The following is a 72,089-nucleotide window of genomic DNA, read 5'->3' on the forward strand; positions in this document are numbered from 1 at the left end:
CTTGGAGCAGATTCTACTCACATCAATTTATGACATTCAAAAACATGATTTGATGCCATAAAGGATAAAATTCTAATAATTAAAAAAATAAAATAAAATTTAATTTTTACTATTGAATTTTAATTTTAAATTTGAGAGTTTGGTAACTTTTCAATACCTACAATCAAGCTCACATTTTTTTTATCTTTTAAATATGAGGTTTTCCATGAAATCTATAATTTTGTGCAGTTGGATCGCAAATTTGAAAATCCAGTTGGATTGGTATGTTTGATTGCACATGGAAAATAAGGTGGAAAATCAATTTTCATGAAAAATGACATTTTTCAAGTGTTTGATTGCACATGGAAAATAGAATTCATTTTCCACCCCATTCAAAAAATCCACTAAATCATGGATTTTACTTTCCCACCCATATGGGTGGGAAAATGAAATCCACCCATGTTTTCCATCATCAATTATTCCCTACCACTATCACTACCACCACCACCATTACACTAACCTTGCCGTCGTCGTTATCACCGTCGTCACCATTGTCGTCGTCGTCGGCTCCGTCTCCGACTACCTTCTCTCTCTCTCTTCTTATTTTTCTTCTTCTCCATCCCTCACCTCTTCCGCCACCACCACCACCAAGTTCTCCCCCCATTTTTCTCACTTACCTTCATCGTCGCCGCCGCCGCCACCATCGTCGTCATAGCAGCCACCGCCACCGCCGTCGTCGTCGTCGCCACCATCGCCCTCGTCGTCGCCACATCCTCCTTCTCCTCTTCTTATTTTTTCTCATATTTTTTCCATGATTTTATCCAAGTGAAATCAAACAATGGAATTTGATTTTCCAACCCTACCTATTTTCCACAACTAATTTTCCATGGATTTCAAATTCCATGGAAAGTGACTTTCCATGCAATCAAACATACCCAAATTTGAAATCTTACTGAGTCGTGGTTGCTTTGCTTCATAAAGTAAGGTAGTAACAAACTTGATAAAGTAAGAGAGTTTTTGTAATAAAATTGCAATAAATAGGTGTGCACGATAAATCTCTCTATAAATTAATTATTTTTTTCTTTTATTTAATGGATCAAAATAATTTGCTATTTCAGAAGGTTGAGGATACTCATAAAATCCACTGTCCTCTAGACACATGTGCAAGCACATGCCACCTTCTAGTAAATAATACTTGTAAGAGTAATGAATTTCGGACTCCTTCATGTGGCATACTCAAAATACTATCTTGATGTGGCATGTGCATATGTGTATCCCGATGCAAAAATCTATGATTCTAGCATGTGTCACATCAGAAGAGTATTTTGAATATGCCACGTGAGGGTGTCAGGTTATCACGGCTCTACTCGTGAAACCAAACATCCTTTAGTCAAACCAATTTTATCACAAAATTTGGTCGAACCCGGTCAGACCACTTTCCTAGACCGTTGGTTGGACTGAAAGTACTGATTGGTCAAATATGTACATGTGGTGGGGAAAGATAAATTTTCCTAGAGATCACATTTTCTGATCATTGCCATCTATTAAGAACTTCTGATCCACAAGATTCGAAGCACAAGGTATGTTTAAAAAACTGAACCCAGGATTAGACTGATTTTTTTTTCAAATGGTAAGTAATTGAACGTTTTTATTAATTATTATATAATCCGGTTTGATCTGGCCACCACTGGTTTGACCCGGCTTTGAACACAATTAGTAGAGTCCGACTAACCTTACTAACTGAGTAAGATTTCAATTCATACTAAGTTGTTGACGTCTGTTGTGGCATCCAAATACATGATCGAAGTTATAAGGTTGAATTTTAATTTTAAATTTGGGAGTTCCGTTGAAGTTCGATAGGCTCCATTTCAAGACCTTGGATAAAGCCCAATTTTATATTGGCTCAGTTGCACATTGCTAATGGTTGGTTGTACATCAATACGAAGAATTTTTTTTTTTTTTTTTTTGTGTGTGTGTGTGTGTGTATTTTATAACCTCTATTTTAATTTACTGGTTGCATTCCAATACCTAATCTTTTAAGGGTTAAGTTTTATTTTAACTTATAATTTTGTATTCTTTGCTCATGCTCTATTTTGTTCGTGTTTTGTGATTGATTTTGTTCAAATTTTCTTTGGTTCCAATTTAATTAAGACACTAATTTCTAATCTTTGTTTAGAATTTAATTTGAACTCGTATATTTCAAGAAAACGTAATTTTGTGAACATAATTCCAAAATAAAAAAAATATATTTTAAAAAAAAATAATTGAACTAACAATAATTTCTTTGGATATAATTGAAGAACAAAATTTAAAAAAAAAAAAAGAGTGCAACATCTTTTAATTGTTTTTAGAGTGTAATCATCCAAATGAAATGCAAAAGGGAATTTTTAAGTGATGAAGTGTAATTATTGGTGTGCAACTAGTCCGTCCCTTTAATTTTTTGATATAAGTTTTTCCACGAAATATAGAGAGGACTGTCGTGTAGGATTTCCAATGTTGTAATCCATTAGAGCAAAACGACGTAAGATTTAAAATCTTACTAAGTTAGTAACGATAGTGTTCTTCCAATTCTTACCACCCGCAACGGCCGCCCTCTTCATTATCAAAAGTCGAGAAAAGCAAAATTTAACAAAACACAAAGACGTAAAAAAAGAAACTCTCATGGCTCTTCCATCCCACCCGCGAGTCTCATCCACTCTCCCTCTCCTGACATCACGCGAGGTCGCGGTGATTGGCGCAGGCGCAACCGGCTTAGTTGCAGCTCGAGAGCTGCGCCGAGAAGGTCACAAGGTTGTAGTCTTCGAGCGAAACGATAAGATCGGTGGGACTTGGATCTATAACCCCAACACTGAGTCCGACTTGTTGAGTCTCGACCCATCTCGAACCATCGTTCACGGTAGTCTCTACAATTCTCTTCGAACTAATCTCCAAAGAGAATCTATGGGTTTTCGCGATTACCCATTTGTGGTTAAAGAAGGGAGACAAAGGGACCCTCGAAGGTTTCCGGGTCATCGAGAGGTTTTACTTTATTTGGAAGATTTTGCGTGTGATTACAAACTCACTGAGTTGATTCGGTTTGAGACAGAGGTGTTTTATGTTGGGTTGGTGGAGGAAGGGAAATGGGTAGTGAAGTATAGGAGAAAAGGTCGAAGTGATGGAGATGTTGATGAGGTTTATGATGCTGTAGTTGTTTGTAATGGCCACCATACAGAGCCACGTATTGCAGAGATCCCAGGTACTTCTTCTTGTTTTGGTTATTGAAATTCAAAATTTGAATTGTGGGACATAGAATTAGTGGTGGTGATTGAATTAAGCGCTTTGGACAATTCTTAGTTTAACAAAACTGAATTAAAAAAGAATTGTATCAACTAGGGGCGGAGCCAAGATTTTCTTGTAGTGGGGCAAATTATAGTTAATGGTAAGGTTGAAGAAGTTGAAGATGAATGGTTAATTTTAGGAAGAAAATTAAAGGGTTTTTGTGACATTTCTTATTAGTCTATGAGGGAAGGCTCATGTGAATGGGCAATGTCATCAGTTCAAAAATAATGTTAAAAACAATGGATTTAAATTGAAGTTCAATTGATTAAATATTAATTTGCTACAATCTGTAATTTTAGGAAGAAAGAAGAACAAGTTTTTTTAGGTTACAAGTTTCAAATAAGGATATTTAGGTATTTTTTATTAGTCTAGAAAAGAAGAAAAAGTCAAAGGGGCCATGGAATCAATTTAAAAACAAGGGTGCATGTCATTAGTTGTAAACACAAGGGTATCTTAAAAAAAAATGAGTGGGGCCGGTGCCCATGTCAACCTTTAAGGGTATGTTGGTAATGAATATATTATCGGATTGCTTTAGTGTTTTAGGGAGTTACTTAGGTGGTGTTTGATAACGCTTTTAAAAGCGTTTTTTTTAGCGTTTGCGTTTTCAATCCGCTTTTTCATCGGTAATTATTGTTTGATAAAAAAAGTTGTATTAAAAAACTGCATTTTTAAAAGCAAATATGAAAAGTGGACGATGGTCACTTTTATTATTTGCGTTTGCGGGAGAAGCAAACACTGAAAAAACAGTTTGTGCGAAATGACTAAAATGCCCCCGATGTAATTTTTACTCTCGTCTTCTCTGTTGACAGAACCTCACACATCAACTCTTCTTCTCTTTCTCGACAAAATCTCGCACAACATGCTCTTCTTCTCGATAGAATCTCACACAACCCTATTCTTCTTCTCAGTAGAACCTTGCATAGCTGTACTCTTCTTCTCGATAGAACCTCACATAGCACGCAACTGTTCTTGTCGACAAAACCTTACACAGCACAGTCCTCTAGATCTTATTTTCTACAGAATCCCACACAGCCCTAATTCTCAGATCCCATTTTTACTCTTTTTTCTCGACAAAACGTCACACAGCCCTAACCCTCAGACAACCCACCTTTAACAGTAACCGATCTCGACACCATGTTCTCCTGCGGCGATTGTTCAAGTATCCTCTCTCTCTTCAACCTGAGCCAACGAAATCCTTAATTTGTAAAAATGACTAGTTTTTCATTTTCAAAATCAAGGGTTTTGGTTGAGGTTTTTATAAAAATTTTATACATCTTGAACAAGGAAAGTGAGTTCAAGTTTGTAAAGAACTCAGATATTCGATAATCTAATCGAATATTATTGGGTATTCGATAATCTAATCGAATTCGAATTTTGATGTAGTTTGTAACATCCGTTGGATTTCAAATTCGAATTGGAAAAAAAAATCGAAATCCTAATGTAGTTTGAATCGAAGTGAATATTATTGGTTATTCGATAATCTAATCAAATTCAAATTTTGATGTAGTTTGTAACATCCGTTGGATTTCAAATTCAAATTGGAAAAGAAAATCAAAATCCTAATGTAGCTTGAATCGAATCGAATATTATTGGGTATTTGATAATCTAATCAAATTCGAATTTTGATGTAGTCTGTAACATCCGTTGGATTTCAAATTTGAATTAGAAAAAAAAAAAAATCAAATACCCTCCTTGTGAATCTAAATTTGATAGTCTTACTTCAAAAAGTGACACAAATTAGATTATGTGAGCTTCCCTCCTTGTGGCATTTGGTCCAAATTCTAGATTCCGATGTTACATTTAGTTTAGATTATAAAAGGGATTCCCTCATAATCAAAATAAAAAATGAATTAGGAACCATTTCTTGAATTTTGTGTTAAATATTTCACTGGTGCATATAATATTGTGCTAAACCCATCAATTGAAATGATGTAATTTTTTTGACAATTGTTAGTTGGATGATGAAATTTTCATGGGTTTTGGTTGATGGGTTTTAAATTTATATAGCTCTTGATGTTTGAAATTTTCATAGGTTTTTTGGTCAATGTATATTTATTTCAGTTTGTAAACACAAATGGAAGTGGTTCATTGTTTTACCTTTGTCAGATGGAAGATAATAATTCAAAAGGTGCAAAAGTAGATTGGACACCCAAGCAACATGAAGTTTGGGTCGAGATATACTATGAATTAGTTAAGAAAGGGGGGAGACTACATAAAGTGCTTGACAAGATTGCATATGAAATCTTAGTGAGGGAGCTTCAAAAAAAAAAAAAACTAAGATTTATTATGATAGAGAACAAATGAAGAACAAGTGGGATAGACAAAAAGGCATTTGAGGACGTTGGAATAAGATTTGTATGAATAATGGCATCTCTTATGATGTTGAGACCAGCATATTAGATGTAAGTGACGAGTGGTGGGATGAGTGGTTAGAGGTATAGTTTTTGTTAATTTTTTCTTCTATTTATTTTAAGAATTTTATTTTTTTATGTAATTTAGGATTTTTATTTTTTATAGCATCTTCCAAAAGATGTAATATTCTGAACGAAACCTCTTAAGTTTGCGAAACAATTGAATTTCATCTTTAGAGACACATATGCTACTGGTGGGCGGATGTGGTTGCCTGCATTTGGTACAATGCCATCTACATCAAATGCCTAGGAAGAGAACCTTAATGTGGATGATGTCATGGAAACCCAGTCTCCGGAGTCTCAGACACCTCTAGACCTGAATCCTAATGATGCTGACGAGTTTGAAGATAATGCTACCCCTACTGTACCCCCTCCCACAGACCCCGTTCAACGTAGAGGTGACGATACTCTACAGCCTCAAAGTCGTAGACAAAAGATGCCTACTACTATGCGAATTAGCTAGACACTGGATAAGCTTGTAGATGTAGTTCACACCCAGACATCTGTTTCTAGCAACCCCATTCTTGTTAAGAAAGTCAATATTCAACGGTGATCTCTATCGTTTTGCATTGAAGATGTTTATGAAGAGTAAATAATTCAGAGAGGTTTTTTGTGGGTTAAGATCAACAACTATTCGTCTTGGGTGGTTGGAGGGCGAGATGGCTAATTTTTTTGTTGAGAGGGATTTTTAAGCATTTTTTTCATGTTACATATATATTTATGTTGGTTTTATAATGTACCTATAGGATGCAATATACTTTGGTTACTTTTTGCACCTATATGGTGTAATATACATTGGTTACTTTTGTTACTTTTTGCACTAATAGGGTGTAATATACTTTGGTTATTTTTTACACTAATATGGTGCAATATACTATGTCGGATGAATATTTTATTTTATGTTGGATAGCTATTGTGATTAATATTATGGATGGTGATTTCTGTTGTATGTGGTGGATATCATTTAATTGTGTTTTGTATATTATGTATTATAAGTTGGTTTATATTTAATTTATACTGGATTCAAATACAGGTCAGATGGTGATACCACAGATACTTTTGATTCAGATGATGGTATGACTAATACCATCGATTCAGATGATGATACCACTAATACTGTCAAGTCAAGTGTTTTAAATATAGTCAGACAAAAATCGTCATAGGTTCCTTATTTTATTACGAGAATTTCTTAGGTAGGAAACCACATAGTAATAGTCGGTATGCGGGGATTGACTTTATGCGGGATACACTAAATGGTAATCTTATGACGTGTTACGCACTATTTAGAATGGAAAGGACATGTCTTTCTGAATCTGTGTACCATTTTAGAGAAGCGAGGTCTACTAAAGAGGAACGATACGTTACTATTCAAGAACAAGTAGTGATGTTCTTATTGATAATAAGACACAATCAAGGGTAAAGAATAATTGCAAATTGTTTTGTTCACTCAATTCAAATGGTTAGCAAGTATTTCAACATAGTTCTTTAGGCTACTGTGAACTTGTCAATGTCCTTAATTGTACCTCATGACCTCAATGAAGTCTTCCCATACATTTTTAACAATCCACGTTTTTTGTTCTATTTTAAGGTAATTTGTTATATTTATATTTTAAAAATATTTATTTTATTAATGTTTATAGATTAATGTATTGAAATATGTGTAGGATTGTATTGGAGCGATAGATAGGACACACGTTAGTACACTTGTACCAATAGAAGAACAAATGCGATATCGTGGACATAAGGGCTTCACACAAAATATAATGGCAACATGTTCGTTTGACATGTTCACTCATGCGGTGTTTGGTTGGGAAGGGTCGGCTAATGATTCACGTGTCTTTCTTGATACATTGAATGGTCCTAGTTTAAATTTTTTATATCTTTCACCAGGTCTGTATGTAAAAGCTTGTCAATTATATATGTTTATTTATAATATAAAATTAATTTTTATTTTGGATAATAGGTAAATATTATCTGGTAGATGTTGGGTACCCACTTATGGATGATTATCTCGGACCTTATCCAGGTGTTTGATACCATTTACAAAAGTATAGGAGCTCACGAGCAAATGGTTGAAAATAACTATTCAATCATTTACATTATTCACTTTGGAACGTGATCGAGCAGACTTTTGGGGTTTTGAAAGTAAAATGACCAATATTAAAGTTGATGTGTTCATATAATTTGGACAAACAACAAAATATTGTTGTTGCCTGCATGGTATTGTATTATTTTATTAGAAAATACCATTGTTGATGAAGAATTTGTTTGATTCGAGGAAGAAGGATCAATGGAAGAGGAAGAAGAGGGCATCACTGATTAAGAGTATCCAATTCCCCCATCAGTAGGTCGTCAGAGTCAACAAACAATGAAAATACAGAGGGATTCAATAGTCGATGTCATTTATACTGGAAATCATTGATACATTTTCATATTATGTTTATTACTTTGTATTGTAAGTGTAAATACTATTATTTGATGTTGGGATAAAGATTATACTATGTTTAAATATATTTTCAAGATTCCATACTTATTTATTTTTGTTTTTGTGTATTATGAATAACATTGATGGCAAACTATACATATCCACCATTTTGTTCATGTGGTCGAGCGATGACATTAATTACAGTTAAAACAAAACAAAATTATGAGATGATGTTTTATAGATGTCCATCTTGATAGGTAATATCTCATTGATATTAATGTTGGGTACCTACTTATACAATTAGATTGATATTAATTCATATATTATTTTACTTTATAGAGACATGTATGGTATTTTGTGTGGGCAGATGAAATTGACATTATCGATAATAATGTTACTCAAGATAAAGTAACGGAGGCAAATAAGAAAAATGAAAAATATATCTTGTATGCATTTGTTGGATGCATATTTATGAAGGTTTTATTTATTTCAGTTCTATTTATTATATTAACTATGATTATTATGTTTAAATAATGTCAGAATATAAATGAGATGTTATATGAATGTGTTATGTATATAAGAGTTATGTGGATGTTAGATTGTGTATTATGCAAGTATATTCTTCATCATAAAAATTTCATGTCCATTTTTTAGAGGAGATGTTGTCAAAGTTTCAATATAATTATAAAATTTATAAATTTATTTAAATTAAAATAATTATTTTTATAAATTTTTAATATAAATTTATTATATTTATATATATTTAGTGTAATTATATATTTATTAGGGTATTTTGATCATTTTACCAGAATACAGTAGAATCCAACAACTGTATCAAACAATAATTATCAAATTCTGGTAAACATCACAACACTTTTACAAGACTATCAAACAAGTTTTTCAGTGTTTCAACTTTTTACAATTGTTTTTGACAACTCTTTCTTACAACAGAATCTGACGGCAAATTTTGGCAGTGTTATCAAACGAGGCTTTATTGTTAGGTTAGAGAAGCACTTAACAACAAACTCTCCCTCTAATCAAGTTGAATAATGATGAATGCACGTGGTCTTGGTATGCAGCTGACGTGGCATTGTACAGAACCACACATCTTTTCCTGTGTATCCCGATGAAAAACGATCTATGATTCTATGCCATTGCCACGTCAGCCACACACCAAGACCGCATGCATTCATCACAACCCAATCAACTCTGATTGAGTTAGTTAGAAACATATGTGCTTACCATCCTACCCCACTTTAAATTAATGCCAACTTCTTAAGGTTTGTTTCCAAACACCCCTTGAAGGAATTACCGGAATCCTTAGAAGCTTTGTAGTGAGCATTGTTAAAAGGAAAATGCTGAAGTAACATTAAAATTCACATCGATTCTCACATTGCTGATGTGGATGTATGTATGGAACCATAGATGCTTTTCATTGAGATACGAGTGAAAAGAATCTATGACTATGTGTGCACCTCCACACCAGCAATGTGAGAATCGATGTCAATTTCAATGTTACTCCAACGCGACTCTTGTTAAAATGCCAATTAATAAGAGTAGCTTTCTTTTATAGTACTTATCGATATTAACATGTCAGTAATGGTCTAGTTATGTTGTCTACACGTCAAAGTCACACATTTTTAGATGCATGATATTCTAGTATCCATGACAAAATTCAAAGGAACACATAGTCATGTAAAAAAGACTTTGCTTTGTGCGAGTTGAATGGAAGAAGATTCACTAGCCGACCCCAAATCTTTGGGATAGGTCAATATAGGTATTGATTGTTAAAGTACTGTAAGAGTCGAAGATGAGATCTCTAAAAGGTTTAGAACATTTTAGTGGACACTATTTAGTTCGCCACTATTGAAAAATACTAATCTTTTACTCTACCATTATGAAGTTATTAGTATTTTCATTTTTTGTACGGGAGTATTTCCGTCACTCCTAATTTATCTTAATATAAATAATAATTTCCTAGAGATATGAGAGTTAGTTCATGATCTCATTTTCTCTCCATCTCTCTTTATCTTTCTCTATTTTCTCATTTATTCTTTGTTTTGTATTTAATTTTCTGCCTGGTATCAAACCTAGGCTTATTCACCTTGTTTTCTTTTCATTTTGTGAACGACACCTGCGAATAGTATCGTGTGAACAGTCCCATGAATAGTGCCCATCAACAATACCGTAAATAATGTTTCATGAATAGTACCTGCAAAAATAGTTCTACCAGTTCCATGCAATTAGTTTATGATTATTGATATCAACATGTCAAAAATGGTCAAGTTCTGTTGTCTCCACGTCAAAATCACACATTTCTAGTTGCACGATATTCTAGTATCTATGGAAGAATTCAAAAGAACATGTAATCATGTAAAAAAGATGTTGCTCTGTACAGAGTTGAGTGGAGGAAGAAGATTTGTTTAGCTTACCCCAAATCTTTGAAATAGTCTGTATAGGCCTTCGTTGTTAAATATTATAAGAATCGAAGTTATGACCTCCAGGGGCGGAGCTACATTGGGCCGAGTGGGGGCTATAGCCCCCATTCAACATTGGGAAAAAAAATATTGAAGTTAAAAAAATGGACTTCATAGCAGCTGATTTTTTTTGCCTCAATATGAACCCCTACACTATTCCCTAAAATATTTTTATCGTTGGCCTTTGCTCGTTAAATATTAAAAAAAATTAGAAAAGTACTATAGAGACGGATTTTTCCATTGCATACACCTTATATATTTAATTTTTTTTTTTATAAAATCTATAGAAGTGTTATAAAATAAATATTTTAAAAAATAAATAGAATATGAACTATAGAAATATGTATTAAACATCCATGTTGGTGGTCCACCTCCATATTGGTGGTCTATAGATGACTAATGATTCTTTACATTTTAAGGTTCAACTTGTTAAAAATCTATAGTTGTGATTAAATTGGTATTAAAATTTAAGATTCAACTTATTAAAAATCAATGATTTTTTTCAAGCCTTTGATGGTGAACTTTAGGAAAATCTATTAGTCTTTATCAATGGATACAACCGTCATTATTATCCATTGGTCAACCATTATTTAGTACTTAGCCCCCACTAACAAATAATCCTTGCCCCACCCATGGTGGCCTCTAAGAAGTTAAAAACATTTTAGTGAACACTATTTAGTTTGTCATTATCGCTTATGAGTGTTACATGTGTTATTTTGCAGGTATTGAAGTCTGGCCTGGGATGCAAATTCATAGTCACAACTACTGTGTTCCTAAGCCCTTCCATGATCAGGTATGCAATGGATTACTATGCTTTCATTGTGAATTGATATCTTGCATGCCATCTTGTAGATTTTCAAAGTGTTGATGTTATTTCCCTTGGAATTTGTTTTTTTGTTTTGGATTTGAATTTATAGTGCAAATTAGCTCTTAAGTAGTTATCATGCAATTATGACAATGTTTTGAGTGAAAATCTATACAGCTAAGAATTGGCACTTGTCAACCAAAGGGATGACTTTGAAGTCGCCATAGGTATTGGGAAAATCACAATTTCAATACTACATGCACTTACTACAAACGAGAGGCTTTTTCCTTGACCAAGAGCTTTATTGCTAATTGAAAACTATTAAATATACTCATAAAAAAAAAAAAAACCCTATTAAACATAGTTCTAAATTTTTCCTGTCGTTAACTCACGTATGGTATTCTAAAAGGGGAATAGGGTGTTTGAAAAGTACCTTTAAAATGTGGGAGAAGCATAATTAGTCATTTCTAGAAAAGTGGAACTTTTGTTTTTGGGCAGTCAAATTAAAAGTATGTAGTAGCAAAATCTGATGATTATGGTTTTAGTGTGTTCTTAAACTTGTAAGAAAATTTGAAGATCAAAGGTCACCTACCTTGGATAGCATAAAAATATAGAATGTTGGGATGATCAAGCTTGTTATTCCTTAATGTGCTAGAGGTATACTAATGGAAGTTGAGTGCTAGCTTATTGCACATTATTGGGCAATGGGAAGAGCCTAGGAAATTTTGTTTATTTGCACTGGGACTGCAAAAGGTGAAGTATATCATGGAGGTAAATTTTGGTTTATCAGACTCCACTACTTCCTTCAAGCCTGAATGCTTGACTGAGCACCTATACGTCCCTGCAAGGCCTCTGACGCTCAAGTCAAACAATGTGTCAAAGAAAGAAGTATATTGAGTGTATTCCAAGGTTGGAATAGTGTACCTTTGACGGTTGCTCCCATACCCTTTTATAGAACTGTTTAGTCCCCTTAATTCCATGATTTTAGCCTCAATTTATGCTTGAGTTGTTATCCTCGGATTTTTGCCATGATTTGGAAGGCATTCTCCACAATTCTTGGTTCTTTGATCTTAATCTCGTTTTCAGAAATATCTTTGACTTTGATTCTGATTGCACATGTATGCAAATCCGACCTAGCTTCTGTTGCCATGCCATAGGATGAGATTATACCTCTCACATATATTACCACGACACACTAACGTGAGGGATGACTCTCATATAGAAATTATGAGACCATAGGATAAATCCGACATGTTTTACCTGCAATTGACGATACCTACATGTTTGCATCTTTTTCACGTGGGTGAGGGAGGGATGAGGAAGCGTGAAGTATTTTATATGCAATTATATGAAATAGCTCCTAGATTGAAATAGTATAAAAAGTTATGAAGCCACAATGTTCAATTGCTTCCTTAATATTTTTTTTCCCGAAAGCGTTTCAATAAATGAAGCAAAACTTTTTACACCTAGTTGGAATGCTTTTTTTCTTTTTTTAAATTTATTCATTTATTTTTATTCCTTTGAAGAAAATACTCCTTTGTGAAGAATTTTGAATTCTTGTTGGCATCAATTGGCTCAAACCGAAATGCAACCCTGAAATTTTTTTTAAATTTAAACTTAGCTTTAATTTATTGTGAGACTTCTTCTCTGAAGCTGTCATAATTTAAAATGTCGAAAATTTGAAGTGATCCTGGACCACCCAAAAAAAAACACCAATATGTTCGAATATTTTTTTTTTTCGAAGTTGAACCTTGATAACTGCAACATAGATCTTTTCACTATTTGATGATTTGTTAAACAACAAACACACTATTGTTAGAAAATGTGTACGGAAATAAAATAATTCGACGAAGGAGAATTTAGGACTTCAAGGCTCGAATAGAGATTCGATATTTTTTAGACAATTTTCTCCCTTACTGGTAAGAACCACAGTACACATAGGATTTAAGAACAATTGCCTTTAGGATACAGAAAAATCTACACTCAAGTTGTTAAATCGGATTATGTACGATCCGATTTAACTTAGAACACTCAAAAAATATTTAGAAACTGAAGATATTAAACTCTTAAGCTTGGAAATTGGAGAGCACATAAATTTTCGAGGTTAATAGTCATTTTTGTGTCTGTTGACCAAGAGTCATGATTTAATGTCTCTTGATTCAGGAGCCGTTGGATTGTGTGTGATCTTAGATCTAACAATCTAGATCACACCCTATCAAAGGTATGTGTCCCATGCCTTATAATCAACACCTATTGGTTGAATCTGTGTGATATAACAGTTCCGATCACGTTCGATTGGTCATCACTCGATCAACGGATCCTTTGATCGGATACCAATCAATACACTTGATTAATCTTGATCGGGTACTAATTTGATCCAACACACCCAATCATTCTCGAGTACTATACTACTGTATCCAATCGAATACTAGTGTGATCGTGCGATGCAGATCGCATCTGATCCATCACATGTGTTAGATCAACCACAACCGTTGGATACTTTCGGATCTCGAAAACTTTAAGGCTTCCCAACTCCTCACACTCAATCGCCCTTTTGCACGATGTGCTTGTGCACCACCTTGCAACATCAAATCAAAGCCTTAAAGGTGTGACACAAGTACAACTAACTAGGTTTGCTCTTTCTTATATAAGGTATCCTATATTCTCACTTGTGAGTAATGTGAGACTAAACTTTGTACACAAAAAACCCAAACTTCCAACTTAAGAAAAACCCAAAAAATAAAACCTCAAAATAGAATTTTATTTTGAAAATTCCAACAACTATTGTAATAGAATCTGATCGGGAATGGAAAAGTATTGAATGATCACCGAGTAATCGTTTTTGCCTTGTTTTTCCCCCTTTTCTCATTTTCTCCATAAAATGAGTCTCACTATCTTGTTTCCACGGACAGGTTGTGGTTTTAATAGGGTTTTCTTCTAGTGGTTTTGACATCTCTAGGGACATTGCCAAAGTTGCTAAAGAAGTTCATATTGCATCAAGATCTATTACCGATGAAACCCTGACAAAGCAGCTTGGCTATGATAACATGTGGCTTCATTCTATGGTAAAACTACATGGCAAGTGAGAGTCTGGTGGTTCTCATAACAAGTTTATTAAGAAAAAATATTTGAACTCTATACTGTTCTCATAACAAGTTTTTTTGTGAAATATGATGTAGTGAAAATGGGTCAATTAGAAACACTAATTTTTTTTCTAAAATGATGCAGATAAAGAGTGCCCATGATGATGGTAAAGTGGTATTCCAAGATGGAAGCTCTGTCCTTGCTGATGTCATTCTACACTGCACAGGGTACGTTACACTTAATTTGTCCGTAAGATGCTCAAGTGAAAGTAATCAAAATAAAAACGAGTAGAAGAGTGTAATCAAATACTTAAAAAAGATTCTTTTTCTTACAATAATATATCGATTTAAATGCAATTAAATCATGACTTTTTTTGTTCATCGATGAAATTGCAACCTTTTCTCTGTGTCATGACTTTTATGAACTTGTGGTTAAATCGCGAACTTCACAATTAAATCAGAAAAAATAAAATATGACCTTCATGAAGATGATGGTGACTATTTTACCAATGAAGTGTCAGAGAATGTGGAAGATATTGAATTTGATGATTTAGATCGAGTAATGAATCCAAACCTAGATTCATGATTGTAATATTTTTATATTTTAACCCCAGGGGGTCGGCTCAATGGCAATTTCAGGCCGATAAGCGATTAATGCCATACGTCGTAAGTTCGATACCCAATATGAGCATTAATTCTTCAGGGGCTCCCTGTGAGGGCTCACCCTCACTTACCTGGTGCGTGTGATGTGCAGGCTTTACATGTGCCCCGAGACTAGTCCTTGGACAAGACCATGGTCTATGGACTGGGCAAAGCTCAGACACAGGTTCGTTCTGCTGTCTACAGGGATACCCGATTATCAAAAACAAAAAAATAAATAAAGTCTTTTTATATTTTGAACAAATATAAACTTTGAATGTGTTGTGGACCTGTGATTACTTTTTTGTATATATATATATATATATGCATTATATCAATATGGGGATTGGTGATTTATTATTTTAATTTAATATGGAATTTGATGGTATTCTCACTTAGTTGAACTATTACATAGCACTAACCTTAGCCCGAATTTTTCAAAATTTTCCCAAATTTCCCTTTGCCGACTTATTCCCAAACCCCGACTTAGTGACTATGGTTTTAACTGGGTTTTTTGAAGATACTGAGGCTGGAATCTGAGTTATTCGCAATTATATTTTCGATGTTATTGAGCAATTGGAGGATTGGATATGTTCATTGTCTATCAATTTTCATGACTTACCGTTCAATATCTAAATAATTTTTTCTTTCTTCAACTGTTTTTCTTTCAGGTACAAGTACGATTTTCCTTTCCTAGATACCAATAATATTGTAACCGTAGAAGATAATCGTGTGGGGCCTTTATATCAGCACGTTTTCCCACCACAATTGGCCCCGTGGCTTTCTTTTATCGGATTACCTTGGAAGGTTTGTCTCTATATATCTAACATTTTTCTGAGTCATGATAATCTGACTCTCCCCTTTGACATACTCCCCATTACTCTCCTGACGTGGCATGTGCATAGAACCATAGGTTTTTCTTTAGGATACACAATTTCACATCCCCGTAAATATGTGTAGTTGTGTATCCCGAGGAAAAATCTATGGTTCTATGCACATGCCATGTCAGGAGAGTAGAGGGGGAGTCAGAAAATCATTATTCTTTTTCTATCTCCTTGTTTTTGTAAGATTACTTCATGACTAGTCTTTGTTAGCAATAACACGTTGACAATGATAATCTGATGCTCTTTTTTCTAATGACCACCCCCCTGCCCCCTCCCCAATATGCTAACCTCGCGGTTATAGAACCATAAATCTTTTTCTTGTATATCCCGAAGCAAAGGATCTATGGTTATGCGATGTGGGCTTACAGGGGGCATCTGAAAAAAGAGCGTCAGATTATCACGACTAACATGTTCTAGTGTTGAGTTTAGTCCCACATCGGACACTCATTGCCTCGTCTCTCTCCTTATAAGTTTCTGGGCCTTTCCACTCATTGCCAATTGGTTTTGAGTTGGACCCTCAAACTTATCATGGTATCAAAGCATGCCTTTCTCTCCTCCACGTCACCCAATTTGCATCTCCACGTGCTTTGGCCCAATCCGGCCCACACATGCAGGGGCGTGTTGAGTTTAGTCCCACATCAGGCACTCATTGCCTTGTCTCTCTACTTGTAAGCCCTTGGGCCTCTCCACTCATTGCCAATTGGTTTTCAGTTGGACCTGAAACTTATCAACTAGTATGTGGTGCCAGGTTAGTCTCTTCCCCTTGTTCGAATTACAAAGCAAATGGGTTGCTGGTGTTTTATCCGGACGAATTAAACTTCCATCACAAGAAGAGATGATGTCAGATGTCGAAGGCTTTTACTTAAACCTCGAAGCTGCTGGCCTTCCCCAACGTTACACTCATAACATTGGAGATTGTCAGGTAAAATGTTTCTACCCAAACTTCTTTCATATGGGGGATGATTGTCGATTGATTGATGATAAAATGACACACTAAAACATACCCGGCTGGTGTGGCAAGGGCATAAAACTGTAAATCTTTTTCCTTGTATGTCCCGAAGAGAAATATCTATGGATCTGTGCCTTTGCCACGTCAGCCGCCTATAGACGGCATATGTTTTAGCATGTCCCTTTATCATGACTCTTGTCGATTTGTCGTGCATGTTATCAACTGTACATCATCAATTTTCCTCCCATCTTTTTATATATAATGGAAAAGTCCAAACAAAGAAAGTAGCCCAACATTAATTTTTTCTCAATTAAAGATTAAAACGTTACAAAGGTTATTCTCTACCATTCATTTATGATTTTTTTAATTGGGGTTTAATTAGTAAAAGTTGAGGTGCCAACACGTAAAGATCTGGAGAGCTTGTATTGTATGGCATCTTGCTGCCATAGTTTTTTACCTTCTCATTATTTCTTCTGAAAAAAATTAACAGTATCCAATAAAATGACTTTAAATGTCATGGGTGATTCGGATTGTAGATTTTGATTCCAGATTTCAATTTTGGATTGTCAAAATCAGATTATAGAAAACTGATTTCAAGAATCCAGGCTCCCTTTTGGTTACACTTTCTAGAAACTGATTTCAGAATCTAGAATCAAAATCTCTAATTGTACTGATTTTGTTTCTTCATTTTTGTTACAAAATATTATATGGCGAAGAGAAAGAACATCACTTAGTGCAAAAAAGCTAGAAACAGATTTCAAAGTAACAAATTTGTGATTTTATCAGGTACATGATTATAATAATGGAAGATTTGCTTTTATAATTCAAACCAAACGTAGTCTCAGATTCTGGAATCGGATTATGGGCAAGATTCAGATTTTAGAATCCAAACCAAAATGCCTTTTAAAAGATCTTTGGGCATGGTAACATAATTAAAATATTTTAATCGTCTTTTTCAGTTTGATTATGACGATTGGCTTGCCTCTGAGTGTGGGGTTCCAGCTTCCGAGGAGTGGAGAAAGCAGATGTATGATAAAACACTGAAGAGTAGAGCTACTCGACCAGAAACTTATCGTGATGAATGGGATGATCAATATGAGATGTTGCAAGCACAGCAAGACTTCCTCCAATACTTCAATGAGGATGGTAACATCAAAATCGACGAACCCAAGTCTATGGCAAGGTGATTCTCTTAGAATTCTTAGGTGTTATTGTTTCTTTAATGAAATTATGAGATTTGACCTATTCTAAATTATGAGATCCATGTCCTTCAATTCTAGACTCACCTGAGATTCCCTCGCTATATTGGTTCGGCCTCAAGATTTTGATGATTGATGGAGATCACCTCAGACAAAATCTCTTAATCGTTATTTTTCCTTAACCATGATGGGGATGCTGTTCCACTTAAATAGATGAGAACTGAGAGCCTAGAGTTAACTCTTTTAATAGGATTTATATCCATCAAGGTTTCCTTCTAAGATTTAAAAGAATTATTTATATTTCCAGTTAGATTTGGGATTATCCCTTTAGTATAAATAAGTGACTCTGATGGGTGATAAATTAAGAGAGTCAATTGAGATGGTTTGATTATGTTTAACGAAAGCCAATAACATCCCCAACTAAAAGGATTGTACCAAATGAATGCCAAAAACAAAAATGTGGATTGAGAAAATAACGCAACCGATATACCTTTGGAAAAAATTAAATGGAGGAACAAGATCCGCTTACCCAACTTAAATCTTTGGGATTCATTGGACCTCAATGTTTGTAATGAAAAAAAAAAGTGTAACCCATCGGGGGTTAGCCGAGATGGTAAGGAACGATTGGGTTTGCTCCTCAGGTCGTGTCTTCGAGTTTCTACATGCCCCTCCAGAGAAATGTGGCTACTTAAATGCCGTAACATGTGCAGTGTGTTGGATGGTGTGTGCGGCCTATAGGTAGATTAGTCTCACAAAATTATTTCATCATTTTTTTTGTCTTCTAATTTTCTATGTTTTTAGATTTACTAGAGAATTTTTTTACTCTATTTTGCTTTATGTTTGGTTATGCTTTAAGCTAATTTTCTATGTTTCTTTACATTATTTTCAGAACTGATTTTATGCCCTATTCTAAGAAAGTCTTTGTAGCCAAAAATGAAAGGGAGAGAGAGAGAGAGAGAGAGAGAGAGCACTAGAAAATAGAAACAGAAGAACCACTATAACGAAGTGCGTCTTTGTGGACCACGCCTATTTACTTCAGCCCCTTCGTAAAAGTGAATAATTAGTTTTAGAAAACAAAAAAAACTAAGAGTAAATCTAACCTTACTAACTTAGTAAGATTTGAAATCTTACAAAGGGTGTTTCATCCAAAAATACGATACACTGCCAAGGGGTGTGGGATGTAGATAACAAATTCTATGTACTCTAAAAACTTAAAAAATTAATATTATTTTTCATGAGTTCAGGGAGAGTTCTAGTTGTCTATTTACAGAACCTTGGATCAAGCCCACAAATTTTTTTTTATTTTTTATTTTTTATTTCTTTAAGATTCGAGTTTTTCAATGAAATCTAGAGGATCGTGGTTGGGATTGCCAATTTGGTTATAAATTTGAGCACAACGACCCTTAGTAATATTTAAAATCTTACTAAGTTAGTAAGGAAAGTGTTTCTCATAAATAAAAAGGTATTAAAAGATTTAACATAGCTTGGACTTTTTTAATAATAAAAAAGATAAGAGTTCTAAAAGATTGACAGAATCATCAAAAGATAATACTTTTTTAATGTGTCTCGAAAAGCTCATATTTCATTTAATGGAAAAAAAAAAAAAGATTCATTAAAAGATTCGAAGAGCTCGAAGAAAAAACTAGGGTAGAGTTAATCAATTAAGTCCAGTAATCTCAAAATTTTCATTTAATTCCTTCAAAATTGATTAATAGATTTATTTAAAAAAGAACTCATTTTTCTGTAAAATATCGGATTAATAAATGTTATAATCACACAATCTGTTCAAATTGAGTCATCTCATTTTGGGGTTTGTTCTACTTTAGATTCACATTTGACAATCTTATATTACTGATTCATCTCATTTTAGGGTTTGTTCCAATTTAGATCCACATTTGACAATTTTAAATTACTGAATAAATTCAGTCAAACGTTTTTAGCAATTTCATCCATATTATCTATTATATTATTTAGGCACTAATATTTATTAACAAAATTTACAAGATTTTAAGACATTGAAGCAAAATTTATGATGCTAACACAAATTAATTTAATAATCTCGATATGATCAATTTCACAATCTCAATTTATCTTAAGAAAATTTCCAAAATCATATTTAATTTAAAAAAAAAAAAAAAAGAACTGATAGGACCGATAAATATTTGTTATATTAAATTTTCAATGTGTGAGGACTATTCAACGTGTATCCTGAGCGTTTGGGCTAGATATGGTGTTTTAAGAGACCAGTTATTTCGCCTTTCTTAGTCGGTCCACAACCCTTTTCAAAAAAATAAATATATATTTTCTTTAATTATTAAATTTATATTAAGAAAAGATCACAATAAAAAACTGATGGTAGGGGTATCGATGAATCGATTTTAAAGTAAAAATCTTGGGAGAAGGCTTTGATGATAATGGTGGTGGTAAAGAATAACAAGTAGACATGTTTGCTTTACTAGAGACTCATCTAAAGAGATCTTTTTCTCTATGTAGGTAAAAAGGCATAAATGGCCCAAAAGTAAAAGAAGTGATTTGATGTTCTTTTTAAAGACCATAAGAGACAGAGTGTTATAGGTCCATGGCCTAAATGTTGAAATCCAATTACTAGAAATGACCAACCAAGTTGGTTTTTGATGTGTGGGTGCTATCAAAAGGTGAACCAAAGTTTATGGGCCAATGGTCCCTAAAGACACTTAACAAAAGGAAAGAGTGAAGACTTCTTTTTTTTTTTTTTTTTTTTTCTTTTGGATTGATTGTTATACCCTGCTTGATATAGGACTAAAAGAAAAGGGTGAGTTAGATATGCCCATATGGGTTTTGATAAATATTTTAATATACCCATGTGTTTTTAAACTGATAAAGATATACCTACCTTGACTGTTGTCTTCATTGAGTGACTAACTGAAAATGACCGAAATGCCTCCATCTTAAACGGTCAAGGGGTATGTCATCGGTTCGATTCTTGGTCGCCATCTTGAGAATCCAATAATGGATTTGCGTTTAATTATATTTATAAGAACATTAAGTAGTTTAAATTAAATATTAATCAATGAGGTAGTTCAAAGTAAATATATTTTAGCTAAAATTAGATTCTAAAGAGAATTCTTTTGTCTATTCACACTTTCTTTATACAAATGTTTATTTATATTTCTTTTTTTAATCAGAATTTTTATCTCGTCCACCGCTCTTAGATGGTCTTGATACCGAAAATCAGATTGGTCAATGATTTCTTATAATTGTTTTAATTATTATTATTATTATTGGATATTAATCCAATCCATTATGAGAAAAGATTTTGTTAGAATCCAATGGCATTCAAAGGAGACAGACAGAATTTGGAGATATAATATTCTATCAATGTTTAGTATAAAAAAAATGCCGGACTGCTCCTAAGAAAACTCTTCCAAAATGTTTATAATCATATCGTGATTCAACAAGACATATTTCTTCACTACCATTAAACTTGATGATGAAATCATTTCTGTCATTCTTTAATCGCCGTAGTCGTCCCTCACTCAATGTAGGTTAGCTATCTCAATCAACTTTCTCTCAATGTATTGCCTACTAAAACTATCCATATATTTTCTCAAATGCATTCATTTCTATTTCTATTTTTACTTTTTATGATGGGGGTATTCGAACTTACGTCTAACTAGTGGACCAGAAGAGCTAAGGCGTGTGGGTCCCTTTCCCCGGATCTACAAAATTTTCCTCAATCTCCGTATGCTTATGCGTATGACTTTGACTAAAATGATTGTTTCATTTTATATCTAAATAATTAGGGTCTAGAAAGTCTATTTTGAGGCCCTAATTATAGAGAATTTAGGGATAAAATACATGTTAAATCCCCTAGATATAGATAATGCACTTAAAGGCCATGTTATTTGATTATTTTTTAATTTATGTGAATTTCTAATTTAATTTATTCAATTATTTATGATAGGTCAAACACACAAGAACTGAAGGGATGAACCAAGAAAATTGTGAAAGTTTGTTGCAATCAAAAATCCAAAATAAATATCCAGACCAAAGTCCAAAACCATTAGGCCCACTAGAGGCGCGACGTGGTAAAGTCAGCTAGTTATGTCTCGGGATTTGTGTTGTGGCATGGCGGCTTGATTACATATGTGTTTAGTAGGATTGATTTTCCCAACATATACGGGACCATCCGATTGAAGAAACACTAATCTAGTCTCTATAAATAGAGACTAGACCAGGGTTAGAGAGGATCTCTCATATTTATATCATATCTCTATTTTCTTATGTTTTCCTATTTTTCGATTTTTAGTTTATTTTCTGTTCTAGTTTTGTAATTAGAGGAAGTACTGCTAAAATACAGAATCAAGATCAATAAAAGAAGATTTTTGTCTTTTGTCTTATATCTTATCTCTATATTTTCCTTTTCATCTTCTTTTATGTTCCTTGTATGTTTTGTGGTTAGACCTCCATTAGAGAGATTGATGAAGTCAAAAGTAAGATTATCTTAATTTGCTTGCTTGTTTTGCATTTGTTTTTAGTTGTTTTAATTGTGATGATATTCTATTAAGTAAGAATCATCATATCTAATTTATGGTTTCCTGATCTTGATGATTTAGGCTTGAATAAGTTTAAGTTAAGTCATGCTTTATTTATTTAGGACATCATAAATAATCTTTTGATTATTATTTTATTAGGTTAATCACAAACTTTAGATTTATTATTTGTGCTTAGCAGGATTAATCTTCTGATTCAACAACATTAGATTGTTAGCTGGATCGAGATAGAAGACAAAGTGCAAATAAACTGATAAAATGATTTGTTCTTGGTGGATTCGTTTGCTCTAAGATTTTTCATTGCAATCTCGTTTGTTATTTCTTTTTATTGTTTCTAAATTAGTTTAATCTCTATTTAAAAATCAAATTTTAAATGGAACTAACTTCTATAAAATAAATCAATCACCTTTAATAAGAACCCAACCTTTGTATCGAAAATGATAAACAAGATTCAATGGGTACGAACAAGTCAATGTATAATTTAACATGAGACTAGAACTAATTTTATTCCATTTCTAATATCTAGTGTTAGTTTTTACATGATAAATGATAGATGCAAATTCTTAATAAGTTTTAAAATCTCAAGTAACGATTCGTAGAATCACTTGAAGTGAACTTACTTATATGAGTGAGGAAATCAGGTGGTTTCCTATGAAAATTAGATCGTTTATAAAAACGCTCATGAAAATAGGATATATAACACATGACTATTAAAATACAAAACAAATAGAACACTTAACCTCGAGGAGAAAAGTATGTGTAAAGAATCTGATTCGTCTATAAAGGTCATTGGTTCAAGACAAGGTCACCAAGTAATTCTTCGAAGAATAATGATTTTCTAATTAGAAAGTTTTCACTCAGATAATATTTAGTTAACATATTACAGACATGAAATCATAAATTTGTTTCCTCAGGATACACTAATGCAAATTTAAATCATTCTCGTATCACATTTTTACCTTTTTTTCAAATTTTTGACCGAATTTTTAAATCAACTAGTAAATGTAATATTCCGAATAGTACTCGAATTAATGGCGTAACGATTTGTTGGAGTACACCTAATTGCTAACTATGTTCATAATTAGATTATCTAGTTGGACCAGGTTGAGAACCGGTTTGATCCGGTTTTCAAAAAACTTTCTAACACCCCGTCTCAACTCTAGTCCACAAAACAAAACAAAACACAGAGACGTAAAAAAAAAAAACAAAACTCACTCCGATGGCTCTTCCATCCCTCCTGCGAGTTTCATCCACTCGCCCTCTCCTCCCTTCAACCAAGACATCACGCGAGGTCGCTGTGATTGGCGCGGGCGCAGCCGGATTGGTTGCGGCTCGAGAGCTGCGCCGAGAGGGTCACAAGGTTGTAGTCTTCGAGAGAAACGATAAGATCGGTGGGACTTGGATCTATAACCCAAACACCGAGTCAGACTCGTTGGGTCTCGACCCATCTCGAACCATCGTTCACAGCAGTCTCTACGATTCTCTTCGAACTAATCTCCCAAGAGAATCCATGGGTTTTCGCGATTACCCATTTGTGGTTAAAGAAGGGAGACAAAGGGACCCTCGAAGGTTTCCAGGTCATCAAGAGGTTTTACTTTATTTGGAAGATTTTGCGTGTGATTACAAACTCGCTGAGTTGATTCGGTTTGAGACAGAGGTGTTTCATGTTGGGTTGGTGGAGGAAGGGAAATGGGTTGTGAAGTATAGGAGAAGAGGTCGAAGTGATGGAGATTTTGATGAGGTTTATGATGGTGTGGTTGTTTGTAATGGGCACCATACAGAGCCACGTATTGCAGAGATCCCAGGTACATGTTGTTGTGTTGGGACATAGAATTAGTGTTTGTTGAATTTCAAATTTTGAATTGTGAGATATAGAATTATAGTGGTGGCGTTGAATTTCAAAATTTGAATTGTGGGACATAGATTAGTGGTGGTGTTGTTGAATTTCAAATTATGGATTTTGGGACATAGAATTAATCAGGCTTTAAATGCTTTTAACAATTATTAGTTTAACAAAACTGAATTCAAAAGTGTTGTATCAATATGTTTGGAATGAATTCTCGGATGCCCACAAAAATTAGAACCACATATAACCCATTAGATGTAGCTTTTAGCATTTTAGGGAGTTACTTATTGTTTGGTTAGAGAAGCACTCAACATGCTTATGGGAGACGGTAACACGCAGTCAAATATTATTCACACTCCCCATAATCAAGTCGGTCCAACACATATGTGTTTACAATGCTGTTTAGATTAGGCCTTCATTGTTACATACTATAAGAATCGAAGTTGTGACCTCTAAGACGTTTAGAACATTTTAATGAACACTATTTAGTTTTCCATTATCTCTTATGAGTGTTACATGTGTTTTTTTGCAGGTATTGATGTATGGCCTGGGAAGCAAATTCATAGTCACAACTACCGTGTTCCTGAACCCTTCCGCGATCAGGTATGCAATGGATTACTATTCTTTCAATGTGAATTGATATCCTGCATGCTATATTGCAGATTTTCAATGTGTTGATGATGTTGCCCTTGGAATTTGTTTTTTTATGTTTTGGAGTTGAATTTATAGTGCAAATTAGCTCTTAGTAGTTACCATGCAATTATGTTAAGGTTGGCGTGAAATTCAATACAGCTAAAAATTGGCACTTGTCATCCAAAGGTAATAACTGGAAGTTGAGTGCTATCATATTGCACTTCATTGGGCAATAGGAGATCCCTAAGATATTTTGTTTATTTGCATTGTGACAACATAATGTGATGTACATTTTGCCAAACACACAGTAACATGAGGGATGACTCTCATATAGAAACTGTGAGATCATAGGATAAATCCATGTGCTTTACCTACAATTGACAATACTTACCTACCTACATCTTCTTCATATGGATGTGGGAGGGGGTGAGGAAGCAGGGTACTTTATATGCCATTATATGAAATGTCTCCTAGATTGAAATAGTATAAAAAAAATTATAAAGCCACAATGTTCAATTGCTTCCTTAATATTTTTTTCCCAAAAGCATTTGCAATAAATTAAGCAAAAAATTTTACACTAAGGCCTACTTGGTATGCTGCAAATCATTTGCAAATGCAAATAATATTCTGAATCAATTTTATTGGTGCTCGGTTACACAATGCAGATGATTTGCATTGCAAAAAATTTGCATGGATCACCTAAATTCTTAAGAAATTTCAGCAAATGATTTGCAGCACAAAAAGTACCACAAATCATTTGCAAATCACAATGAAATTTTTTATTCCAAAGATCGTCCAATTACACAAAAAGATCCACAAGAGATTTCCCAATGGTTAGCAAGAAATAGTAAATCAGTCATTGCAAATGATTTGTAGTGTACCAAGCAGGGCCTAAGTTACAAATGCTTTTTTTTTTTTAATTCCTTTGACAAATAATACTCTGAAGAATTTTGAACTTCTTTTGGGATCAATTAAGTTTGGCAGAAACCGAAATGCAACCCTGAAATTTTTCTAAAATTTAGACTAAGCAGTACTTTATAGTGAGACTTCTCTGAAGCTGTCATAATTTTAAAATGTCGAAAATTTGAAGTGATCCTCAACCGAAACAAAACCCAATATGTTTGATTGTTTTTTTCAAAAATACAATGTTTGATGATTTGTTAAATAGCAAAAAACACATTGTTGAGATAGAAACTGATAGGGAATGGAAAAGTATTGAATGATAATCAAGTAATCGTTTTTGCCTTGTTTTTCTCTCTTTTTTCATTTTCTCCTTAAAATGAGTCTCACCATGTTCTTTCCACGGACAGATTGTGGTTCTGATAGGGAGTTCTGCTAGTGGTTCTGACATCTCCAGGGACATTGCCAACATTGCTAAAGAAGTTCATATTGCATCAAGATCTACTACTGATGAAACCCCAACAAAGAAGCTTGGTTATGATAGCATTTGGCTTCATTCTATGGTAAAATTACATGGCAAGTGAGAGTCTGTTGGTTCTCATAACAAGTCTGTTAAGGAAAATATTTGAACTCTGCTCTGTAAGCTGGATCAATCAGAAATACTAATTTTGGCTAAAATAATGCAGATAAAGAGTGTCCATGATGACGGAAAAGTGGTATTCCACGATGGAAGCTCTGTCCTTGCTGATGTCATTCTACACTGCACAGGGTACGTTACACTTAATTTGTCTTTGAGATGCTTGAGTTAATGTAATCAAAATAAAAATTAGTAGAAGAGTGTAATCAAAGACTTAAAAGGATTCTTTTTTATTACAGAAATACATCGATTTAATCGTAATTAAATTGTGACTTTTTTCCTTCATCGATTTAATTGTGACTCCGTAAAATCACAAACTTCACAATTATATCAGGAAAGATAATATATTACCTTGATGCACTAGTAAGCAGAGGAGATGACATTGATGAAAATGATGGTGAATATTTTACTAATGAAGCATCAAAGAATGAGGATGACATTGAATTTGATGATTTAGATCGGTTGATGAATCCTAACTTAGATTCATGTGATTATAATCTTTTTATATTTTTAATAATATAGACTTTGAATGTGTTGTGGACCCATGATTACTTTTTGTGTATATGTGCGTTATATCAATATGGGGTTTGGTAATTGATTATTTTAATTTAATATGAAATTTGAAATATATAATAATCTATAAGAATACCACTTAGTAGAACAATTACACAGACCTGACCTTAGCCTGATTTTTTTTCAATTTTTCCCCAGATTTTCCTCTTGCCGACTTTTTCCCAAACCCCAACTTGGTGACTGCGGTTTTAACTGGAATTTTTTTATTTTTTAAGATACTACACTCACAAGAGCTGAATTCAAAAGGTGGAGGCTGGAATCCAGCTTTTGTTCCCAGCTGGACCTCATGGCCAGGCCCAACATGCCCTCCTTTGTCCTAATAGAAGGCAATGCAACCCATCCACAGTTGAACAACTCCAATCCTCCCTAACGATGGAATCATCCACTCTTTTCAATTGAGTATCCTGAAGAATGATAATATTAGCTTGTTTTCCATCTCTCAATCAAATCTTCAGTTCTTGTTCATCTATCTTTATTACATATATTCTGCACATTCCAAGAGATAATTTTGATAATTGAAGAGAAGCTGCCCTAACGAATTTACAGACTTTTTTTTAATGAAAAATTAAGGATGCGGTTCGATGTTAATGAGCAATTGGAGTATATGAGTTATATTTCTCTAGAATTCAATATCTAAAGAATTTTTCTTTCTGCTACTGTTTTTTCAGGTACAAGTACGATTTTCCTTTCCTAGATACCAATAATATTGTAACCGTAGACGATAATCGTGTGGGGCCTCTATATCAGCATGTTTTTCCACCACTATTGTCCCCGGCGCTTTCTTTTATCGGATTACCTTGGAAGGTTTATCTCTATCTAACATTTTTGTATCTCATTGTTTTCATAAGATTAATTCATGACTAACCTTTGTCAGCAATAACGTGTTCTTGTATGTGGTGCCAGGTCATTCCCTTCCCCTTGGTCGAATTACAAAGCAAATGGGTTGCCAGTGTTTTATCTGGACGGATTAGACTTCCGTCACAAGAAGAGATGATGTCAGATGTGGAAGCCTTTTACTTAAACCTTGAAGCCGCTGGCATGCCCAAACATTACACTCATAACATTGCAGATTATCAGGTAAAATGTTTTAACCCAAAGTTCTTTTGTTTAGGGGAAGATTGCCATGCATGTTTTCAACCATACATCATCAATTTGGCTCGTTCTGTATATATATATACTACATAGGATCGGGTTCCATAGACAACATTCTAGTCCACGTGTTTTATCCTATGTGGGCTAAAAGTTTTGGGATGGGCTGATTTTTTGTGAGTATGATCTCTATGGTGAGGAGGGTTATCTTCACAAAAACTCGGCCCATTCTGAAATTGCTAGCCCCAGTTTAAAGCTCTCTAATGAAATTTGATTTAAAGCTCGGGCTTTCCAACACCTAAAAAATCTGAAGAGCTTGTATGGAATCTTGGTGCCATTTTTTACTTTTTCATTATTACTATCCGAAAAACAATTTTTTGTATTCAATAAAATGACTGTCATTAAAGAAGGAATCTATGTCACCTTATTATCATGGCGTTTCATTCGGATTCTTAGATTCTGAGTCCAGATTTCAATTTTGGATTGTCAGAATCAGATTATACAAATTGATTTTAAAAAACCAGAAACTTGTTTGGCTACACTTTCTAGAAGCTGTTTTCAGAATATAGAATCATAATCTCCTTATTATGAAATACTATATGCCGAAGCTAAAAAGCAGCACGTAGTGCAAAAATGCAAGAAATGGATTTGAAAGTAACAAAGTTCTGATTTTAGCCAATATCTGATTATAATAATGGCAGATTTGCTTTTATAATTCAAACCAAGCGTAGCATCAGATTCTATAATCGGATTATGGGCAAGAATCAGATTTTAGAATCCAAACCAAAATGCCCCTAAAAGGTCTTTCGGCATGGTAATGTAATTAAAATATTTTGATCGTCTTTTTCAGTTTGAGTACGACGATTGGCTTGCCTCTGAGTGTGGGGTTCCAGCTTCCGAAGAGTGGAGAAAGCAGATGTATAATAAAACATCAAAGAACAGAGCTACTCGATCAGAAACTTATCGCGATGAATGGGATGATCAATATGAGATGTTGCAAGCGCAGAAAGACTTCCTCCAATACTTCAAAGAGGATGGTAACATCAAAATCAACGAACATGAGTCTATGGCGAGGTGATTCTTTTAGAATTCTAAGGTGTTTCTTTTATTTCATTTCAGATTGTATTTTAAATAAATTAATTTATCGAAACCTTCCTGGCGTCCAATAAATTGTAGAACCCAGGTGCCTAATGGGTTCGAAATCAGGGTGACTGTGTTGGAAAAATAAATGGTGATCATATTGAAAAAAAAAAAAAAAAAAAATTCAGAATGGAAAATAGTTTGTAGTTTGAGGATGGTTGAGGTGAAAAAATTGAGTAACATTCGAAGGTATAAACCATGTAAATTTTTTCGAAATCTTAATGGATGGGTACACAAAATCGAACCGAAAATGGATTCTCGACATTTTTTTATCAAAACTCGACCCAATAACAATTGGGTCGGATCGAACTGTATAAATGAAGTATTGATGTATGTTGTATGTTAATACTTTATCAAATCAGATCCTTGTACTGCCATCCATGTAGAAGAGTGTCTATTAAAAGTTGATGGTTCGAAATTAAGTGATACTTTATAAAATTGAATTCTGGTCACGAATTATTATTTGAGTTGTTCTGGAGTGACCTCAAGTTTGGACCTCACATTGCACACCCTGATGTGAAAGTGGATAGGAACCATAGATGCATGCTTTTTCACTCGAATCTCGAGGAAAATATCTATGGTTCTTATACACTTCCACATCAGGGTGAGCGATGTGAGGTTACTTCAGCATTATTTTTATAAATTGAGCATAAAAGAGATGCAGTATTATTCTTATGTGACTTTAAATATTAAATTTGGAAATATTTGATGTATGTAGGAGATATCAATTTGAATCCTTATTGGGTCCCAAAATCTAAATGATTGTATCAGATTCCATTGTTCATCATATTCACTTTTTAATAATATCTTTCTTTATTTTATCTTTAGTAAAAAAGATATATTGATCTTTTATATAATAAATGCTTGTTTACATAATTAATATTAAGAATATTTTACTCTTTTAATTAATTTTTTTAAGAAAATGTTTTGACAATCATTGCCAACATATTAAATGTATAATAAATGTATTTATTATATAGAATACTAACATTCCATTTATCTTTTTCACTAAAAGATAAAATGAAGTGTTTTATTAGGAAAAGGAAAAGTTATTAAAAAAGAGTTAAAAAATTAATTATTTTTTAACAAATTACAAAAATCGATTTAACACGTTAGACTGTCTAGCATTAGCATTTTTGAAATCGTTGGATGCTCTTACACCTTCTATCAACCTTTTGCGGACATTATATGCATTGTAAAAACTATTTTTCTGACAAAGTTGTAAGATTCAATTCTTACTACGAGTCCTTGAACTCAAATAGATTATCAAATTGACAATCCAACACCATAGCCTTATCAATTTCAAGAAAACACTTAGATCCAATAAAAAAACAAATTAAAAACTAATGATTTTTTAGCTTGATCCAAGGTTTTAAAATGGACGGCTAGTGAATTCTACCAAACTCTCAAATTTAAAATTAAAATGTAACACTAAAAAATATTTTAATTTTTTTTTAAGTTCATAGAATTTTTTTTTTTGTACATCCCCGAGGCATCCGATCATGTTTTTATGCCACAAGGTGAGCTTAAAGACCCTTACTAAGTTTTCAAATCTTACGAAGTTAGTTAGGCTAGCCTCAACCTTTTCATACTGAGAATCCTAACACATGAAACAGTCTAGTAAATTCAAAACATGTAGAACAGAACAACATGTTAAATCATTTTTTATAATTTTTAAAAATTAATAATTTTTAATAATTAATTAAATTTTTTATTTTTTTTATATAATTTTTTTTTAAAAAAAATGTGATGTAAAATGCTAATGTCCCCATGAGATCTTGGACATTAACATTCCCTTTCTTAAATATTACAAAACTATTTTTACTATTTTGAATAACATTTGTTTTCTGATTTCCAAAGAACCTAGAGTTTTTAATCCAACTCAATGAACTTTCAAGTTGATTTGGACAAATGGATTCAAGCGAGTTTCAATACCAAGTTAACTCAAACAAAACACATGTTTCTTGACACAGCTAAATGAAGGAAAAACCTTGGGATAAGGCCTTAAAGATGATGATAACGATGAAGAAGAACAAGTAGACATGTTTGCTTTACTAGAGACTCATCTAAAGAGATCTTTTTCTCTATGTGGGTAAAAAGGGATCAATGCCCCAAAAGTAAAAGAACTGATTTAATCTGCTTTTTAGAACACTATGAGAGTGTTATAGGTCCATGGCCTAAATGTTGAAATCCAATTACTAGAAATGACCAATAAAGTTGGTTTTTTATGTGTGGGTGCAACCTAAAGGTGAACCAAAGTTTATGGGCCAAGGGTCCCAAAGACACTACAGAAAAGGAAAGAGTGATGACTTCTTTGATTTTTTTTCTTTTGGATTGATTGTTATACTTTCTTGATTTAGGACAAAATAAAAAGGATGAGTTAGATATGCTCATATGAGTATTTATAAATATTTTAATATACCCATGTGTTTTTAAAGTCATAAAGATATACCCAACTTGACTGTTGTCTTCATTGATTGACTAACTGAAAATGACCGAAATGCCTCCATCTTAAACGGTCAAGGGGTATGTCATCCGTTCGATTCTTGGTAGCCATCTTGAGAATCCAATAATGGATTTGTGTTTAATTATATTTATAAGAACATTAAGTAGTTTAATTAAATATTAATCAATGAGGTAGTTCAAAGTAAATATATTTTAGTTAAAATTAGATTCGAAAGAGAATGTATTGTCTTTCGTTTATTCACTTTTTCTTTGTACAAATGTCCATTTATATTTTATTTTTTTTATCAAAATTTTATTTGATCCACCTCTTTTTTTTCCGGCTACAATGGTATCCCCATTGGCAGAGGGTCCGGGTGCTGTATCTGGTCTTACGTCTAGTCCATAGGCTCATAGACCATGTCCGTTAGAACTAAATTCACTAGGTAGTTGTAGCCGACTCACACAGCCTACTCACTTTTCAAGTCAAGAAGTGGAGCGGCTAATGTTTGAACGCACGCTCCCGTTGGGAGACCTCAAGCTCTTACCATTATGCTACACTCACCTATTAGTTGGTCTTAATATTGAAAATCAGACTATAACAATTGATTGATTATCATTATTATTATTATTATTATTATTATTATTGGATTTTCATCCAACCCATTATGAGAAAAGATTTGTTAGAATCCAATGACATTCAAAGGAGACTATCAATGTTTGGTAAAAAAAAAAAATGCCCAACTGCTCGTAAGAATCACAGCATCATTATCATAGTCATCATAAAACTCTTCCAAAATGTTTATCATAATCATATCCATTATGATTCGGTCATTCTTTAATCGCTGTCATTGTCCCTCGCCGAATGTAAGTTAGCTATCTCAATCGACTTTCTCTCAATTTATTATCCGTTGAGGTCAGTCCTACATTTTCTCAAATGTATTTATTTCTAATTTTATTATTTTTCTATTTTTCTATTTTATTTTATGATGAGGGTATCCGAAGTGGGATCGGAAGAGCTAGAGCTTGAACCAAGGCATGTGTGTGGGTCCCTTCCCTCAATCTCCATATGCTTATTATGCATAAAGAATGATTGTTTCATTTTCTATCTAAACAATTAATTTTTATTGGAGATTTTACACTCCATATACTCAATTTTTATTCCACTTATTCTTAAGTCCTTGAACCCTAGCACCTCTATGTATAATTCTAGTTTGTGTTCAATTTCTCTTTAGTCCCATCACTTAATACCATATTATATGAAAATAAATACACTAATATACATACATGCTCTTTTGAATGAATAATGATTTTTCACCCCCCCCCCCCCCGACATACTTTCTTTACGTGGATATATGTGCAATTGTGCATCCCGAGAAAAAAATCTATGGTTCCACATGCCACATCAGGAGAGTATGTCAAGGGGGGAGTTTGAAAATCATGACTCCTTTTGAATATGTGGTATTATTTCATCTATAATTAGAAAAAAATAACCCCCCAAGGATAGGTTCAACAGTAAAACAATTGACAGATAGTTTGAAATTACTTGATTTACCATTTTGTGTTTTGTGGGGTTAGGACGTGAGACCATAGGGATCCTAAGATGGATGTGATATACCCTACAATTATCGAAAAATGAATAATTGGAAATAAATATAACTAAACCCATTATATTTGAATGTGTTAAGAAATGATAATTAAGCATTTTTCTTATTTTTATCTCTCATTCTTAGCAGTCCATTTCCTTCTCTACCAAATTTAACAGAGATATTGTACATTTCAGTCACCAACGATCACAGCAATCCATATTATGGTGGTCCCATGGTGAACCATGACATAAATGCACGTGACACATCCATGCAAAATTATGACACGTGGCAGCATAAAAAATTTTGACATTCAAATAGAATATTTTCATTGGTGAGGATATGGTATGTCGGACGTATCAAAATATGATACCTTAAATGCCCTCAATGGGCATAGGCTCTCTCTTCCTTAGAAAAAATCAATTTCAGTGGTAAGATTTATCATTTTTCTTTAAAAAAATATTTTTTTATGCAGAGCATTTTTTTTATTTTTTATTTTTAAGAAAAACATGATTTTCTCTCTTAATGTTATTCTAATAAAAATTGACTCGTGATTTTCTAACTCCCTCTCTGACATACTCCCCCTGATATGGCATGGGTTAGAACCATAGATTTTTTCCTCCAAGATACACAACTATACATCCCCATATATATATAGTTGTGTATCCCGAGAAAAAGAATCTATGGTTCTAACATATGCCAAGTCAAGGGGCGTATGTCAGAGGGGGCTTCAGAAAATCATTATTCTTAAAAATTAACTCTTTCTGAAATTTTCTTTGATATGATCGAACACCAGAATTCATTTTTCAATTATCATTTTTTTTTAAGGAATTTGTCTTTCACTAAAAATGAATTCCTTGAAATCATATAGAACTGAGGCTTGCGAGAGATTCCTTACGATTTTCTTCAATATTTACAAATCTTGGCCCTAATTGCACACTTACTTGTAGGAAAACTAGAAAAGAGCACAAAAAATCAAAGAGGCGAGGAAAATACATAATTTATCAATGATATTTGATCATCTTAAATCAATTATTTCTTTACATTCTAGAGAAAGTCAATTAATTGTTTCTTTATTGTTTTTTTTTTTGCTTGATTAGCAAACATGAGAAGACAGGATTTTAATCCTAAGTTTGTTGTTCTACCATTTACAAACTTTACCAACTAATGAAATTGAACACCTTCCCAATCTATTATTTCTAAAAGTACTACCACTTATGACCTTTTAACCTCTCCCTTCCTCTCCTATAAGTCATATATAAGTTTTTCTATAAGCAAATTTTTCTTGTTAAATATAGTTACCACCATCCTTAATTTAAGAAGTTTGATCTTTTCCCAATTATATCTCCATCTATTTTAGTTTGACTCAATTTCCTTTTTTAATAAAATTTTAGTCTAAAGTAGAAAGAGGTGACTACTCTTACTAACATCATTAGGGCAAAATCCCTAACTAGGAGTGGGGGAGAATGGTTATCCCAAGGGCTGTCAATGGATTTGGTCCGGATCGGATTGTGGTTGATTTGGTACTAATCCAATAAGATTTGGCTCGAATTTGAGACTGGTCTGATAAGTATCAGATCAGATTTTTTTATTTATCGGAATTCAATAATAAGATCCAGACCTGATCTATTAACAATTGGATCAAGTCCAGATCCGATCAAACCCAATTTTATATACAAAATATACATAAAACTCGCATTTCTCAACAAATATATGATGGGTCGGGTTATTTTGACAAAATTTTGTAATGTGCTAATTTTTTATGAGCATGATCTCTAAAACTTCTAAACCCAGGAAAATTGGTTACAAAATAACGATTCACAATTCTTCAACTTATAAACTAAGATTAGAAATTTTAGAATTGTCTGATTTTTTGTAATGATGATTTTCTCATTATAGAGATCATTTTCACAAAAAATCAATCTATTCCAAAACTTTTTACCCATATAAGACAAAATACTTTGTCTAGAACGTTGTCTAGGATTTTGTCAAAAGAAAGCTCTACCCATATATAATATAATTTATATACTTTCTAAAATATTATCGGATTGAGACATAGTTGATCCATATTTGATCCAATAAGATACCAGATCGAATCTGTAGAAGCAAAAAACTTGCACTACCTTGAGATTTTCACTGGATGAATAGTTTTCGCTTTCTTGTACTCTTAGGTGTACCTGCAACAACACCGTTACGACGCTCAAGTTAGGATTTTAGTACAAAATAGTATAGAATTTTTTACAAAGAAAATTGCATACCTTTTTATGCATTGTATGCACATATTTGTAAAGACTTCCCCCTAGATCTTCCCTGATTTTCTCCTTGATCTTTGTTTTTTCCATTTGAACGATTCCATCTTCTTAAGGACTTCCCTTGATTTCTATGAATATGATTAAATTCCCAATTTTCAAAGATTCAATATTTCTAAACTTTCATCCTAGACCCTAAGAAACTCGATTGAAGATGTCAACCAACCTTTCTTTTTCCAATTTCCTCAGATATTCGACAAAATCGTCCCGTAATTACAACATGTCACTCCAAACCCAAACTTATTGAAACAAGTCGGATTTTGAGTCTGATCTGATCCATTGACAATCCTAATCATCCCGTCTCCAACTTGAGAGTTTTTCAGAATTCAAACATGAATCATATCAACTCAATTCAAAATATGATCTTAAAATATTCTCGATTTCATCACAAAATTTACGTGCATTATACATATATCTCAAAGAATTATGTGTCAAACCTAGATTAATTACATCATACATTCAATTAATTGTGAAACGGTGTAATGTCTCCAAAATGAATCCTACCTGGTGTTGTGCCAAAAATCAACCCCATCTGACAAATGGACCGGTATGTCTTTTTCACCATGAATAACTAGATGGCAGTCCTTCAATAACTAGGCCCCACAAAAAAATAAAGACTTTTATCATAAAATAATAAATAAAAAAGAAGCCACAGTATATAACATCTCGGACCATCTGATAAATGAACTCCTTTTTTTCTAGTCGTGCTGCATGTAATGTGGGCACAATTCATTCTTTAATGATGAAGGCTGTTTTGCCCTTTGTTTCAACCTAAAAGAAAGAGACATTTTGCTTCCCAAAAGGAGGCCTTGGGGAAGTGAAACACACTACATTTAAATAACTTGTCTTTTCTCTTGTCTCTTGTCTCTGCTCTCTCTCTCTCTCTCTTCTAGGGAAGAAAAAAAGTGGGAAAGAAACAAAAGAGAAAGAGAAATTGGGTTTGCAATTCTAGGGCTTCATCTCAGGTGTATGGGCCCATATTTATTTTAGGGTTCAAATTTCCTACCCACCATCTTCCCACACAGTACACATACCTAAATTACAAAACTTTCCCTCCCAATTGTCAAACACCCTCCAAATTAAAAATACATATTAAAAAAACCCACCTCCTCTTTTTCTAAATTTAACTTAAACCCTTTATTTAAAAAATCCTTTAAAATATTTTCTAAATTTAACTTAAACCCTTTATTTAAAAAATCCTTTAAAATAATTAAGAAATAAAATTAGCAAAACCACGCCACCCATATGTTATCAATTTGAATTTTAAAAAGAAAACAATAACTTTTATGGTTGGTCAAAGTAAACATAATTAGAATTTAGAACAGCCCCTTCAGTTCTTACAAACCTATTAGAATTAGTACATTAGAATTTAATAGGGACTTGAAATAAATAGAAAGAAACAATAATTCCTCTACAAAATTGGGAGATCATCTTCTCTTTTTAACTCCTCAAGAAACACAGAAATCACAAACGTGTCCCAAAAACCCTATAACCCCCCCCCCCCGCTTGTTAATTTCTTTTCTGTAACAGTACCGTTTAATAAAGCGGCGAACGATTCGGGGTTCCCTTTCGCCGATTCATACTGACAGCGATTTCTGAAGAAGGTAAGCATGTCGGCCGATATGATACCCTAGACACCGATACGCTACTTCGTTTTTTCCTCACAAATTCAGTTGTAGCAGTGCAGGCAAGGTTCCTACAACCTACTCCACCGCCACTAGTGCTCGACCCGGACGAGGTGTGTAAAGAAGTCGGTGAGTCGAGGACCGAGTCAGGTGTCATTTGCCCATCGTCATAGTCACAAAAGCTCTCTCCTTTCGTTCCTTCTGATAGAGGCAAAGATTCGCAGTCGAAGAGATATTTTGAGAGCCCACCTTCGCTTCTCACGAGATGACGAACCTGTAAAGGCGGATTTTAAATAAATAAATAAAATCAGACCCAGAGAAATTAAACGAAACCTAAATTGAAATTTTGAAATGGGTAGCTGAGAGAATATTAAAAATTAAGGATTTAAATTTTAAACCTTGCAGGCAAGAGAGCAGAAGAGGTATGGGTCTTGTAAGCTTCTATCACATGTGCTGCAAATGTTTCCGGAACCTCTGAAGGGCCGAGACTGAGGCCTTTGGTTCAAAAACACCACTTTTGCACTGTTCGTCGTGTAAGCCTTTCGAAAACAAACCAAACTTTTAAGTTTAAAGTCTGAAACATACACAGAGAGAGAGAGAGAGCTTTCTTACTTGAACATAAGCACAGTCTATTAATTTCTCCACATTGTCGAGCCTATAACATCGTGATAGACATATCTTCGTATCTGAACCAAAAAAACAAAGAAAAAGAGAAGCTTTACAGAGAAGAAAAAAAAAACTGGGGATTTTAGAGTGGGATTTGAAGTGTTATTAGATTTTTACAGACTTGCAAGAGACGATGAGAACGATGAGGAGATAAGCAATGAGGGCAGATGCTAGTGCAACAATCCAAGCAAAAGATGTTCTTTTCGTTCTTCTTTGCTGACTCATGAACCAAACATGGGTTAAAGAATTTCTCTCTAAGAAGACCTTCAAGCCAGTGAGGAAGAAGTGAAGAAAACCCCACCTAATAAACAACAACAAAATGCATAAAATCAAATAGAAGGCTTCATGGGTAAGTTTAAAATGCGGAAAAAGAGTACCCTGTAGTACTCACCATTTTAAGTATCCGTTGTAAGTGAAGAAAATAGGAGAGAAGAGTGGTCAGGGTTTTATGAGACAACGAGAGACTCCATTAGAGCTTCTGCTTTGTTGCAAAAAGCGGGGGAGAAGAGTGTAAAAAAGGGGAAACGGCGCCTGCAACTGCAGCTCTACTGTTACTGTTAATTGTGAAAGAACAAGAGCTGAGAGGTTGGGTTCATTTAAAGAGGGTAAAAATAATTTGTATTTTTTTTTTAAAGGAAAAAAAGTAAAAAAGTTTAAATTTTTGGGTCTGGTTCACGAAGCCCAAACTCAGAGTCCCTAGAAGTAGAACCCTAGAGGCTCTAGAGCCCCACATGGATCTCCAAGTATGGCCGCCATGGCTCTGTTTCGTAGAGTCTCAGCTAAGTGACAAAACCAAAGACGGTGACTTTACTCAAATCTCGGTAAAAAACGGTAATAAAAAAAACAAGAAAAAGGCATCATTTTGAAATGACGAGAGTAGACGTGGTATTTATGTGATATGTCTAAATCAGCCTCTCTCCATATCTGCTGCCAGAAGAGAGATCTTTATTGTTTTGAGTACTTCTATTGGCACACCATTTTGTATTTATAATACACCAATTGTTAAAATTAGAGAACTGCTATTTGCACTCCAACTTTTACTTATTACATCTTAATTAAAAATTAAAAAAATAAGTGAATGATTTAAAATAAAATAGAAATAGGGGTGCCAATAGAAGTTCTCTCATTTTTATTTTTATTTTTTTTTATATATTTCTATTATTTTGGATTTAAGTTTTTATATGAACCAAATCATAATGGTAAACAATTACCAAAATAATTTGAACTAGTGTTATAATGTTAATTTAGCCAAACCGTTTTAATCATTGAGAGGGGGGAGGGGGGAGGTTGAAAAGTAAATTAAGAAATTAGGTGTCATAAGTAAAAGTTGGGGTGTCATTAGCAGCTCTCTAAAATTATGTCATTCATTTGTTTGTAAAAATTCTCTCCCTGTGACTTAGTAAAATTCCATTTATCAAAAATCAACATCCCTTCTTCTTAATGAATTAAAGGTGAAGTTTATTTAATAATTTAAGTTTTAAAGGATATTTTGAATAAAATTAAGATTTAATCATTAATTTATCGTAACAAAATAAATGTTGACCTCGGTTAAAGGGGCAAACCTAATGTTGCATTTCTAGTCACCATTTTCTCAGTATGATTAAAGAGTTGTGCTCGGGGTGAAATTGAAATTGACAACGTTTGCCGTGTACAGAATCATAGATTCTTCTCATTCATATCTCGTTGAAAAACATTTATGGTTCTATACACACATTCACGTCGATAACATGTGAAATGACGTCACTCTCAATCTCACTTCAGCATTTTCCATTATTAAAATATCAATTATTTTAGAACGAGTTGTGTTGGAGTAATATTGAAATGTACATTGATTCTCACATTCTTGATGTGGAGGTGCACACATAATCATAAATCCTTTTTACTGGTATCTCAAAGAAAAGTATTTATAATTTCGTACATACATATAAGTCAGCGATGCGAGAATCAATGTACATTTGAATATTACTTCGGCATTTTTCATTCTCGAATAATTTTGAAGTGACCTCAAGATTGTACCTCATATCACACATCCTAGTGTGAGAGTGAGCAGGAACCATAATGCTTTCATTGAGATACAAGTCATAAAGCATTTACGATTCAAGATGTACGATATGAAGTACAATCTTGAAGTCATTCAACACTACTCAATATTTTACCTTCTTCTAAGACTTCTTAAAGTATTATAGAAGAGACAATTTTAAAAGAGAAACAATGAAAGAGGGAAAAGGGGGCAACTTAGAGAGAGCAAAACACATCTTACATCCTCAACAGAAGTATTCATTTATGTTGAAAGTTAGGACCACAATCACAACCGTAACAAATGCAAAATTTCAAATGATTGTGAAAAAATAATTAAAGCTTATGAATACATTAAATCACTCACCAAGGTCCGTTACCTACGGACACTTTTTTATTCAATGGATAATATTTGCTTACTCAATTTATCCGACCAAAATTTTTTGAGCATGAGTACATTATTTATTTATTTATTAAGAATTCGAGTAATATTACCTGTCATTATTTTTTCCAAATTTTGTCTAGGGTCGGATGCGGATATGTATCATATTCGACCTAAATTTCGATTCTTTGAGTATAGAATAGAAAATTAACAATTAGATGTATATAATCCAAAATTAGAGTTCATGCATCCTCTTCACAATGAAGTATATATTATCCAACTTGAATATTCACTTGAAATTCATATATGAATTGGACACGGATATCTTTTAAAAGTTGGATGAATTATCAATATGAATATCTTTAATAAAAATAGATATGGATATTCGAATATAAAATCAAATGCAGATATGGATATATTTCATCTGATCCACATCCGACCCGTTGCTAGCCCTAATCATCTCTCACAAAAAAAAAATAATAAGAAGTTTGATCGATCTACAAATGGGTCCTCACCCTCAAAAAAGAAAGCATCATGCATGCTTGAACTCTCAAGAGAAGTCAATAAAGGAGAATAATGGAGTGGTTGTTATACGAGAAACTCAATCAAGTCAACTTGAACCTCGTGAATCTTTGGCAATAGTTGGATGAGTTGCATGTTGAAACTAGAATTTAGAAATCGAATTATTGAATAGCAATTTAATTTTAACTAGCATCGGATACATATAAAAAGAATAACTGACATACATGTCATGATTGAGGAAATCATGCCACTGTTATATATTAGAAATTGTTGTATTCATTGAGTCATTCCATTCTCATTGCAATGCGGCACCTTCACAACAATCCTTCCTCATACACATTGTTCTTTGCAAGGGCGGAGCCAGGATTTTGCCCCATGTGAGGGCAACTATGGGTATTAAAAAAATATTTTGAGAGTAACTAAGAGTGAAAAAAATATATATATATGGAAGCAATAGTGACAGATTTTTTTATTCACTGTTAATATCTATCGTAATCAATGATATGTTATTTTTTATGAGTAAATCACATATGCTATCATGGCATGTGCAATTTAGGTTTTTTGATTCAGTATGTCATAGCATTTAAAACTATGCGATGACATATTACTCCAATAGGTAATGATTTGATTATTTGAGCATTAAATTCAAGTTTTTTTTTAATCCATTTTTTCCTAAAATTACCCTATTCCGACCCCCTATTCATGTATTATTCTAAGTTATTTATTTTATTTTTTCACTCATATATATTCTCTTTAAATCTTATTTTTATTTTATTATTTTAAAATATTGAGTTTATTCATTTTAACATAAGATCATAGTATCCAATGATTAAACTATTAAAGTAGAATCCACTTTAAATATCTAGAGGTAGAACTAGAACTTGATAATTGAAGTAGGTCACATTTGTATCATGAATAATTTATATATTATTGATTATTTAACTTCTTGAGTTCTTTTATTCTTATTACTAAATGACTAAATATAATCAATTTTATTCAATTTGAAAAATTATTACTATCCAAAATCCAAATGTATTGTTATAGTTTTGTTTTTATTTTCTTATTTATTTATTTTTTTAATCTTTTTTTTTTCTTTTTTTAATAAAAAAATATTTTGTGCAATACGCGTACAACATATGTTATTTAATAAAATTGATCGCAATAGCTCATTAATCTACAAACTTTGAAAATTCTTGTAGGGGACAAGTGCCCCTCTATCAATCCATCCGTATTTCTCCTACAATGACGTCATAGGAGGACAACAAAGGTGAGAATAATGAGGGCTTTTTGACGGTTTCTCATGGAGTTCCCCCTCTAGTTTTTTGTAAGGGAAGAAATGGGATACAATCTTCATGAAAAAAATGGATATAATCAGTTACAAAATATTTGATTTGAAAGTTTGGTGAGCAATTACAAAAGGTTAATGTGGCAAAAAATATTCTTATTTAAAATATTTATCTTAAATAATTAAATCACATTTGAATTTTGGATAATTATAAATGGACTAATGACAAAACGACGCGTTGACACATACCCGGTCTATACACGGTTGATGTGGCAAGAGCACAAAATCGTAGATCTTTTTCTTCGGGATATCCCAAAGAAAAAGATCTATGGTTCTATGCCTTTGCCACATCACTTGTGTACGCTTTTAGCGCGTACGTTTATCCTGACTCTTATAGATGGGTATGGCCATGACATGGCATGTAATGCATGCTCGTCAACTTACCTATTAATAAATAAAGAGTCTTGATAATATGACTCTCCCATGTGTCATACTCAAAATACTCCCATGGCGTGTGCCCAAACCACAGAATTTATGACTTGAGATACACAACTGCATATCTCTATAATATCTATGCAGTTGTATATCTCGATGAAAGAAAATCTATGGTTCTGACATATCCCATGTCAGAAAGAGTATTTTGAATATACCACCTAGGGGTGTCAAATTATCATTACTCATCAATAAATAAATAAAAGAAAAGAGAAAATAAAATCACAAAGAATAAGAATGTTGGCTGCTAACCCATAATGCGTGAAGCACGAAGGGAAAAGTGAACAAATACGCACTCGAAAATTAACTTTTTTGGAAGATAGAGATAGAATAAGAAATGTAAGAAATAGATTGTTCAACAATCTACTTTGGAGTAATTGCTAAGCCCATCCATGGTAATCCAATATCTTAATCGCACTTCAGAGCATAATAGCTTATATGATATCAAAAAAGTTTGCTTATAATTCATACAAGTTCTTCAAAATTTTGATAAGAAATTAAAATATAAGAAAATTAATTAAATTTTTGATAATTTTGTAATATAAAATTTTAAATTTTGGGAATTCTTGTTACTTTGTATAAAAAAATAATTATTTTGAATAATGTGAAGATAAACGTAACTAAAAAGTTTAATACCATGGATGCTCTTCAAGATTCAAATCAGACATATCTCAAGTCCTATTAAAATGATCAATAATTTAAGTGGATATGTATATAATTTAATTATTTTTAGATAATATTTAAAAAAATATAATGAGTATAGTAAAAAAGAAAAGGAAACCAAAAAAATTAAATTAAATTAGTTATGTCTAAAATCATTTCTTTTGTTAATTTAAATTGTTGCGTTCACATATGCTCCCACTCCTAGTCCTGTCACACATTCTTTTAGAATTTTGATCATTATTTTATGAGTAATGATAAAATTATGTTCGAGCACATACGAGTACTCATTTGTTGTTGACAAATTTATGTGTTTAGTTGATAAACCAATGGCATGATGTCATGTGTGTGTGCAAAAGCAAGTGTGATTGGTTGGTGGAGAACAAATTTAAGGAGAAAATTTTTGAACGATTAAAAACTTCCATTCAAGGTAATTTTTAATACACGTTTGCGTCATGTCATTGATTCATCAGCTTAGCATAGAAATTTGTTAACAACAAATGTGCACTTAACAATACACAGTTGATGTGGTAAGTGCATAGAATCCTAGATCTTTTTCCTTTTGTACCCTTAAGAAAAAGATATATGATTCTATGCACATGTCACGCTAGGAGAGTGTTTTGAGTATGTCACGCAGGGGAGTCAGATTATTACAACTCTATTTATTATTATTTATTGAAGTGTTTTAAGACTATAGACCTAGAATGAAAATACTATTTATGAATCGTGATAATACGACTCGCCATATGACATACTCAATCGACTCCATGACGTGATAAATTTGAGAATCGTAAATCTATACATCGTGGGATACACAATTGCACTTTCTCGTAAAAAAAAGTGTATCCTAAGGAGTACGGATCTACGATTCCTAAACTTGTCCATGCCATAGAGTCGATTGAGTGTGTCACTTAGCGAGTCATATTATCACGACTCTACTATTTATATATTCTCCCATAAAATTATAGCAACTTCCACCATATCTCATTTTTTTTTCAACCTTATCACAGATTTTCCTTCGACCACCCTTCATTTACCTTTTAATGATCATATTAATCCTTAGTACAATGGTGGTTCAGTCTAAATTATAAAAGTGATAATATATTATCAAATAAATATTGAATATTATTTAAAAATTAAAAAAAAATTATATTTATTTTAAAATAACAGTAAAAAGACCAATACAATTATGGGTCCCGTTCAGCAATAAACATTTTGGCAAAACATTTTTCAGAACATGGGTTAGAGATTTTGGAATGGGGTGATTTTTGGTGAGGATGATCTCTACAGTGAGAAGATCATTCTCACCAAAAATCAGCCCATTCTAAAATTTATAGCCCTAGTTTACAAGTTGAAAAATCGTGGATTGTCTATTTTTTGTAAATCATTTTTAATGGAGTTAGAAGTTTTGGAATGGGCTGATTTTTGATAATGATGATCTCCTCACCGTAGAGATCATCCTCACCAAAAATCAGCCCATTTCAAGACCTCTAACTCATGTTTTGAAAAATATTTTGCCAAAATATTTGTTGCGGGATATTTCCCTACAATTATATTCTATTTAATTTTATTATTTTTAATTATTCACGAATTTTTATTTTTAATAATAGAGTAACTTGAATTATTTAATGTATTGGAGAAGGTATCTTGCATGAAAAGATACATGTCACATCATACGCCATTAACAACATACGAAAAGGCTGTCATATAATGATGGTCTGGCCTCCTTGACTAATATGAATCTGACGGTGCTGATGTCATAATCTGCCATTCTCAGTCTGATTGATGTGTCTCTAAACGGACGATTCATCCCTTGACATGTGGAATTAACGGTGTTGATTTGCGAGACCCCTTTTTGTTGACTAATGAGTCAATAATTTATAATTGATGTCCTTCAAGTTCATGATGAGCCAGCCATAACATTATTTTTCGAGAACTATTATTGCCACACCAACTGTCCGCATTGCAATTCTCCAGTGATTTACATAGGAATTGGTGTGGCATTAGCAAAATTTGGTTGGGAAATAATAATTCTCTATTTTTATTGTTGCAGCAAATCAACATTCTTTCAACCCTAGTGACCTGTCTATATAATAGAATACAAGTGTAGGTCCCACTCCAATTATAATACTATAATTATAGGTGTATGATTGATCCGAGTAGGACCAAAATGATGTGATCGACGGGTCAATCAATTGGACCCAAAAATAAAATATTAAGTAAATATTAATGATTTCTTACTAAAATCAATTAGCGTTAACAATGAAATATTAAGTTAGTATATTTTATTTCTTCTCAAAATCTAGTAAAACTTAAAAAAAAAAAAAAATTCAATGTTAGAAGATGTATTTTAAAAGATTTTAAGAATTTTAACAAAACTAAATAAGCAAATAAAAAGAATAATTTTCAACATCGGATTTGGATTTGAAACTTAAGAGTTTAGTAGTCGATTATTTTTTAAACATGGATCAAACTAAAATGAATAATTTTATTTATTTTAAATTTAAATTTGGTCTAGGTAAGAATTTTAGGGATTGTAGTGTTATTTTTCCAACATATTAAATCATGTCGATCTAACAATTAAAATCTAACTATGTTTGATCATTTTCCATTAGTTTATAAGAGAAGACCATAGGTAAAGGGGGCATGTCATGAATTTAAAAACTCACGGGACATCTTAAATATTCACCAAATTGTGGATAGTTATGTGAAAAATCATGAAAAAGTTGGATCGATCCTTTCACAAGCCTGATTGAGTCATCGGTTAAATCGGACTGGCCAATTGAATTTATTTTTTTTAAAATTGGATTTTTACGATTGACTCAACCCATAAAAACTAGTGAATCTAATCCAACCTGTAATTTTAGAATGGGGTCCACACTACCTACTCTATTCCTCTTCACCCCTTTAACTTTATTATTATTATTTTTGCTCTCTTCTTACCCTCCCCTTTTTTTAATAATATTCATTATATTTTACTATATTTCTTCTTTGGCTCATTTTTCAATAATATCCCTTTAATTTTGTTATATTCTTTACTTTTACCCCTTTAACTTCAAAGAAAATGTGCGTGCCCCTTTACCTCATTTATTAATAATACCTCTTCAACTTTATTATTTTTCCTTTTTGACCTTCTTAACCCAAACGATTTTTTTTTAATGATACCCATCAATTTTAATTATTTTTTCATATTTACATTTAAACCAAAGAGGATGCTTGTGTCATAGTGTCACGGCCCTATTCTTTCGAAGCGAGGTCGTGCGGCGCAAGGGGGTCAAATCTACTTGCAAGCCTGTAAAATGATCGTACACCACACGCACGTAGCTAGCAAACAAGTAAACGAAGTAACATGAGGCAAAGCCTAGAGGCAACTTTGTTGATATAATTTTGATTACACGGTGCAACGCGTTACAAAAGCAATAGATGCGTTACAAGCAAATGATGATTTTATGACACGCGGGACTTCCACGGAGCTGGGCTTCAAGGGCTTCAACAACGTGGGTGTAGGCCGGGGATTGGGATAGCACTGACACCCTTCCTACAAAGTGTATGCTAAGTCTTTCCCAGGTTTCCAGAAGGAAACATCAAAAGTGGAGGCCGGTCATACTCCCTTATTACGAAAATGCCACTAAGCTAACAAGTGTGCCCTGGCACGGGGCTGACATGTATCCTAAGCTAACAGATATGCACTGGTACGGGGGCTGACATGGCTTCATAACGAGCCTTACATGTCGGGGGCGAGCTACCTGGGAGCACCCATGTAATATCATGTAAGGCTCGTTATGAAGCTATGTCAGCCCCGTACCAGGGCATATCTGTTAGCTTAGGGTACATGTCAGCCCCGTGCCAGGGCACACTTGTTAGCTTAGTGGCATTTTCGTAATAAGGGAGTATGACCGGCCTCCACTTTTGATGTTTTCTTGTGGAAACCTGGGAAAGACTTAGCATACACTTTCTAGGAAGGGTGTTAGTGCTATCCTAATCCCCGGCCTACACCCACGTTGTTAAAGCCCTTGAAGCCCAGCTCCGTGGAAGTCCCGCGTGTCATAGGATCATCATTTGCTTGTAACGCATCTATTGCTTTTGTAACGCGTTACACCGTGTAATCAATATTATATCAACAAAGTTGCATCTGGGCTTTACCTCGTTTACTTGTTTGCTAGCTACGTGTATGTGATGTACGATCATTTTACAGGCTTGCAAGTGGATTTGACCCCCTTGCGCCGTACGACTTCGCTTCGAAAGAATAGGACCGTGACACATAGGCATAGCTAGGAGTGCAACTTGGTTCGATTTGAGGTCAAATTAGAACCAAACTGACATAGGTTAGTTCCACTAAATAAGAACTAGAACTGAACCAAATTCCATTATAACCAAACTAACCCAAACCAAACTAAAGTCAGTTTGGTTCGGTTCGGTTCGATTCTATAAATTGTAAGTAATATTTTTTAATGAAAAAATAAATATATAATAAACATAAAATCTCATACAATAAATCACTAATTTATCAATAAAAAATCATTAGTTTATCAACAAAAGATCATTAATCTATGTAATAACTCCTAAAATAATTCACAATAATTTTAATAATATATATATATATATATATATATATATATATATATATTGCATAGGGGGGTCGATTCTCAGTTTGGTTCGGTTCTATATAAGTTTGATCTGAGAACCAAACAAATTGATCGGTTCTCCATTTTCGTCACTCGGAACTGAACCACAACTCGTTCCAAACCAAACCAAAACCACCCTAAAGCTATCAATTTGGTTCGGTTCTTGATTTGAGCCGAACCAAATTGCACCTCTAGGCATAGCCCAACTATAGTCTATATAATAAAATACAATGATGGATCACATCATTCCTATGTGGGGTCTAAATACCTATTTTTTCTCTCCACACCTTTAATTTTATTATCTTTCCTCTTTTTCCCTCCTCCTTCCCCCCTCTTTTCTCATTAATATTCCTCCAATTTTATTTTATTTTCTCTTTTACCTCATTTTTCAATTGTATAAGGTCTAATTTTACTATCTTTTCTCTTTTACCCCTTTGACCCCAAAAAGGATGTCCCTGCCCTTTTATCTAATTTTTTATAATACCTTTCTAACTTTATTAATTTTCAATTTTCCCCCTTAACCCTAATTTTTTAATCATACCCCTCCAACTCTATAATTTTTTTCACTTTTACCCCCCTTAACCCCAAAGAGATTACTCAATTCTAGTCGATTTAATGGTTCAATTCAACCAATTTTTAACCCACCCATAGTCGTTCATGAAAAACTTACTAAAGAAAATGAAGATGGAAATGATAATTCCAAGTCTAATGGCTTAGAAATCATTAATTAGACAATTGAATATAATCAAGGGAGCCTAAAAGAGTATGGTGCTCCTTGAGGCCTGATAACTTGACACATGTTGAGATACTATTGGATAGAAAAATTGTGACAATGGATAATTTACCACTTCAAAGAAGATTAAGGTTATGTTTGATTGTAGGGAACACGATTTCCAAGGAATTCAAATTCTTTGGAACAATGAATTCCACACTTTGATTGAACCTAAGAAAATACCAAACCAAATTGCATTTTAACGTAGTTTTAAAACTTGTTGTGTGAACTTCAAGTCAGCCTAGTTGCAATGGGCAGGTGCGAGATAACTTATTTGATGAAATATTTGGGTGATGATTCCAGAGACCTGAGTTCAAATCTCGTTAGCATCGAGTTATTTAACTAATTAAAAATAGGTTTACAGATAAAAAAAAAATTACAATTGAATTTTGAAGTGGCTCCATCCAAAATTCAATGGAGCTAACTCACCAAGTCAACTTGGAAATATATCCAGTCAAGTAGTCAATTCAAAAATGCTGCAAGTCAAACTTAGAAACTTGATCGAGTCATTTGGCTATAAATAACAATTGGTGAAGAACACAATTAAATATTTAATTATTTTTAAAAATATACATTAAAATTTATTTGTAAATATTTATAATTTAATATATTTTTATTTGACGCATTCAAGTCAACTTACAACTTGACTTGATATATCTTCATTTCAAGGAAAATCTCCATGGGATGGTAATCCATTTTCCCTCGGTCGTGGAAAATCAATTTGGACGGTAAATGAAATTTCAGAGAGACAAAATGCAATTAAACACCTAAATATAATATTTTCCAAAGGAATTTGTTTTTTCAGCTTATCTTACATGCGCAATTGAACACACCGCAAATATAGTTAAAAAAAATATAATGGTAAATTATACTTTCTCTCCCTGAAGTTTGGCATAATTCTATAGTGACTCTTTAAGGTATCGACAATTGCACTTACCTCCCTATATTTATCTAACAAGCTCAATTACCCTCCTCTGAGCTCTCTACTTGTCGGGGACCAAACACTTAAAAATGTGTGTGTGTTTTTTTTTTTTTTTATAAATTATATTACTCTTTTCAAGATGTTATTCTTTTTTTATGAATAAAAATATTTATGTGAAAAAATAGGTTCAAATGTAATACTGCATATTTAGATGGGGTTGACATTTTAATAATTTTAGAATTTAATTTTTTTGGTATAAAAATAAAATAAAATAAGAGGGTAAAACAGTAAAAGCAACATTTGAACTATAACACCATCTATGAAAGGGGAGTTAAATGCAATTGTCAAAATGTTAGGGGGGTTAACAGAGAGTTATGCCAAACCAAATGGGTCAAAGTGTATTCACCCAAAAGATAACTCCAAAATCTCCCCTTCTAAGTAATTTTCAAATTTTATTCTGGAACTTATTCGTCATTTTCTTGAACTTCAAGGATAAAATGGTAAAATAATTTGGAAAACGAAGGTTAGAGGCGCGTGGTGTAGCGTAGGGTCAAACAAATCTTGGAGAGAGAACCCTTTCTTAACCCAAAAAAGAAAGAAAAAGAAAATTAACGGCTGAGATAAGATGAAAAGTACAGATTTCCTACGGATCATAACTATTTTCTAGGGATGACAACAGATTTTTTTAGTATACATTTTATCGGAAATCCCTATAAGTATTGTTCAATGATTCAATCTCCGCCGTTTGTTATATTTTCGATACAAAGTCCAACAACAAACAAAATTATTAAACCCTTAAAATAAACTACATACTTCTTGAAAAACCAAAAACTAGCTTAATAAATATTAAATGTAAGGATTTGACTTGGACCAAAATTCAAAATTAAGTTCCATTTTAAAAAAAATCACTCTTCTCCTCCAAAATGATATATTGTACATGTGAGTCGTGCGGAGTAACAGTGAAATGTACATTGATTCTCACATTATTGATATGGAGGTGCACATATAATCAAAGCTCATGTTCTCACTCGTATCTTGATGAAAAACGTCTCTACGATTTTGTATATACATTCACGTAAGTAATGTGAGAATTGATATATATATATATAGGGTCAGGTTCAAAGGACAACCATTTCTACACACATATAGACAACGTGTTTTGTCTTATATAGGCAAAAATGTTTGGAATGGACTGATTTTTTGTGAGGATGATCTCTGTGATGAGGGGATCATCCTGGAAAAAAATCATCCCATTCCAAAACTTGTAACCCCATCAAAATTGATTTACAAAAATTGGACGGTCTATAATTTTTCAACAAAAATTGGACGGTCTAGAAGTTTCATAATGAGCTGATTTTTGGCAAGGATGATCTCCTCATCACAGAGATCATCCTCACAAAAAATCAGTCCATTCCAAACATTTTTGCCCATATAAGACAAAACACGTTGTCTATATGTATGTAGAAATGGTTGTCCTTTGAACCTGACCCATATATATATATATATATATATATATATATATATATATATATATATATATAATATATGGGTCACGTTATTACGACCCCCTTTGCGACCCCCTTTGCGACACACCTTTTTGTCTTATATGGGCAAAAATGTTTGGAATGGGCTGATTTTTTGTGAGGATGATCTCTATGGTGAGGGGATCATCCTGGCAAAAAATCATCCCATTCCAAAACTTGTAACCCCATCAAAATTGATTTACAAAAATTGGACGGTCTATAATTTTTCAACAAAAATTGGACGGTCTAGAAGTTTCATAATGAGCTGATTTTTGGCAAGGATGATCTCCTCATCACAGAGATCATCCACAAAAAATCAGTCCATTCCAAACATTTTTGCCCATATAAGACAAAACACGTTGTCTATATGTATGTAGAAATGGTTGTCCTTTGAACCTGACCCATATATATATATATATATAATATATATATATATAATATATATATATATATATATATATATGGGTCACGTTATTACGACCCCCTTTGCGACCCCCTTTGCGACACACCTTTTTGTCTTATATGGGCAAAAATGTTTGGAATGGGCTGATTTTTTGTGAGGATGATCTCTATGGTGAGGGGATCATCCTGGCAAAAAATCATCCCATTCCAAAACTTCTAGACCGTCCGATTTTTGTTGAAAAATTATAGACCGTCCAATTTTTGTAAATCAATTTTGATGGGGTTAGAAGTTTTGGAATGGGATGATTTTTTGCCAGGATGATCCCCTCACCATAGAGATCATCCTCACAAAAAATCAGCCCATTCCAAACATTTTTACCCATATAAGACAAAAAGGTGTGTCGCAAAGGGGGTCGTAATAACGCGACCCTATATATATATATATATATATTAATGTTACTTTAGCATTTCCCTTTAGATATTCATATGTGATCTCTTGCAAGTTGTATCATGTATGTACGTGGATCAATGAATCCAAATAAGTCACATAATTCAACATATTTATAGGGTAAAATAGAGGGTATGATTTGGTGGTTGAGAACTTCTCTATCTCTATCGATAAGAGGATCTTATATCAAATAACTCGAAGAAAGAAGAAGTTGATGGCCTATTATGCTAGATTGAGTTGGTTTATATTTACTCCCTATTTGTACTCTTGTTTGTGGGGAAAATTTTAAAGAATCATATGATAATTTGATTACCCCACGTGGCAAACTCAATTGACTACCCTAACGTGACAAATTTGGAATCGTAAATCTTAATTCCTTGGTGTGGACACTAGATTCTTTGTTTCTGAATATCTCATCCACTTTGGGTTTGGAGTCACCACTGTTATTTTTGTAAAAGATGTATGAATGGTCACTCGGGTTGCATTTTTTTTAAAAGCATGTTATTTTGACATTTAATGATTTTCGTATGGATAAGGCTCATTGGTCCAACCTTAGATCTAGGTATGGGGGTCCATATTAGGGAGTAGGGAAGGTGTTAGGCACCCTACTCCTTCCACCGTTGGTAGTAACCTTGGATTCAGTCATTTTGAAAATAAAATAAAAAGAAAAGTCGAAAAGATTCGATATGTGCCCTTGAGTACAAGGGACTTTGATGTTGGTTTAAACCATTGAGAGCCCCCTTATTAAAAAAATGGCCCTTCGATGGCTCAAGCTTTTCGTAGTGTGTGCATAGGTGTAGAGAAAAAAGGAGAAATAAAATGGGAAAAGTTGGAGGGAAGAGAATGAGGAGAGAAAAAATGTTTATTTTCTTTTTTAGTCCATGTCCTTACCTTGTTCTTAGGTTAACATTTTTGACTTTCAAAGGATGAGTCTTTTTTGACTTGATCTTGGTTTACTTATGTAGTAGAAATAGGGATTGAATTGGTAAGTTAAGGGAATTGAGAGTGAGTAGAGGGTTGAGAGTAGAGAGAGTTGAGAGTAAGAAAGTATTTTTGAGAAGGAGTAATTTTTTTAAGTCTTGGGAGTTTAAGCATGAGGGAAGGATTGTGTTGAGAATATAGGGATTTTATAGAATTTGAAGAGTAATTTTTAAGGGTAGAATTAAGTGAACTAATGAAATGAATATAATGATTTGAGATTTGTGAGAGGGAATGTGTGTGAATTAAAGGTGGTTGAAGGGTATTTGTGAAAGGGGGTATAAGTGGGTAATTTGTAATCCAAATGTGTTGGATCTTTCAACCCATTTGGGTTGAGTATTTGATGGGATGAAATGAGTAAGGTTTGATTAAGAGGATGTGGGTATAAGAGAGTGATTTGTTGGTTGAGTGTTTGATGAGTTAAATGGAATGAATTTTAGTTAGAAGAACAGGTTGTGTAAATGATTAAATGATTAAGTTTTTAAGGGTGAAGGAGGTGGTGACATGTGTTAAAAGGGGTGTGGAAATGGAGTGTTAAATGAATTGATTGGAGAAAAATGTGCGAGTTTGATTTGTGAGAATGAGTTTGTAAAGAATGATGAAAGTATGTTAGAGAAAAGTGATGGATTAATGTGTGGGTAGATGATTTTTTTAGAAAATGATGATGAGAGTAGGTAGTTGGATGAGGGAAGTGAGTTGGGTTGAATAGGCGTAGTAATGGGTTTTAAGTCCAATGGGCATTGATAGTAGGTTAATTAGACATAGTAATGGGTTAGGTTGAATTGGACTAAGGTTGGGTTGGATTGAGAAGTGTAGAGGAGTAATGAGGGGTCTTTGGTCCATGGGCCACGTGGGAAGGGCCTTAAGCCATTTATTGAAAGAGAAATGAATTTTTGAAGGTTTGGACTTTGAGGACCTATTCCAATTTTTATGGATTTTGGGGCATTTTGTGTCGAGGGCTCAGTCAAATTTGGGTGTCTACACTCGAGATACACGACTACACTTCCCATTAAAAATTGTATCTCAAGGGAATCGTGTATCTCGAGGAGTGTAGATTTACGGTTCCCAAACTTTTCACGTCAGGTAGTCGATTGAGTTTGCCACGTGGGATAGTCAAATTATCACGACTCAATTTTAAATTCTTCATTGGGATGCATGAAATAAGTTGACTATTGACTAAGATGGTAATAAGGTCTCAACGTACACTCGCTTATATGAGTAATCTCTTTTCTTAATAATAAAAAAAATCTTCTAATCATGAAGGCAAAGGCCAATCAATATGTACTTTATTCCTTGGGAAGATATTGTGTTTTTGCAAGGTTTGATGAGGGTCAATCAATATGCCCCTTGATATTTAGATAACATTGTAGTAGCTAGATTTATTTTATCTTACCTTAACGCTTTATTCTTCTAGAGAAAGGCTTGATTTTCTCTCTAAACCGGACTTTATCGATTGATAAGAACACATTGCTTTTGGCTTGTATTGCTCATTATTTCTTTGAAGGTTGGTGTGATGTTGCTTCTTTGTGTTTTCTATTCTATAAGCTAGGAAGGGCTAATAATTATTGTTCTTCTCGGGTTGCTTGCTTGATATATATAAGTTTTATTCTCTCCCAACTTTGCACTTTGTAAGTTAAAATGTCTTTTTTATTTTATTTTTTAAATTGATTAAAAGTCATATTGATCACATTCCAATTTTGATGATATTAGGAACTTAGTGGATTCCACCCATATCCTCACAATTCAATGACCACTAACCTGTATTGCAAGTGACACCTAACCTATTATGTACTCTTAATTTAATAAATGAGAGATTTACCCGATAGGCCTAACTGTTGCGTTTTTATTACAAAAACTCCTTTGGAGTTCGTAGAACTCCAAGGGTATCTAACTTTAATAAGAGTCATGATTTTCTTATTCCCATTGCAAGTGACACCTAACTTATTACGTACTCTTAATTTAATAAATGAGATATTTAGCCGACAGACCTGACTATTGCATTTTTATTACAAAAACTCCTTTGGACTTCTTAGAACTCTAGGGCAACCTAACTTTAATAAGAGTCATGATTTTCTGATTCCACCCCCTCCCCCAGCATATTCCCCTATACTCTCCGAATATGGCATGTGCTAGAATCAACGATTTCCTCGAGATACACAACTGCACATCCTCATAAATATGTGGGGTTGTGTATCCGAGGAAAAAAATATACGGTTCTAGCACATGCCACATCGAGAGTATGAGAGAATATGTCGGAGGTGGGGGGGGGGGGGTTTAGAAAATCATTATTCCTTTATGAAGTTTGTTATCCACCAAACCTCGCTTTATCAAGTTTGTTACCCAACAAACCTTGGAGTTGGGATACATGTCATAAAATTCAAATTTGTATGATTAATTGATTACTTAACATTCGTTGGAGTGGATTCTAACCACATTAATTTGTGGCATCCAAAAAGATGATGGGATGGTATAGTGTTATAAAGGACAAAATTTTAAGAATTTTGAAAAAAAAAAGGGTTAATTTTCACCTTGAATTTTAGTTTTAACTTTGGGAGTTCGGTAGCCATCCATTTCCGACACCTACGATCAAGTTCAATTTTTTTTTTCTTTAATGTTTTCATGGGCCCAAAGATCCTTAGTAAGATCTTACTAAAATAGTCATGCCAGCCTAATTCACAAAGTAAGGTCTGTTCAGGTAACAAACTTGATAAACTAAGGGTTTTATTTTTAATAAAATTGCAACACATAGGTTTGCCCCAGTAAATTTCTCTTATTAAATAGCTATGGAGAAAGTACACAATATCTAATATCACTTATGTTTTACCTTTATTATTGTAATGAGTGAAGGTGGAACAGAAATATTTAGGCACCAAAATTTGGATTTCACAAATGCCCCCCACTTTTACCTTGAAACTTAATATAATTAAGGTTATTTTGGTAAAATCAATAAAATTACAATCTCTTCTATAATCATGTTGGTTAGTTTTCAAAATAACAAAAATATTCTATAAGGTCTTAAAAACTCTTTAATTAATATTTTAAATTACAAAATAATCCATTCTGATACGTGTGCATTTGTACATTCCACCCTCTAGTTCTATATGATAAAACATAATGATTGTCTCCATCCTTTGACTCAATCTTTATACTCCATAAAGAACCTATCTCGAGGCCATCTTTTCTTATTTTCTTCTTTTACAAAATACTACAACTTTATTGCCCTTTTCTACTCTATTTAATAGTAACCCTTCAACTTTATATACTATCTTTTTCAATAATACCCTTTAAATTTTAGTATATCCCCTTGATTGAAAGCCAACAATTTTCTTGTTGATAAATTAATGATGAAACTTTGACTTTATTCAAATCTTAATTTAATAATGTAAGTTTTTGAAGGAAATTTGAATAAAATCAAAATTTCATCATCAATTAATCCACATAAAGGGACACTCACTTTAGGTAAGGGTAAAGCTAATCTTGCTTTTTTCAGGGAATATTAACAAAATAACCTATTAAGAAAACGAGTGTCAAATTAAGTACACTTCATTGCCTACTAAATTGTATTGCGCATAATTGCAAATAGGAGTGGTAATCTTAACACGACTCATAAACAACACGAAATTAATGGGTTCAGGTCAAGCTTAATTAGGTTTGGGTTACAATAGTGTCAACCCGTGTAACACTATTATTAAATTGGTTAAGTCTAGGTTAAAGATGTTGTAGACACTCAATTTTTGCACTTGCTTGATTAATCAACTCGTCAACCCGATTGTGACGATTCCCAATGATGGATGAATATTCCAATGCTTTTTATTTGTTACTAGATATGTTTCAGAAATTCGGATGATGTATTTCAAGCAAAGAAAACTTTAGAAACCACGCTATACTAGGAAAATATGACTAAAAAACATAGAAATCATCATTTTGAGACAAAAAGAAACTTTACGAGAAAAATCACTAAAAAATTATCAAATTACCAAAATACTCTTGACGTCAAAACATTCTTAGAGCCTATATTAAGCTTAGGAAAATCCTTTCGAACACATAAAACAACAAACTAAAATCAAATAAATTGTTTCTCCAATTTTCACCAAATTCAATAAAATTACGAAAATACCCCTCATAGGGTCCACGACCATTTCACGCCAAAAACTTATAAGTGATACAAATCGATACTCCCGTTAAATTCCTTATAAAAAAATAATTTCAAAACATCCTAAAATAATGAAAAATGACCTCTTAATGCAAAAGCCCTCTTTGAGGGTAAAACGATAAATTTTCCAATCCTAAAAATTTAAAATTTTGAAATTAATAATTAAAACATTAATTAACGTAAAGTGAAATCTTAATAAAGTGAATTAAAAATTTAAACAAATAAAATCAATTAATTAAGCCCACGGATCAAATTTTAAGTTGTGACCCACTTATTCAAATGGGGTCCACATGATATTTATAAAAGACTCTTCTATCTGGGGTCCCAAAGAATTAAAAATATAATTAGGGGGTCTTAAAAAAACTAAAGTTTTTTTTTGACTGTACGTAAGAATTAAAATCCTAACTAAACAACTTAAAGAGATCTAGTCAAACTAAAAAACTCCACAACCCTAATTAAACCATAAGTTCTATAAATTGGAGCCTTCACAACCTAATCTCATAGGTCAAGAAAAATCCCAGGAAAGAGAGGTCAAAAACTCTCTCCAACCTTTCAAAAATCCTAAATTTGAAGTTCTAAGTCCTTACCTAACACCCAAATCTTATTTTTTACTAAAAAAATACTCAAAAATCCTCAAAAAAAAAAAAAAAACCAGATACCTTCAAAACACCCATAACATCACATCAAAAAAATATTTAGATCTATGAAGAAAATACTTCAACTCAGAGATCGACAGCGGATCTAGTGACGGAGACAAAAGTAGGAAGACTCATACGAGGAATGAATTCCACCAGTTCTGAGGGAATCAACTGTCGCAATTATCCAGGTAAACTATTTTATTTTATTTTATTATTTTTAGGTCATTTTTCGCAATGTAATATTTTGAGGTATAGTAGATACCGACGTTCGTCGGGCAGGATTGGTGCCTAACACCTTCCAATCCTGTAACGTGATCCCCGGACACTTTTTTTTTATAAATTAGTTTTTTTGATCGGTTTTGATTCATGTTTCGATTCTTAGATCGTAAAATTAGGTGGCGACTCCCAATACCAAAAAAACGGATCTGCACATGCGGATTGATAGCACTTTCAGACGTCAACCCGTTTTGACACGTTTAGTTATTATGTCATTAACGTGTAGTTTTAAATATATCCATAATTATTTAAGAATTTTTTAAATTACTCATTTTTTTTAATTAAAATTTCTTAGAATTTTTTTTTTCCAAATTCTATAAAATATAAAGAGTTGTTTTAAGAAAATTTTCAAATAGTTAATGATTAAACTTTTAGTTTGGGAAAGAAAAAACACTTTCTTTACTAAGTTATTTAGATTTATATTTTTTTAATTTTTTAATTTTTTAATTTATTAAAATCTAGAGGCATGTAGTATCTGATTCCTAACATAATGATCCACGTGGGCAAAACAATTTTAGTAAGATTGAAGATCGTACTAAGTAAAGCTAGTATGCTTATGCCATAATGAAATACACTTTGCTTAACTAATAATAATAATAATAATGAAAAACACTTTTCTTACTTAAGTTAGTAAGGAAAGGTTTTTTACCACATCACCTTATGGCATCCACATATGATTGTAAAGGACAAAATTGTATGAACTTGGGGGGAAAAAATTCAACAGAATGTTATTTTTTACCATTGAAGTTAGATTATGATTGTGTGACTTTATTTTTAGTAGTGGTATTTTATTTTTAGAGGAGAAAATTGAACTTATTTTATTCAATAAAGTTTAGAATTTTATTAAGAGTGTTGATTTTGTAACTCAACTTGACAAGGTAGCTCAAAAACTCACTGATGTGGCAAGCACAAGAATCGTAGGTTTTTCCCTTTAGATACACAACTGCACATGTTTTATGAGGATCTGCAATTGTGTAACCCGAGGGAAAATCTAAGATTCTTGTAGGGTAAACGTCAATTGAGTTTTTGAGGTTGAGGTACAAAATCATTACACTTTTATTAAACATGTTGATTGGGCCGGGTATAACTATTTATAAATGGGTTGGGTTTGGGTTTGATAAACTTTCATAATACCTTTACCTCAACATGCCACGACTTGTCCCATGACGTACTCTTAATTTGATAAATAGAGATGTATCAGGTAGACCTATCTATTGCAATTTTGTTACAAAAACTCCCCTACTTTATCAAGTTTGTCATGGAACAAACCTTACTTTATGAATTAGGTTAGCATGACTAAATTAGTAAGATTTCAAATCTCATTAAAGGTCGATGTGCTCACATGGATACTTTAATTGGAAATCCAACACTAGATCCTTCTAGATTTCATGAAAAAACTCAGATTTAAAAGAAAAAAAAATTACAAAAAAATTGTTTGAGCTTGATTGTAGGTGTTGAAAATTGATGATTATCAAACTTCTAAATTTAAAACCAAAATTCAATGGTTAACATTAACTTTTTTTTATCATTATTTTTTTTTCACAGTTCTTAATATTTAGTCCTTTTATAATCCTATAACATCTAATCATGTTTTTGGATGCCACAGATTGATGCAGTTAGAATCAACTCCAAGGTATGTTAAGTAACAAAATGACTACATCAATTTATATTTTCTGACGTGGATCCCCTCTCCAAGGTTTGCGAATTGAGATTTATTGTTTCGAAAGTTATATGATAAGCTGATGAACCAATGGCATGATGCCATGTATGTTAAATGAGCAAAAGTGATTGGTCACTGAGAGAAAATTTGAGAGTAGTTTAAGTGCTTTATTTTTAGTAACTTTTTAATACACATGGTGTCGTGCCATTGGTTCATCAGCTTAACAGATAACTTTCAAAACAACAAATCTCTGTTCAAGGTTTGTTGGGTAGCCAACTTGATAAAGTAAGGTTCCTTTAGAGCTGTGAAAACTCCAAGGGAGTTTTTGTAGTAAAAATGCAATAGTATGGCCTGTTAGGTAAATCTCTCTTTAATAAATAGTTATGGAGAAAGTTCATAATTTTTAATATCATTTATCTATATAATAAAATGCAACAGTTATCCCCCTCTTTGTCTCAACTTTTATACCCCATAAAGAACCTATCTTAAGGACACCTTTATCTTTATTGCCTATTCTCTTCTTCATTTTTTCAATAATACCCCCAATTTTATTATCTTTTCTTTTTTGCGCTTTCCAAGAAGAGAAACATTTTTCTTATTTACTTAGTAAAGATTTTAAATCTTACTAAGGGTCATTTTGCTAAAATAGATTACCACATTAGCAATCTACTACCACTATCCTTTAAATTTCATCAATAAAATCATATCCAAATTATTATTTATTTTCAATTATTATTATTATTTTTTTGGGTCTTGATCCAACTTTATTGACTTTCCTCTTTTAGCCCATTAATCCCAACCCAGGCAAACTCGGCATCGGCATCCCCTAGTGTCTGATGAAAACTTTACAAATATATCAGAAAAATATAAAATATTTCATTCAAAATGAAATCTTTATTTGTAAGAATGTCATCGAAGGAAAAAACTCCAATTGTAGGTTGTCCCTTTTTTTTTTAAATGAAGTTTTTTCACAAAAGAAATAACAAACCCCCGAAATATATAGAAAAATACGTTGGTTTCAAACCAGAAACCTAATTCTCGTGAAATTAGTAATCCAAAGTTCTAATATATTTGGAACTTCTAAAAACCTGGGATTTTTAATCTCATTAAAATTCCTTTTGTTGGGGTAATAATAATAGATATGAACCATAAAGTTGTAATCTAATTTAAAAAGTGTAGGATTTTTAATCTCATTAAAATTTCTTTTTATTAGGGGCATAATAATAGATAGGAACCATAAAGTTCTAATCTAATTAGAATTCCTAAAATATGGGATTTTTAAATCTCATTAAAATCATTCACAATGAGATTATAAGGGAAGAAACGATCTAGTCTCCACAAAAATAAGGAGATCTTGGTGAATCCCTTGGCTTCAACGAGTTAAAAATTTCCTAACAATTAGGAAATGATTAAAAACAATAATTAATGCCTAGCATAGACTGTCCCACAAATTTTTTTTTTTTTTTGGGTTTTTTTAATTACTAAATAATTAAATAATTGGCCCAAAATGCAGCTCATCAAATGGGCCCATAAGAGACTTATTATTTTTACACCAACTAAAACACTTGGTACAACTTGGTAATTCACTTTTAAATAGGGATGTACATTTTACCCACGACCCAAAAATCGGACCGAACCCATTTGGGTTTGGATCGAACCAAACCAAACCAAACCAAACCCACAAAAAATCAGTTTGAGTTCAGTATAACCTCCCAGACTGGACCAAACCTGGCTTGAGAACCGTTACCTTAGACTGAACTCGGACCGACCCAAGATCGAAAACCTGAAAATTTTTAAAAAATGGCAAATTTTTACTGTTACCCCGCCCCCTTCAACTTCAAACCTGATTATTTGAACAAAAAAACAGTAAAAATTTTCAAAAAAAAATTTGAAATTTTTTTACTCACCCCCTCAACGGAATTATTACTATTTTTAAATTGTTGGAAAGGGAGAAAGTAAATATTAATGTTTTATTTTTATAAATACCCCAAAATGAATTTCATTTTTTACTACTCCAAATTCTCTCAAATGCTTTCAAAATTCTCTAAATCTCTCGATCTCTTTAATTTATTTTCATATTTTTGTACTAAAATTTCTAAGATCTTTATTAATTTGAGATTTATTTTCAATTAATTTGATCATCAAGTGATTAATATTCTTCTACGTAGCAAGATCAAGATCAAATCATTATCAAAGTGATTAAATCTTCATCAAGTGATCAAGATCAAAGTCATCATCAAGGATCAAGAATTTCTTCTACATGGCATAATCAATCGATCAAATCGACATGTGGCACGATCAACCAATCAAAATCAAATTTTTGACATAAGGTGTAGTGATTTTAATTTTTAGTCGATTTACCACCGACGACGTAAGCATGTGGTCATATGATGTTGAAAGGGTGAGACGGGAAACCGTTAAATTTTTTATTATGGAAGAAATGTCATTTCTTGTAATTGAAAAAATACATTATAAAAAAATTATTCAAAAAACGTATTTTCCTAATTTTGAAAGTATTTTTAGAAATACATTAAAAAAAGATGTAATGAAAATGTTTAAAAATAAAAAATAGAAATTAAAAATTTATTACAAAATACACCTAGCAAAATATACTTAACTTATGATTTATGTGCTTTAATTCAAGGTATACCATATGTGTTATGACGCATTTTATAGATGAAAATTGAAATTTACACAAAAGAATTATATCTTTTTTTTATATTATTAAATGCAAAACATATCAATTTAGTAATTTTTGAAGTTTTGCAAAATATTTTATTAGATTATGAAATTAGTAATGAAATATTTACAATTACATTATATAATGCTAGTAATAATAATAATGTCGTAACTTGTCTTAAAGATGCATCATTTGATGAATCAATTAAAAAAAAAATTATTACATATTCGTTGTGCGGCACATATTTAAAATTTAATTGTACAAGAAGATATTCAATGTATAAATAATATTTTTAAAAGTATTAGAGAAATTATTAGTACTATGAGAGTTTCACATATTAAACAAAAATGATTTGATGAATATTATGTATTATTTGATTTTACCACCAATTAGATTATCATTAGACATGTCACATCGATGGAATTCTACGTATTACATGCTACAACACGCAATTTGTTATAAAAATCCAATAAAAAGATTTTTAGAAGACATACATAGTGAAACACAATTAGAAGAAAGTGATTGGAAAAATACATATAATATTTGTGATTATTTTCAAAATTTTACAGAATTTACAAAACTTTTTTCGGGACAAAAATATGTTACATCCTTCAAATTTTATGTGCAATTAGTTCAAATTAAAGAATTTTTAAATTTAAATTTGAATAATAATAGTATTACACAAATAAATAATAAATATTGGAAAACTATTCCACATAACTTAACATTTTCCTCAATTATGGATCCTAGATTTAAAACTAATGTTTTAGAACTTATTTTTAATTTAAGTATGATCTTAATGTTGAAATTGAAATGCCAAAAATTAAAAAAGAATTATTTAAATTTTTTAACATTATGAAAGTCAGTATGATTTAAATAATAATACTACTAGTTGACCTCAAAATGTAGCATTATCATCTTTTGCTACAAAAATAATGTTTCTTAATCTTTTATCAAGAGCACCTATAATTTATAATAATAATAATAATTCAACTTCTGAATTATAACGTTATTTGGATTCTGATCTAATATAAATTGGGGATGAAAGTCATTATAATATTTAGAATGGTAGAAAAATTATAGTATGCACTATTGCGTGTTATTTATAATGGCACGTGATCTACTAATGTTTCATGTGTTTATTGTAACTTTAGATTCAGCATTTAATACAGGTGAAAGGATTCTATCTCAATATAGAAGTCGTTTAGTTCCGGAAATATTAGAAGCTTTAATTTGCTTGAAAGATTGATGGTTAAGCGAAAGAGGAGAACAAGAAGAAGAAGAGGAAATCCGATTAGAACAATCAATAAAACAGTCATTAGAGGAATTACAAATTTAATTATTTTTTGGGTTGAGTTGTGCATATGATAGAATGAATGGGTGTCAACTTAGTTGGGATGTATTCAAACTATTATGATGCAGCCATCCCCATTTTTGTAATTATAATAGTTTAATTTTTATAATTACTTTTATACTCAATGTAATGCACTCAATGTAATTTACAATTTCATCAATAAAAAAATAATGGTTCATGATTTTTATTATCTATTTTGTGATATATTTATAAGTGTAAGTTATATAATTATTTATAAGTAATATAATTTATATAATTACAAAATGAAAATATTTATATAAATATATATTAATAGTTATTTATAGTTAATAAGTTATATAAATATATATTATATAAGTATATATTTTATATAATTACAAAAATAAAGTATTTATATAATTATATCTAAGTTATATCAATATATATATAAGTTATGTAGGTGTATATTTATAAGTTATATAGTTTATCTTTTATATAATTATAAAAATAAAATTTTTATATAAATATATATAAGTTATATAGTTATTTGTAAGTTATAAGTTATATATATATATATATATATATATATATATATATATATATATATATATATATATATATGGGAGCAGTTCAGCGGCCCCAAAGTCTTCCCACTTTGGTGCCTAGGTTTTTGGGCCGTCCGATTATAACGCATCCGACGGTGGGACTTAAAATCACGGTTTTATAATAAAACGTCTCGCATTTATTCTCGGCTCCCTCAAATATTTTATTATTTGCTTTTAAATCCCTCTCTCTTATCAAATAGACAGACCGAAGAGGATGGTTCGTTCCAAACAGAACGAACCTGTAACCCTTTCTCTTCGAAGATCGTCTTTTTCAACGAACCATCCTCTCTCTCTCTCTCTCTCTCTCTCTCTCTCTCTCTCTCTCTCTCTCTCTCTCTATAGTTACCACTCTCAATCATTTAGACCGAACGCTCTCGTCGTCCTCAACCATTTAGATCGAACGCATCTTTCCGTCGTCGTTAGTTCATCTTTCTTCGCGCTCTCTCTCGTTCTCAGTCCTCTCTCTCAAGTTTTAGATCCTCCACTCCCAAAGCTTCTCATCCTCTTCGAACCTCTCTCAGCCCTCTCTAGCCGTCGCCGGCTGTCGCCTTCAATCCATCTTTATTTCGGTCGAACAGGTATCGATGGGGTTTTTTTCTTTTATTTTTTTATTTATTGTTGTTCTTGAACTTGAATCGATTGGATTTTTTTTATTTTTATTTTTTTGTTTTTGTTGTTCTAGAACTTGAATCGATTGGATTTTTTTTATTTTTATTTTTATTTTTTTGTTTTTGTTGTTCTTGAACTTGAATCGATAATGTGGATGGCTTTTTTTTTTTTTGAACAATTTTTTGTTTTTGTTTTTTTTTTCTGAACTCTCTTGATTTGTTTTGTTATTTGAAATGTCCTTTTGTAACATTTTTTTGTGCTGTTTTGATGTTTTATTAGGGTTGGAAATTAATTTCCAGAATTGTAAGAACTTCAAATTTTTAGTTTCTTTTTGAAGCATGCACCGCACCTTTCCATGTACTATTTCCTACAATTATAGGAATTTGAAGGTCTAATTTGTTGGGTTCCACCAAAATACTAGACTTTCTTCGGACCAAGCTATGTGATGGTTCAACTAATGACTCCATTGCTTCCTTGCGCTATTTACTATTCTGGGTCTACCAAACACAGTCCATTTGTAGAGATAAACTGCCAGTTGAACTGGAACATCTCTAGGAGAGCTGGTTTTGAGCAATGACATCATACCTAGGAGAGCTGGTTTTGAGCAATGACATAAAGGTTTTGGTTGCCAAAAGAGTGGGTTCATCACTAGTGAATGTCATGAGAATCGGAAACATGCAATCGAGAGAAGCTGCATTGAAGGTTTCCGCGACAGTTCTTGCTAATATTGTGAGCTCAGGCTATGACTTCGATTCGATTTCAGTTGGGCCTGACCACCAAACTCTTGTATCAGAAGACATAGTCCACATGGAAGGCGGGAGTCCCCAATTTCAATGCTGCCATTCATTTGGGTTCAGCCTACTATTTGGTTGGTGACTGTTTCGGTGGAGACTCCACACTTGATTCAATTCATCTATATATATGCTGTAAAAAACATTTATACTACATTTCATTTTTCCTAGGTATGTTTTTGTTTTTGTTTTTTTTTGTTTGTTTGTTTTTTTTCATGCATGACTGAATCTAGTGGTTATAGACATTTGATCAAGTGGATTTCATTGAAGGAGAATTCGGAGGGATCTATATGTAACCTGGTTTATCTCCAATAACTTGAACTAGAAACTCTGTGACCATAAAAATCAGAAATAGGCCTTGTTTGATGGACTAAGTGAAACAACAATCCAAAAGTGGGTGTCTCATGTTGGATCACCAAACAGAGTGCCTTTTCCGGTCAATTAGCTAATATTTCCAATAGCTTGGCTTCTTTGAGAAAAATTGATTCAATTCCTAAGTCACAATGAGACGAAATTATTTTAAAAAACCAATGAATGCAATCTCTCAAAAAACGATTATTTGTACCTTTTAACAGGTGCCAATGTTTCCCTACTTGCACTATTTAGCATATATCTACCCAATATGTTTTTTGTTTTTTAAATTATAACCTTACATAAATCATAAAAGAAAATCCAACTCTGTATTGAAACTTCACCAATGGGCAATGAAAATGAACAGTCGGATGTATTTTCTCATGCATTCTTCATGAGTCGTTGTAGCCCTACCCCTTTATAATAATTTTTTTTTTATTTGCTAAGATATGTTATTTTGCACAAAGCAATACCATTGATTGATCAAACAAAAGGTAAATAATTGCAGAAGAATGAAATCATTTCCTTCATTGGATAACCCGTAGTATTCAATTACAAATTTCTTTCACAAATGGGACAAATGTTACAATATGAAAAATAGAGAGCCTAGATACACACAATTAACACCTATAATAGAAACTGATCACGCTGTCTATACATTGTTCCTAGTAATATCCCTCATGCATGTTGGGGACACATACTAAGGGCCTTGGTAAGCTCAAGCTCATTCCTCAACATCTCGATGACATGTCTTGGGCCCCCCATATTTTCCTTTCAATGCTAGGCCATAGATCACTGGTATTCCAATCTGCGATAAAAATGAACATTTAAAAAAAAATATTGATAAAAAAGCAAATAATATGCGGGCTAGTTACAACTCTAACTAAAAGGAATATTCAGTCGAATTCAACAAGGGCTAGTTACGAATCAATCGAATTCTTGAGCAGAGAAAGAACGAAAAAAATCGCACTGATCAAAAGAAATTGTAGATATGCTACTTGATAGTATTGTTGATTTAATGAACCAATTATAACAAGTGAAACACTTCTTTCATATCATGCGTACATGTACTTAAATAGTTGTATCATGAGCATTAATGATCATATATCAAGAAGTGGAGAAACATTATGAATAAACAATAATTTATACAAGTCTTCTATTCGATAAATTTACCAAGGACCATTGCCAAGAAAGAGAAGTGTTTTGAGAACACTAAAATTATACAAGTCTTCTATTCGATAAATTTATACAAGTCTTCTATTTGATAACTTCTATTCGATAAATTTATACACCATTAACACAACCATAAACACAGTAAAAATAAAAATTATGTAAAATAACGGACATTCGCAGTTATGTGATCTCTTTGTTGGCCCTTGACTTTCTTCAAGAATTTGTGACTTCTTCTCGTGTCCTTGACTTTCTTCAGGGAATTGTGTTGGGTTTCCATAGTGAAGTTGATTGTAAGCCAAAAAATGCCTTTCGGCTTCTTCAAATGTCCAAAACGCTTTAAAACAATTACCCCTGTATCCATTTGTATACTTGTGATATTCTTCCCACGTTGTGTAAATCCCAGGTCTACTCCCAATAAAAACGACGTAAAACTTTGTCATCCTAAATACCTGTAACAATGTGTGCAACATATACCAAATCATCAATTGGGAATTTCATATTTCTTTTACACATTGTATGTCCCCACCTAACACTAAAAATAGACTTTATATTTGATTATTCACAAAACAAGCAATTTTATACATGTAGAATTAGATGAGAACACAGATGTGATGATGAATATAATATTATTATTCCTACTTTGATCAAATCAATATGGAATTTAAAAGAGAGAGAGAAATATAAACAATATTAGGGAGGTTTGATTTAGACTTTGCCATCATCCCCATAAGAGCAACCATGGCTCTCTTCTACCTTTCTACATAGCAGAACCTTCCCAAGCCATATAAGTCCCCTTACGAGCTCACCATCCCAATTGTTACTGTAAGGTAATACAACCACCAACTAACAAGACCGGAAATACCCAATCCCCAAAAGGAGTACTCTCTATTAACCTTCGCCGCAATGAGAAACCCATCGACTTCATATCTTAATCTCCAAGACCATAGTACACCAAAACTACCTTTTCGACCCATCGTTCATCCCCCACAACACTGGTTCATTTGTGTCATCTACCACTGGTCTTACATTACAATCATTCTAGATCAGTGAAGTATCGTCTTGTGCAATCCTATAAAAAAAATATTCGACTTAGAGATGTTATCGATCCCTCATTCTCAACATCATAATCGAAACTCCAAATTCCAGCAGCTATGGTTCCTTCGATTCCTTTAATAATTTACTAATTCGTTGATAAGATACTCACAATTTTGACATATCAACGTTTTTGACATAATTTACTAATTTATCTACAAATCTGTTGATTATACAAGTGATAAATTCAACTAAATTGAGTCATTCACATAATACCACTCCTCAAGCCATAAATTGAGTGAGAAAAGTGACTAATCTTAAACCTTTAATCACTGATCCATCCAACAGTTTACACAGCAAAAAATCATGTCCTAGAACAAAGATAATGAACATTAGATCGAAAATTAAACGAATCCACCATCAATGTAGTAATGAATGCAAGGCTGTCTCGCAATTGAAATTGATTTGGATTATATTCGATCTAGAGCAAGTAAATGAGAACATAAATAAAGATCTAAATGGTGTTAATGGATAGAATCACCCGAAAATCCTAATTTCTTGGATTTGCAGAAGAGGAAATCAGAACTCCTGTAGATGAAATCAAGGTCTCGAAAATCTATAAAAGAAATCCAAAAATGCAAGTAAGAACTAAGAAAGATTAAAGAACAGTGGAGCAATCCTGAATCTGAGATGGTAATCTGGAAATTTACCTTCAATAGTCCGAAAGCCAAGCGTTACAATGGCTCTAAAGAAAGATGGACTGACGGCGACGGCGAGAGAGGGCTGAGAGAGCTCCGAAGACGACGAGATGCGTTGGATCGTTCTCTCTAAAACTTGCTTGGCTGAGAGAGAGCGTTCGGTCTAAATGATTGAGAGTGGTAACTATAGAGAGAGAGAGAGAGAGAGAGAGAGAGAGAGAGAGAGAGAGGATGGTTCGTTGAAGAAGACGATCTTCGAAGAGAAAGGGTTACAGGTTCGTTCTGTTTGGAACGAACCATCCTCTTCGGTCTGTCTATTTGATAAGAGAGAGGGATTTAAAAGCAAATAATAAAAGATTTGAGGGAGCCGAGAATAAATGCGAGACGTTTTATTATAAAACCGTGATTTTAAGTCCCAACCGTCGGATGCGTTATAATTGGACGGCCCAAAAACCTAGGCACCAAAGTGGGAAGACTTTGGGGCCGCTGAACCGCTCCCTATATATATATATATATATATACATAACTTACATAACTTACACATATGTGTGTGTGTATAAATGTGAATTATTATAATATATGTTTATAAATCTAAGTTATTATAATATATGTTTATAAAAACTTATATGTTTATATTTATATATGTTTATAAATCCGAGTTATTATAACATATTAATAGTTAAAAATATTCAAATTTACGAAGCCTCTTGGCTTGTTGGTAACAGATTGTGGTTTGTCTCCATTTGTATAAGAAGTTCTTGGTTCAACTCCTCCTAAACCTATTTTTTATAAACTTAAACAAATATATCAAAAAATGGGTTTACCCAGATCGACATATTTTGAGTTGGTTTCAATTTCAGTCTTATCTTAGATCAAACCTGAATATTCGATCATCCTTACTTTTAAAGGTGGGCAACTCTTGCTCCCTTAAATTTTGGGACATTAGATTTCTCTATATGAATAAAATAAGAAAAAAATAATTTTAAATAGTACAATATCACATTGCTTTGGGATATCCATGCATAATAAATGGAATAGAGTGACCATATCTCAATTGATTCATGGAATTAGAAGTGAGGATAGATATCCATACTGTCATCGATATCCAAAAATGGATATTTAACTAACAACAATGTCCCTTACGTCAACCATTGGGAATCCAACTACCATCGAACTTGTAGTTGTGTGAATTGCATTAGGGATTTTAAATACATTCATTAGAGATGTGAGAAACTTTCTCATTTAATTTTTTTTTTTAATACAAAATTCACATACATGTATATAATTTTCTACATAAAATATTTTCTCGATAAAACATGTGTAAAACTATCTAAAGGATTTTCTTATATGACTTGTATGTTTCCCTGCTATTTGACATTCACCCATTTTCATGGAAATGGATCCCATATTGAAACCTTACTATTACTCAAGCACTTTTCTATTAATCAAATTACACCCATCCATAGACATTCCTTTGGTGTCTACTTAAGTGCAATCAAGACTCATAGATCAACACTCAGTAATTAATTAGTTTGTCTAAGGATTAGTTTGTCAGTATTTGCTAGTGAGCAACAAACTTATTGATGGTAGATTTCTCAAATTGTCTCTTCACATGCAATCAGTCAGTATACAATTAAACACCCATGTGTTGTATGTGTAGTCACTACTACAGTAGTTCAAGTCTCAACTACTTTACATCTCTATGAGTTCATACTAACACAACGGCAATGGTTTTAAATGTAGTGCCCAACTACATCCTAAGTCGTGACTATTTCAGGTGTGGTAAAATGCTTGCCAAGATCTCCTGTGTTGGCCCTTAGCCAATCACCTAAATAACTTATTATACATCATGTGGACCTTTAGGTATCTTATACCTATTGATTAATTTAATGGTCAAGTACTCAAAACAATATAATAGATGATGATGTTATTTAAGAAATAAGTCCAGCGTATGATTTTATTAACTATCTCAAAAGAAAAAAGTCTGGGAAATTAACTTTTTAGGGCATAAATCTTACAATATCTTCATAAATCAACTTCCTACTTGTCACACTTAATGCATATTGCTTGGATATTAAGTATGCTATGATGATTGAGATCATCAAATATTTGCGAACTATGTTCTTTACATGTCATTCAAAAGGCCCAAATTAAATATTAAGTATACCAAAAACATGGTTTTAAAACTTGTATAGTAGGAGTCTGGAATGTAGTTAATGTGAATCATCTTTCACAATGACTTGTCGAGGCCCTTTTTACCGTATAATCAACTAGATTTTGAGTTATATAATAATAATAATAATAATAATAATTAATTTTTATGATTTAAATGTGTGTTGTCTACCTAAGATAAGATTTTCTGATTAAGTTTCTACTAATGCTTAGCAAAATGAAAACTTCTACTAATATATTTTATAGTAATATTTTTTTATATTAATAAATAATTTTAAATTGATTTAAATAGTTTGAATTTAAGGTTGTCAATAGATTAGGTCGAGGTCGATTTGGGATCAATACGATAAAGTGTTGGGATCCCAAATCAATCTGATAAGCATCGGATTGAACTTGTTATATCTAATTTTTGTCAGACCATGATTCTAAGATCTGAACCGATTCAATAACAATTGGATTGAGTATGGATCAGATCAAACCTGGATTGAAATACAAAATCTAAATAAAGATCTTATATAAAAATAATAGAGAGATTGCATTACTACATCAACTTTTGCTAACAACACCCCAGTTCGTATGTAAATGGGATTTCTCCCAAAACATGTGCAACTTATGTCCAAATTCCAGTTCCGGTATACTATTCATTTTAATTCTCAAAACATGCATTTCAAGTGAATTTGTCACTTTTATAATCAATGAATTCGTTGATATATCTACGAATTCACTTTTATAATTAGTGAAGTTTGCTGTGATCAATATGGTGAT

At 32.6% G+C, this 72,089-nt stretch overlaps 2 protein-coding genes and 1 pseudogene across 6 annotated transcripts; 2 read left to right on the plus strand and 1 right to left on the minus strand.

Moving 5' to 3' along the window:
* Positions 1-2,589: 2,589 nt before the first annotated feature.
* On the plus strand, positions 2,590-18,786 carry LOC147393465 (flavin-containing monooxygenase FMO GS-OX-like 3). Of its 4 annotated transcripts, XM_086456152.1 has the most exons (8): positions 2,591-3,214; positions 11,333-11,403; positions 14,328-14,480; positions 14,644-14,726; positions 15,253-15,324; positions 15,809-15,944; positions 16,770-16,943; positions 17,930-18,772. In XM_086456152.1, exons 1-8 carry the CDS (start codon positions 2,641-2,643, stop codon positions 18,155-18,157), a joined length of 1,491 nt encoding a protein of 496 aa, XP_086312278.1. In that variant the 5' UTR covers positions 2,591-2,640; the 3' UTR covers positions 18,158-18,772. The 4 variants fall into 4 exon arrangements, with proteins under 4 accessions (XP_086312280.1, XP_086312278.1, XP_086312279.1 ...); XM_086456154.1 differs by lacking the exon at positions 14,328-14,480 and having other exon boundaries at positions 2,590-3,214; positions 17,930-18,786; XM_086456153.1 differs by lacking the exon at positions 15,253-15,324 and having other exon boundaries at positions 17,930-18,738.
* A 5,073-nt stretch (positions 18,787-23,859) lies between these two features.
* On the plus strand, positions 23,860-29,584 carry LOC147393466 (flavin-containing monooxygenase FMO GS-OX-like 3). The gene is made up of 7 exons (XM_086456476.1): positions 23,860-24,506; positions 25,080-25,150; positions 26,491-26,643; positions 26,767-26,849; positions 27,959-28,094; positions 28,194-28,367; positions 29,230-29,584. Exons 1-7 carry the CDS (start codon positions 23,921-23,923, stop codon positions 29,455-29,457), a joined length of 1,431 nt encoding a protein of 476 aa, XP_086312602.1. The 5' UTR covers positions 23,860-23,920; the 3' UTR covers positions 29,458-29,584.
* A 7,554-nt stretch (positions 29,585-37,138) lies between these two features.
* LOC147393467 (protein RGF1 INDUCIBLE TRANSCRIPTION FACTOR 1-like) lies at positions 37,139-38,870 on the minus strand (annotated as a pseudogene). The gene is made up of 5 exons (XR_015182182.1): positions 38,539-38,870; positions 38,269-38,448; positions 38,094-38,167; positions 37,880-38,020; positions 37,139-37,755 (listed from the first exon to the last, which is right to left on the minus strand). The product of XR_015182182.1 is annotated as a protein RGF1 INDUCIBLE TRANSCRIPTION FACTOR 1-like (transcript).
* Positions 38,871-72,089: the final 33,219 nt, after the last annotated feature.

The sequence above is a fragment of the Akebia trifoliata genome, chromosome 10 (assembly GCF_017979445.1).
Source record: "Akebia trifoliata isolate Shusen 1 chromosome 10, ASM1797944v1, whole genome shotgun sequence".
NCBI lineage: Eukaryota > Viridiplantae > Streptophyta > Magnoliopsida > Ranunculales > Lardizabalaceae > Akebia > Akebia trifoliata.

Bases quoted from the DNA above. Each gene is read 5' to 3' on its own strand.
- LOC147393465 (XM_086456152.1), top strand. From the start codon at position 2,641: ATGGCTCTTCCATCCCACCCGCGAGTCTCATCCACTCTCCCTCTCCTG. The intron at 14,481-14,643 runs GTAAAACTACAT...AAAATGATGCAG, and splicing joins ACATGTGGCTTCATTCTATG to ATAAAGAGTGCCCATGATGA. The intron at 15,945-16,769 runs GTTTGTCTCTAT...ATGTGGTGCCAG, and splicing joins TTATCGGATTACCTTGGAAG to GTTAGTCTCTTCCCCTTGTT.
- LOC147393466 (XM_086456476.1), top strand. From the start codon at position 23,921: ATGGCTCTTCCATCCCTCCTGCGAGTTTCATCCACTCGCCCTCTCCTC. The intron at 24,507-25,079 runs GTACATGTTGTT...GTTTTTTTGCAG, and splicing joins ACGTATTGCAGAGATCCCAG to GTATTGATGTATGGCCTGGG. The intron at 28,368-29,229 runs GTAAAATGTTTT...CGTCTTTTTCAG, and splicing joins ATAACATTGCAGATTATCAG to TTTGAGTACGACGATTGGCT.